Below are 71,581 nucleotides of genomic sequence, written 5' to 3'. Positions count from 1 at the left end.
AGGAGGGGAAAAGGGTGAGCGGGCTGGCGGGAGGGAGTTGGGCCAGCAGGCCAGAATGAGGAAGGGAGGGGAAGAAAAGAAGGAAGCCTTTTTCTTTTTATTTTCTAGAGTTTTAGCAAACCATTTTCAATTTGATTTTGTATCCAATTCAAATTTGATCAAAACCAATCATTACAAAAAAAATAAAGGTGCAGCAGCATGTATGCATCAAGAGGTTACTAACCTTATATTTGATTTTAACTTCACAATATTTATTATTTTCCTATATTTGAATGCAAAATAATTGCATAAATAAATCAAATTTAGCTATTTAAAAAAATGCAAATCTTAGGGTGTTACAATTCTACCCCCCTTAAGATGAATCTCATCCTCGAGATTCGGATGATTGCTTACTCAAACAGTTGTGGATAAGTCTTTCACAAATCCTCTTCTCTTTCCCAAGTAGCCTCATCCTCTGTATACCGATTTCACTGTACCTTGCACATTTTTATAACTCAACTCCTTGTAACTCTTTCTGTCGTCTATAAGATCTTTATCGGATACTCTTTATATGTAAGATCTTCCTTAACAACAAGTTCTTCTAAAGGAATCTGCTCTTCTGGTACTCGCAAACACTTCTTTAATTAAGAAACATGAAACACATCGTGCACACCTGACAAACTCTCAGGCAGTTCCAATTGATAGGCTACTTCTCCACGTCTCTCTAGAATCTTGAAAGGTCCAATATACCTCGGTGCCAACTTTCCCTTCATATTGAATCTTTTCACACTTCTCACTGGTGACACCTTCAAGTACACATAATCTCCAACTTCGAAAGTCAGCTCTCTTCTGCAAGTATTAGCGTAACTCTTCTGTCAGGACTGAGCCACTCTCAAGTTGCCCCTAATCATTCTCACTTGTTCTTCTGCGTCTCTAAGGACATCGGGTCCAAACACTTGAGTTTCACCAGTTTGATTCCAGAACAAAGGCGTTCTACATTTACGCCCATACAGCGCCTCAAAAGGTGCCATCTTGAGACTCTTTTGGTAACTGTTGTTGTACGAGAACTCAACATATGGTAAACTCTTATCCTAGCTTGTACCATATTGCAGTGCACAAGCTCTCAACATATCTTCCAAAATCTGGTTGATCCTTTTAGTCTGTCCATCAGTTTGTGGGTGGTAAGCAGAACTGAAATTCAACTGTCCCCAAAGATCTATGTACTTTCTGCTAGAATTGCGACGTAAACTGAGTGCCTCTATCAGACACAATTTTCTTGGGAACACCATGTAAGCACACTATCCTTTCCATGTACAACTCTACTAGCCTTGCACCTATATAGGTAGTCTTGACTGGTAGAAAGTGAGCAACCTTGGTGAGTCGATCCACTATTACCCATATGGAATCATAACCTCTTTGAGTGTGGGGCAAACCTACAATAAAATCCATCCCAACTTCTTCCCATTTCCATTTAGGAATCTTCATTGGTTGTAGCAACCCTGCAGGTCTTTGATGCTTAGCTTTTACCCTTTGACTGGTGTCACACAAAGCCACATAATCTGCCACATCTCTCTTTAAACCATACCACCAATACTTCTCTTTGAGATCCAAATACATCTTGGTACTTCCAGGATGTATAGAATAAGCAGACTCATGTGCCTCTTGTAGAACTGCATCACGGATAGCCTTCACTTCAGGTACACATATCCTTTTCCTGAACCAAAGAGTACCATTCTTATCCATCCTGAATCCTGGTGCCTTTCCAAGCACTATGTTCTTCGCTATCTCCTTAAGTTTTTCATCCTCCAATTGTCCTTTGCGTATCTCTTGCTCCAAGGTAGGCTCTATCACCAATTCCATCGCATTAGTGACAAAGCTCAAGTTGAGATACTCCATTTCAGCACACAACTCTGCTGGCATAAATGTCATCCGAAGTCCATTAGTATAACTCTTCCTGCTAAGTGCGTCAGCTACGACATTTGCTTTTCCCGGATGATAATGCACTTCCAAATCATAGTCTTTGATCAATTCTAACCAACGACGTTATCTCAGATTTAGATCTAACTGGGTAAAGATATACTTCAAACTCTTGTGATCTGTATAGATATCACTCTTATGCCCAATTAGGTAATGTCTCTAGATTTTCAAAGCATGAACCACAGCTGCCAATTCCAAGTCATGAGTAGGGTAGTTCAACTCATGCTTCCTCAATTGTCTAGATGCATATGCCACCACTCTTCCTTCTTGCATAAGAACACATCCAAGGCCCAAACGAGATGCATCACAATATATAGAGAAGTTCTTGCTTAAATCGGGCAAAATCAACACTGGAGTTATAGTCAATCTCTTCTTTAGCTCATCAAAGTTTACCTAGCATTTATCAGACCATACAAATTTACCATTCTTTTCCAATAGAGCCGTCATAGGCTTAGCAAGCTTAGAAAAACCTTCTATGAACCTCCTGTAGTATCCAACCAATCCCAAAAAGCTACGAATCTCACTTACATTGGTTGGTGGTTTCCAATTCAATACATCTTGCACCTTGCCTGGATCCACTACTATTCCACCATTGGAGACAACATGACCCAGAAAAGAGACCTCCTTCAACCAAAACTCACACTTGCTCTGCTTAGCATACAACTTATGTTCTCTAAGCTTTTGCAAGACCGACCTTATATGTTCAGCATGTTCTTCTTCAGTCTTGGAGAATATTAGTATGTCATCAATGAATACCACCACAAATTTATCAAGAAACTCCATGAACACCTTATTCATCAGATACATAAAGTATGCTGGTGCATTGGTCAATCCAAAAGACATAACGGTATACTCATACAAACCATATCATGTAGTGAATGTTGTCTTGGGTATGTCCGAGTTTCAAATCTTTAGCTGATGATAACCTGAGCAGAGATCAATCTTAGAGAACACATAGGCTTCTCTCAACTAATCAAACAAATCATCAATCCTTGACAAAGGGTATTTATTTTTGATAGTAACCTCATTAAGTGAATGGTAATCCACACATATCCGTTGGCTACCATCCTTCTTATCCACAAAGATCATAGGTGCCCCCCATGGGGAAGAACTGGGCGTATGAAACCTTTTTCTTGCAACTCTTTTAGTTGTTTCTTAAGTTCTTCTAATTCATTAACCCCCATTCTATATGGACGTTTAGCTATTGGTGCAGTTCTAGGTAATAATTCAATAATGAATTCAATGTCACGGTCAGGTGGCATACCTGGCTAGTCATTGGGGAAAACATTCGGGAACTCTGCCACAATATGATCTTGTTTATTGGCATCACCATCTAGCTGGTTCACAGTGGCTGTTGGCTGAGCTTGCACTATCACTTCTACATAGATTCTATCTCCATTAGGTGCTGTCACAACAACAGACCTCTCTTGGCACTAAATCACTGCCTGGTGTTGTTTCATCCAATCCATACCCAGAATAAGATCAATTCCCGTTGTTCTCAACACAATAGGTCTTACTTTGAAGTCTACCCCCTTAAGGAAATGCTAGCTAAGGGACTCCAATAAGAAGTTGGCATGCTACCTCCCGGTGAATTTACTAATATGGGGTTTTTCATGGCACATAAAGGTATGCTATGCATTCTAACAAAAGCTTGGGAAATAAATGAATGTGAAGCACCTGAATCAAAAAGTATTGTAGCAGAGATAGAGTTGACACTGAACGTACCCAACATGACCTCAGGCGTCTCCTAAGCTGCATCAGATGACACATAGTTCACTTTAGTAGTGTGAGGTGGTCAGGCGTTGAACTTTGGATTGCCATTCTGGCTCTGTGGAGTTTGCTGGTTCTGCTTCTTTGGACACTGATGAGCATAGTGACCTACTTCTCCACAGCGGTAGCATGCGTTGGGGTTATTAGGTGCACCAGTCTTCATAGGAGCATTGTTGGGCATTCCCTGGCGTGATGCTGGATTGCCGGTCTGTTGCGGGGGACGTTGATTACCAAACTATTGCTGGTACTGAGGGCGTTGCTGGAACTGGTTATGCTGAGGATACTGACCATGGTTTCCCTAGTTAGATGGTCCTTGATTCCTCTGCTAAAAATCCTGCTGGGGATAGGCACGCGGGCGGGTGTTGCTTCCAGAAGCTTGCCCTTGAAGCCTCCTCTTCTTGGCTTCCATCTCTTTGCGCTTATAGTCAATCACAATAGCGCAGTTCACCAATGACTAAAAGTTAGGGTAGGTGTTGGACATTAGCTAGAGCTATAGGCCATCATAAAGTCCCTTGAGGAAGCAGCATTGCTTCTCCCTATCCTCAGCTACATCATTTGGAGCATAGCATGATAGTTGAGCGAACTTGTCACGATACTCCGCCACAGTCATGGATCCTTGCTTAAGGGACCTGAATTCCTCCTGCTTCAACTCCACTAGTCCATTGGGGATATGATATGACCGGAAATAGTCCTTGAATTCCCGCCTGGTGATAACAGGAGCATTGTTGGGGCGTCCATACTGGAAAGAATCCCACCAATCCTGAGCTGCTCCCTGGAGTTGACCAGAAGCATACAACACCTTCTCAAGATCATTGCATTGTGCTATGTTAAGTTATTTTCCATAGCACGCAACCAATCGTCTACCTCCAAGGGGTCTGAGGCATGGGTGAACACCGGAGGGCGACCCTTCATGAATTCTCCATGCTTGTCTCTGACCTGAACAGGCGGTGGTCCTCTTGCAGGTTCGTTATCCAAGCGTTGCATCATGGCTTGCATCAACTGCGCTTGCATTCCCATCAATTGCTCCATAGTCACTGGTGGCGGTAGTGGTGGATTCATGGGAGCACCATGACCATGACCATGGCCTCTGCCTCTTCCTCCTCTTGTGGCCATCTGTTTTCCAAACAAATGCGCAAAATTTTAGAGATTTCCAAATTATAGAGAACTTATAAAAGATAAGGAACAACACTGAAGATTTTTCTGGACAAGATTCAATTACAGCAGTTTGGTAAATCTGTCATAACTTGAGTTTCAGAGACCCAACAGAGGCGTACCAAGAATGGTTAGAAAGCTTAGGAGATCAGCTACAACTTTTATTTAGAACACTTTTACAGATTCTAATATACACATGGTCAAAAACAGAGCTAAACCGAATCTATTCTGGGTTCCAGGCTGCACAGAAACATCAACTTGTGACAGCTAGATCTCACAAACCTGAATAGATATTGATGTGATTCTAGAGACATTTGAAAGATACAGAAGTCTAGATATCTCCATAAAAATTTTAGAATTTTTGGCAGCTCAGATCTCGAGATACAAGATAAAGAACACAGGCTGCTCCAGAAAACAGCACAGCAAAGATATGATAAAGCAAACCCATCTGCATTAAGACCACATCTAAACTTAAGGTTCAAATCTATGGAATTTGTGGACATGCCCACAAACCTCCAGCAATCAAACAAACTCCAAATCATCCAAGTTCACAATTAAAAACATCTAATCACTAAAGTTCACAAGCCAAACAAGACTAGACATGACACACGAACTAACAACATCGTAGCTTTAAACAAGGCACCTAACACCTATGGGGCGGTGTCAACCATGGTGAACGATCGGGGCTTCTTCTTGTAGATCGGTGGCAGCCCAAGTTGAGCTCGTAGTTCATCAACTTGCTTTTGGAGACGCCTCCCGGCCCTCTGCGATGCACGCAGCTCTCCCTTGACTTCTTCATCTACCCCTTGCATGGCATGGACATGTTGCACTATTGCTCCCAGAGTTGGATCACTTTCTGGTGGTGCCAGAACCTACCAATTACCCTCATGATCATTGCGAGGAAGGAACCTAAAACGATCCTCCTTCATGGCCTCAAAACGACGACCATGGTAGTAGATGTAAGCGTCTTGCGCTGCATCTTCCATGTCATCCAATGCATGAGCCCGTCTGGCAGTGGCACTGTGGACAGTCTCCACCTCATGTGCATTCTTTATGTCGTTCCAGGCGGTGACAACCAGCTCTACCTTCCAAAAAGTTGCCTCCAAAGGGTGCTGGTACTCTGCACAATGATAGTTGATGGAGACGTGCAGGTCAGTGTAGTAGTCATCCAGCACCTGAGTAAGGAGGGTGTGGTAGTAGGCCATCTCTGGGGCCTGTTTGAAGTAGTATTTGCACGTCCAACCCATCTCCTCTTCCACCACAGGGACAGCTGGGGGTGGCACACGCGTTGGTGAAGTAGCCGATGACTCTGTTGGTGTAGCTACAACAGCATAGACAGGTGCAACAGCTGGAGTAGGAGCAGGTGCAGGTGCAGGTGTCGGGGTAGCCATCCACTCCTCATCATCGGAGATGACCACAATCTCCTTCTCCAATAGTGGAGCACGGGGGGTGAACATGGCACGGTAGCCTGCAGTGCTGAGGCGGGCGGTCTTCGGGTTACGAGACATTTATAGATTTAGAGTAAGATAGAATTAGAATCAACAATTTTATATAATAGATTAAGGTATGAAAAGCATAAATATTTTAGTAAAATAACAAGAATAAGACAGTAAGCAGGAAACCAGTGGAGCAAAGATGCTAAAACGACCATCTCTAACTAGGCTTGCGTCCTATAGTCAACCTGGCTCTGATACCAATTTGTCACACCCAATTTTAAGGATAAAATTGAATGCATAAAACTAATGTGTGCCCAGGGATCAGTCACACACATAAGTTGATAAATTACATAGAGTATCATCACGGTGTTTCTTACATCACGAATAATACCATCACATAGTCTTACAAAACACAGCGGAAAATAAAAAGGTAGCTCTCTCGTGGTAGCTCAAACACAAGGACGATCAGCTGGTTGACCACAAGCCTAAAAGTCCTCTAGAAACTCCTCATACTCATTGACATCTGTTACCCATCTGGGATTTTTATCCAAATGTTGAAAGTAAACAAGCGTAAGTACTTCTCGTACTTAACAAGATAACATGGGGTTATGAAAGCTCAAAAAGGATGACTCTGGTTTACTATGGTTAGCACTTGTAGTAAGTCAAGATTTTATCATCAACTATTATCAAGTTATGCTTAAGCCCCAATTAAACCCACATGATCAGATATCAGAATCAATTGTATCATAGTATCATCGTAGAACATCAAAAATAAACAACAAATAACCAGTTATTCTATGAGTTTTCCAGGCCGCTCGTGACCATGAGCACGGCTGTTATAACAGTTTGTAACACTCTGCAGAGGTTGTGCACATTCACCATGAGTCATGTTTCCCACGTGCCCGGGTTAATTACTCCCATAACACTGCCAAGGTGAGCGGGCGGGGTACACTATGAAGCCATTTCATAGGTTTCTCTAACAAGTTAGGGCCGCTAGGTTTCCTCGGTAGGCAGATATAGGAACCCCCCTTTCCTATGTCACAAATCCTTCGTGGCTATACACATAGGAACAGAGGCAACCCTATACCCAACGTGGCAAGCCCCTTTTGCGCCATAAAGGTAACGTCTAACAAGCTAGAAAAGATCCTATTACTGAGATAAAGTCAGAGCCATGTGACCCTCACGGTTGCACTGTCAGTCCCAGCTTTTGCCGACAGATAAGTCCTTATGGAGGGCCGATAGCATCATGATCAAAAGTCATTTGCTCCTTCGCCCTATAATTCAGTTGCTTAAAAGCAACTTTTACCTTTTCCTTCCATAGAACCATTATTCATATTTGGATCATGTACAGTTACATTGAGCGCTAGCAACTACCCATGTGCATATAACCCTTAATAGTCAAGGAAAACAGGATATTTAACCACTAGGATGTCCTTACGGGTATCAAAATTAGACACATGCAAATGCGTAATTAATAAATGGTGAATAGGACATCAAGGTAGATCCCATGCTATACTTGCCTTGGTTAACAAACTCCTACTGGTCCTGCTGGTCGTCAAAGAACTCTTGGTCTCCAACGTTCTCCTCACCGTCTGAACACGACCAACACGGCAACATACAACATTTCAGGAACATTCATGCAAAGCAAACAAACCTATAGTTAGAACAGTACACCAGTAGTATAGAAAACAAGATAAAATGTTTATGAAAAGATTCTATATCTCGCTACGATCACGTCAACGCGAAGTTCATGAAAATCGGAGCTAAAACGCGAAAGTTATGATTTAAACAAAATTTCCTATAGCAAATTAATTAAGTAAACCTAACTATGAAATTTAAAAAGTTGCAAACATGGTTAATAGTGGCATTAACACGTAGATTATGCAATTACGAAACTAACGCAAGTGGAATGGGTCAAAATCGGAGTTCAAACGAAGTTTTTATGAGCAAAACAAATCTAGTGGCATTTCTGTAATTAGAATGAACTATTCTCATATTTAAATATAATCAAATCTGGGATTTTTGAATCGACCGAGGACTGCGGGTTCAATTTGGCGAAACCTGGGGGTCTCTTTAGCAAAATGGCCCACGAAGGTGTATCGGCCACCCTGGGTCATTGATCAAGCGATGGACGGTAGAGAAAAGATGGGAGGGAGAGAGAAAGGGGTGCTGCCGCTAGAATAAAGACCGGCGCGGCGGCGGCCATGAATGGCGGTGAGAAGCTCGCCGACGCATGGGAAACGAGGCCTATGAACCTTAGTTCGATGAGCCAAAAGCACTAGGAGAGAGAGGAGATGAAGGCGACCTCGCCTAGGCCGAGAACCATTCCTTCCCGGGTTTTCGGAGCAGGCCCTGTCTCTGGTTCCTCCCAACGCGTGCATGGCATCTACTCTCTATGCTACGGGTGATCGGTAGGTCCCCTCTGGTTTGACTTGTCTGCGTCCACGTGTGCACATGTCACGCACCTCACACTCCGACCACATGACAAACCAGGGCCATACAAACCTTTCAGGATTACATGTCGACTAAACTGGTACAACTAAACAGAACGCTAACATGTTCTCACTTAGTTACACCAACACGAGTTACAGGCTTAAATACGTTTTATACAAAACAAACAAGCTTATGATGATATACAGTTACGTTATTACAAGCTTGCCTGAAAAGGTACAAGTTTACAATAACACAACTACATCTTCTTCTACAGCTATAGCCTATCCTATTGGCTAGTCGGGGCACGCAGCACCTGCTGCTCGCTGCTCCTGACATCCTGCTCGAGTCTCGGGGACTCTTGTACTGGTCAAGCTGAAGAAGATGGCCCCGCCGATGCCTGGCTGGTCGAGACCACAGGCTTCGCCGGTTGGCTTAAAACTGATGGCGCTTCAAGCTGACTTGTTGATGGCGTACCCTGTACAGGTGCTGTCCCGCCTCCACATAGGTTAATGTCGCCAATTATTTTTGCCGACAAGTCCAGCTGGGTCATCCGAAGCTCCTCAGCCTTGTCTAGATCTACCTCCTTCGGGTATCCAGCCTCCAGGCGTTTGAGATTGATCAAGCGGTAGTGAGCACACACCATGCTTAGTACATGTGCGCCTGTGTACTCACCCGCCTCCTTCACGAACTCTTGGAACCATCCCCATGCCTTTCAGCATCTATCGACTAGTCCAAGCTATGGCGTCCTTGGCACGTCCTCTGTAAGCGTTGGATCGATAAGGTTGAGGACTGGCAAAATGCCCGTTGCCACTTCCTAGCACCGTTTCTTCCATGCGTCCCGATCCTTGGTGATCTCTTGGCACTGCGCCTTCCAGCCATCACGTTCTTTTATCACGGCTTCCAGATGCTTCTTGGCATTGACTTTTAAAACTACAAATTGCACAAGACATTAAAACGTCATGCCACGACAAGATAAGGCGGGCAACAAAAGTGAGCAAGGGGGTCTAGAACACTTACTTTTCAGTTCCTCCTTCAACTTGGTCATGTGGTCCCATAGCTGCGACTGGTCATGTGCCAGTTTCTTGTTGTCCTCCTTCAGGCGATCACACTCTACGACCGCACGGCTATTCTCCTCTCGGAGATGGACTACTTCAGCTTCTAAGCCTGCACTACAGCTGTTACTACCAACAACGCAACAACACTTGTCATACACTCATTATGATAAAGTGACAACTTACTTGTTCTTTCCTGCTCTTTGTTACTGAGCTGGACGACCAGGTTCTAGTTCTACGCCTCTTGCTCCGTCCTCTCATGGTTGGTGGCTTCAAGTTGGTGGCGCAAGCGTTCCACTTCGGCTGCCAGTTCTTTATTGCTTGCTGTGACCCCTCAATCTGGTCGAAGCACTTCTTTTGGTACCTTGCGGTCTTCATCAAGTCCTGCATGTAAAAAGCTAAGTAAGACAGTTTGACTGGATAGCAAGATCAGGTGGTGAAGCAAACATACCTGGACTTCCGTCACCAGTCGTTTCGCCGCTCGTTCAACTTTCATGGTCTCTTTGACCTCTGGGATTTCCTCATGAACAACCCATTGGTCGTTCCACTAGCGCGACATATATACATGTTCTCGTTTGTCTTGTGGATGGCCCAGGACCTCCTCTACTTCGTCCTCTTCGACCTCTTCTTTGGGTAGCGGTGCTAGTCCGGAGTTTGTAGCTTCTGCGATCACTATGGCCTTCCCATGGGTCGTAGCATCGACAAACGTGCTCTATGCTATTACCTCCGGCTGCTACTCCTCGGTCTATCCCATTACCCTTGGTGCTGAAGTGTCGCCCTCAGCAGGGTTAGTGCTCGGAGCACTTGTGCTTGGCTCAGCTCTTCCCTCGACCCCCTACTCGGGGACTGTTGTCTGACCGCTTGTGGTCTGAGGCTCCGGTGGACCTTCTGCTATGTTTTCCTCCATGGCCGGCTGCTGGGCAGTCTTCTCTACAATTGCCGGCAGAGCCATGCCGCTCCCGGCTAGTTGATCCGGATTTTCGGTGGACGCCGACCTAGTATATCCGAGATATGGTTCAGAAGGCAACCATAATCAATAAAAATTGCAAGCTTACATCAAAGTTACTAATACTTACATATTGGAAGCGTGGAATGATGTGGCAAAGGCACGTCTCTTCGGCCGTGCTTGCTCCACATGCTGTGCGGGTGACACCTGGTCTCCCTCTACATCCAGCACCGATGCTAGGGCTTGGTGCTCGACCCCTCCACCGCTTGTCCTTCGCACTGCAGTGGTCGGCGATGTGGGCCCCACCAACACGAAGGAGCCGCCTTGCTCCATCAACTCCAGTTGCCTCCTCCTCTTTCGAGGGACGAGTTGGAAGATGTCTGCATTCTCTCCCTCCTCTGTGTCATCATCCGACAGAGTGAAGATCGCCTAACGACGCTTGCTGGCCACCGGCCGCTTACCAGTAGCCTTGGCCGCTGCCTCCTCTCCAACTCCGAGCACCGCCCAGTCGACGTCTTTGATCCTGGTGCTGGTCTAGGCAGTTGGGCCGCCAACTTGCGGCCAATCTACACCAGGGGTGGTGATACGAACACTGTTGCTCTATCCCGACCATTAATCTGGGAAACACAAAGGAGATAACACAGTAAGTTTCTGTTGCAACATAAAACTACGGGTACAAGGCAGAATGATTTACCTTTGGGGGAGGTCGGGCAAGCTTGAAAGCGTGCTCGATGTTGCTCAATCTAACATAATTTGGATCAGCTAAGTTAAATACCTCTCCAATTCTGGCTTTGACTTCGATCTTGTCAAGCGCCTCTTGCCTGGTCCTCGTTGGGTCTATGCTACCTTGGTACTCGTAGCCGGGATGTACCCTCCTCTCCAACTCCTCTGGCAGGGCTAGATCCTTCGGCTGATGAAGTTCTCGACCATGCTCGGACCGTCCAGTTTCTTCCACGGGATCATCCCAAGTAGTTCTGGGATCTGTTCCAGGTGCTCGGGCTTCTCCGACCAGCTGGTCTTCTTCTCTGGAATGAACCCCACGTCGCACAGTGTGATCGTGTTTGGCTCTTCACGGATGTAGAACCACTTCTTGTACCAGTCGTCAAGCGATGTGTTCCAAGGGCAGTGCAGGTACTGGGCCTTCATCCCATCACAAAGATTGAGGTACACACCTCCGGCTATCTTCGAGCCGCCGCTTCCTTTCTTTCATAGACATAAAAGATGGCGAAAGAAGTCGAAATGGGGATGGAAGCCGCCATATGCTTCACAAAGATGAATGAAGGTGGAGACAAGAAGAATCGAGTTGGGATGCAGATTGCAAATCCCAATCTCATAATACAGACAGAGCCCCTGAAGGAAAGGGTGCACTGTCTACCACTACCGTGCTCGGGGACTGTTCCGACCACTGCTTGGAGACCGCTCTCCTCGGCTACATATGATTTGTACTCACATACAGTCGAGAGGCATTTATTTGGACCTTGCTACAAGGCTTATACTTCGCCTTCCAGCAAGCTCGGGGACTACATCGGTATGATGCACCTGCCGGTGCATCTCGTATTGCTTGTACGACGATTGGATTCTTAACTTCAGTGGAAATTCTTTTTAGACCCTGGCACCACGTGCCTACATCACCTACTACCAGGCTCGGGGACTAAGTGGGCACACTTCACCTTGTGGTGAATGTGTTTATTTTATCGACCCCTATGCTTTGACTGATTGCCAGAATTACTATTGTCCAAGGGTCACTTACATTTCTTTTCAGAAATACAAGTGGGCACACTTGATAAGGAAAGAAATCTTTTTTCTTTTTTATTTAAGAGCACCGTGCATTCTTCGGACAACCGAAATCTTTGGCTATAATTGTGGTCTACTGCTCTCTGTTTTGACCAGAATGCTGGCACATTCGATTGGTCAATGTTTCAATCAGTTGGAGATAACATGAAGACAGATCGCATTAGTCGAAGGAGATCGAACGGCGTGTCGTAGCATAATACATGGTGCTCGGGGACTAGCTGTGGGGGTATTAACCCCTATACCCTTACGGCTAGGCTTGCGGTGGCCCGGATCAGGGGGTCCAGTCCACTAGAAGATGACGCGCGGCCTAGCCAACCTGTTCGGAATCCCACACAAGGAATCAAGGCAGATTTAGAGATCAAGCAAGATCTTGGTCGGTTAGAATAGGAATCCTCATCCGGCCACCTATGGCAATTGTAACTGGCTAGGATTAGTTTCCAGATCTGTAACCCTGCCCCCGGACTATATAAGGCGGGCAGGGGACCCCTCTAAAAAACATCTCTTATTGACATACAGCAATACAATCAGACGCAGGACGTAGGTATTACGCCTTCGCGGCGGCCGAACCTGGATAAAACCTCGTGTCTGTCTTGCGTCACCATCTTGTTTGTGGTTTGCGCATCTGTCTGCCGACAATCTACTACCTTGGGCATACCCCTAGGTAGACTGCCGACCATATTTCGTCGACAGCGGCCGGAGAACGCGGCCGACGCGGTGGTCGCCATGGCCGGCGGCGCGGAGGTCCCTGGCGCTCACGGCTAGGGCCCTAGAGGCCATGATTTACGAAAGTAAAGGCATGGGGAGAAGGAGGGGAGCAAGGGGGTCTCACCGTGGAGGAAAATGAAGACAAAAATGGCTTGGGGATGGCGGACCGCGCGGAGGGACGGACGGCGGACCTCAGCGCTCCTGTGTGGCGGTTGTGGCTTGCGTGTGCATGGGTGAACATGAGAGTGTAGCGGGGGAGGCAGCGGGGGGTGGCGACGGGGTCTGGACCTCCTTTAGTAGAGGCCGGGGCACAGGGAGGATGCTCCCACAATGCGAGGTGGGCGCGGCGATAGTTGTGGCCTTGACTGGCGTAGGACGTGGGAGGTGGGCGACGGCGCCGACAAGAGGGCCTGGGCCGTCAGCGACAGAGAAGGAGGGAGGGGGCGCGGCAACGGTTGCTAGCTCACCCGGTTGGGCTGGCCGAGGAAGGAAACGAGAGGAGGAGAAAAGGGCGAGCGGGCCGATGGGAGGGAGTTGGGCCAGTAGGCTAGAATGAGGAAGGGAGGGGAAGAAAAGAAGGAAGCCTTTTTCTTTTTATTTTCTAGAGTTTTAGCAAACCATTTTCAATTTGATTTTGTATCCAATTCAAATTTGATCAAAACCAATCATTACAAAAAAAAATTTGCAGCAGCATGTATGCATCAAGAGGTTACTAACCTTATATTTGATTTTAATTTCACAATATTTATTATTTTCCTATATTTGAATGCACACATAATTGCATAAATAAATCAAATTTAGCTATTTAAAAAAATGCAAATCTTAGGGTGTTACACAAATCCGGTAAGGTCCTACATACCTTGGCACCAACTTCCCTCTCACATGGAACCTCATGGTGCCTCAAAGTGGGAGACTTTGAGGTAAACATAGTCCCCAACTTCAAACCCAAGGTCTCTTCGCATTTTATCTGCGTAACTCTTCTATCGGGTTTGAGCAATTTTTAGATTCTCTCACACTTGGGCGACTCCTTCTTCGACATCCTTGATCTTTGTGGGGCCAACAACCGATCTCTCCCCTACTTCTAACCACATCAGAGGGATCCTACACTTCCTCCCATACAAGGACTCAAATGGTGACATCTTGAGACTAGCCTAGTAACTATTATTGTAAGATAGCTCTGCGTGTGGCAAACTCTTCTCCCAATCAGACCCATATTTTAGAACACAAGCCCAGAGCACATCCTCCAAGATCTGGTTCACTCTCTCTGTCTGCCCATCTGTCTAAGGGTGGTACGCAGTGTTGTAATCTAGTCAGGTCCCGATTGCCTTGTGAAGACTCTTCCAAAACTTAGACACATATTGTGTCCCTCGATCATACATTATGCTCATAGGGGCTCTATGAAGCCTAAGAATGTTATCCACATATAGATCTATGAGCTTCTCAGTTCTATAGTCATTCCTTGCAGCTATGAAGTGAGCTACCTTGGTCAATCTATCAACAATTACCCAAATCGAGTCATGGCCTTTCAGGGTTCGAGGTAAACCCATTATAAAATCCATGGATATGCTTTCCCACTTCCACATTGGAACATCTAAGGGCTTCAATAGTCCTACTGGTCTTTGGTGCTCGGCCTTGATTCTATTGTAGATGTCGCATTGTGCGACATGCCCTGTAATATCAGCTTTCATATTCTTCCACCAGAAAAGCTTTTCATAACTCTCCCATTCTGCATGAGAACACAGCCGAGTCCCTGTCTGGATGCATCACAATAGACCACAAAGTCTTGCAAAATGTCAGGCAATGCTAGCATAAGAGTGGTGGTAAGCTTCTGCTTCAAGGTCTAGAAGCTTTGCTTGCACTCTAGCGTCCACTCAAACTCATTGGTCTTCTTCAGAAGGTTGGTCATTGGCTTGGATATCTTGGAAAAGTTCTCAATGAAGCAGCAGTAGTATCCTACCAACCCAAGAAAACTCTAGATATCAGCCGCATTGTAGGGTTGTTCCCACTCTTTCATAGCTTCAATCTTGGTAGGATCGATAGCTACTCCCTCCACAGTGAGAATGTGACCTAGGAAGGCAACTTCTTCAAGCTAGAACTCGCACTTGCTGAACTTGGCATACAGTTGATTCTATCTCAGCTTCTCCAGCACTACTCTCAGATGCTGCTCATGTTCTTCCACAGTGGCCAAATAGACAAGAATGCCATCAATGAATATCACCAAGAACTTATCCAGCTCCTCCATGAACACCTTGTTCATCATATTCATGAAGTAGGCCGAGGCATTAGTGAGTCCAAAGGACATAACGGTGAACTCATACTGCCCATACCTAGTGATAAAGGTTGTCTTGGGAATGTCCTCAGTCCTAATCTTCATCTGATGGTACCCATATTAGAGATCAATCTTGGAAAAGAACTTGGCATTCCTCAGCTAGTCTAGCAGGTCATCTATCCTCGGTGGTGGGTACTTGTTCTTGACAGTCATGACATTAAAGTTTTGGTAGTTAATGCACATCCTCATGGAACCATCCTTCTTCTTCACAAATAAGATAGAGAACCCTAGGGTGAAGCACTAGGTCTAATGTACCCCTTGTCAGACAACTCCCTGAGTTTCTTTTTGAGTTCCTCCAGCTCGTCAACCGACATGCGGTAGGGCCTCTTAGCAATAGGTCCCATACTAGGTAGAAGGTCAATCACAAACTCCACATCCTGGTCAGGTGGCATACCTGGTAGCTCTTCTAGGAATACATTAGGGTACTCGCATACTACGGGCACCTCCTCGACAGACTTGGCTTCCAAGGCACACAACATGGAAACCATCCTCTTAAGGTTGGGCTCACATTGGATTACGGGACCACTCAGATGTGTTATCTCCACATACCATGGTGAGTAAGATATTACTCTCTTGTGTTGAGTCAGCCAATCCATCCCCAATATGACATCTAGTCCATTAGAGGGAAGCAAAGTAAGATCGGCTAGAAAAGGGTGACCCTCAATGATGATGCTCACTCCCTGACACCTCTTCATGCATATAATGCGGCCCAAGGGTGAACTAGTGTCCATAGGCTCCCTTGCGTGGAGTCACTGGTATGCTATGCTCTTGTGCAAACTTTGTGGATATGTAAGAATAGGTAGCACCTGAGTCAAACAATACCAAAGTTGTAGCTCCACGCACAATGAACATACCATACACCATATCAGGGGCGTTCTGGGCATCCTCCATGGTCAGATGGGTAAGATGACCATGGGTGGCTCCAGCAACATTCTTGTGCGGCGTACCCTGAATAGGAACCTATCTTGCTAGGGTCAGAGTAGTTGGTGTAGTGTTCTTCACAGGGCAGTCAACGACCTTGTGGCCCGGCTGACCATAGCCAAAGCAAGTGAAGGGCACGCTGCCTGTGGTAGTGGATGCAGCGATCTTCCATGTGCTAGGGCTCTGAGTAGGGTAGCTCTAAGCAGGGCGATGGTAGTTGGTGGTGTAGGTACCACCTACACACCTCGAAGCAGGTATGGCTCCCTAGACGACATGAGGGTGAGGCAGCAAGGGCACGTGAGCATGCGGTCTCTGAGATGCCAGGGCATGAGAGGTGCTCTTGGATTGGTGCTTCTTCTCCTTGTAGAGGGTGTCGGCCTCTAGACGATCCCTCTCCATCTCCAGGACCTTGTTAATCACCTCCCGGAGGGTGTAGTAGGTATGACCCGAGAGGGCCACCTTGAGGCATGTGTTCAGACCCTTTTTGAAGAAGTACATCTTCTTCTTCTTGGAGTTTGTCTCACCAGGAGCGTACCTCATCATGCGAGTGAAGCGGTTGGCGTACTCCTGAATCTTCTGGGACCCCTGGGAAATGTTGCGGAACTCTTCCACCTTGGCATTCATCGTGCCCTTGGGCATGTGGTGCTCACGGAAGGCCTCGGCAAACTCCTTCCATGAGATGTATGCAGGGTCAGCATAGGTGTCATAGTAGCTATCCCACCATGCACGTGCATCGCTAGTGAGCTGGTGGGCTATGACTCCAACACACTCCTTGTCGGAGCAAGTGGTTAGGTCCAGCTTCTTCTCCATCTCATGCAGCCAGTCCTCAGTGGCAATGGGGTGGTCGTCAAAGCTATCGAAGATAGGGCGCCTCAGCTTGAGGAAACCTTCTAGCTTCCCCTAGAAGTCATTGGGCGATCCTCCATTGTGGCGTAGTAGCCCCTCAGCTAGTGTCTCCATGAGACGTGTCTGGCGGTCCATCACCTCAAATAGAAGTGGTGGTGGTGGTGGAGCATTATCGCCCCTAGGTGGAGCGTCCTCGCCTCCAGGCTAGGCTACGCCTGGCTCCTCTAGGATGGGCTCCTCCACGCACTGCTCTCCAGCAGGCGATACCTCCTCCTCAAGGTTGAGGGCAGCGTGGGCGGCAGTGCGTCCTCCTCCACAGCCATGGCCATGATGACGACCATGGCTAGCGGGCATGGGGGACGGGGCGCGATGGTTTAGATGTTCTGAGTGATGACACGACATCTTTGCTACAAACGTTAGGTCACAAGTTATTATCAAGTGGTTAGGTGTTTCATTAGCAATTTAATTAGCAATTTAATTCTAGCCATACACCCAAACAAAGAAGCAACAACAACCATAAGAAACATTAAGATCCAAGCATTCATTACATGAGTTTATTACATGGCAAGGTCTCCAACAGCTATACTAGAAGACTCATGAAAAATTGCCAAGAATCAAAATATTTCATCGACAGTGTCGCTGTTGGTCATGCAGGTCACCAATGGCTGGTTAGCTTGCCGGCGAACTATTTTGATTCTTGGCAGGAGCTCAAGCAGGCCTTCATCGACAATTTCATCGCTACTTGTGAACAACCCGGCAACAAGTACGATCTGCAACGGATCCGAGATCGGAAAGACGAACCACTGCACGAGTACGTTCGGCGTTTCTTGGAGATGCGCATCAAGGTCCCATCAATCTCCGACAACGAGGCAATTGAGGCTTTCGTCACCGGCCTCCGCTTCCACGATGCCCTAAGAGACAAGCTCCTCCGGAAAAGACCTGAATCAGTCATAGCGCTCTTGGCCACCGCTAAGAAATATGCGGACGCCGACGACGCTAAAAAGATAATTGTTGAAGAAGCAGCAAGGGTTCCACGCTCCGACCACCCTCCACACCACGACGATTACCACAGCAATCGTGGTCGGAACGACAATTTTGACCGCCGCAACCAGCGCAATGACTCCCGCGACCACCGCGACCAACGTAATCAGCGGCGCAACCGCCGTGACGATTACAGGAGCAAGCGTGCTCGGGAAGACGATGGCGAGGTCAATACCGTTAAAAAGGGGGGTGGACGTCGTAACTACAAAGATGACTACGCCAAAGCATTGAAGGGGCCCTGCTAGCTCCATCCTAAGTCGAACCATACAATGGAGAATTGCCGCGTTCTCAAGACTATCTACACGCGTCAATAGGTTCCGGATACGTCCGACAAGCCTAACGACGCAGGGGAACAGCGCAACGAGGATAACGACGACGACGATGCAGACCCTCGTCATAAATACGTCAAGCCAACTAATCGTGTGCACACCATCATCGGCGGCAAGGTGTCCATTGAGACCAAACGAGAATGCAAGCTGCTCGCCCGCGCTTGCTTGAACGTGGCAAACACCGACAACCTTCTCACCGATCCGCGGCTCCCTCCGTGGTCTCACCGTGAAATCTACTTCAGCAGGAAGGACCAATGGGCCGCCATACCTGAGCCAGGGCGTTTCCCCCTGGTCCTCGATCCTTGTATCAACAAGGTTCAGTTCGACAGGGTACTTATCGACGGCGGCAGCTCCATCGATATACTGTTCAAGAACAGCCTGCCCGCCCTGAAAATAGCCCAGGCGGACCTGAAGCCGTACGAGGCATAGTTCTGGGGTGTTCTCCCCGGATAGAGCTCTACACCTCTCGGGCAGATCACGCTACCTGTGCAATTTGGGACTCCGGACCACTTCCGCACCGACTACGTCAACTTCGTGGTCGCTGACTTCGACGGCACCTACCATGCTATCCTTGGTCGATCGTCGCTCACCAAGTTCATGGCCATACCTCATTACAGGTATCTGGTGCTCAAGATGCCTACCGAGAAAGGAGTTCTAACCCTCAGGGGCAACGTATACGCAGCTTATACCTGCGAGGACGATAGCTTCAGAATAGTAGAGGCCCATGACCTCTCTATTCGCATGGCCGAGACCGTGCTCGACGCTAAGAAGACCTCGGCCGACCACCTGGAGATCCCAGACCTCGAGACTCCACGCAAGAACACCAAGTCAAAGGAGCACAAGGTGATCCAGCTGGTCGACGGTGACTCCAGCAAAACGGCCCTTATCGGGGCCAACCTGGATCCCAAATAGGAAGACGCGCTCGTCGGGTTCTTGAGGAGCAACGTGGATGTGTTTGCATGGAAACCTGCCGACATGCCTGGTGTACCTCGGAACTTGATCGAGCACTCCTTAAATGTCAACAGCAAGGCCAAACCTATCAAGCAGAAGCTGCAACGGTTTGCTCGCGACAAAAAGGAGGCGATTAGGGTAGAAGTGACACGGCTTTTGGCAGCCGGATTTATCAAAGAAGTGTATCATCTGGAATGGTTAGCCAACCCAGTTCTTGTACGCAAAAAGAATAATGAATGGAGAATGTGCGTTGATTACACTGATCTCAACAAACACTGCCCTAAGGACCCCTTCGGCTTACCTCGCATAGACGAGGTCGTAGATTCAACCGCCGGTTGCGAGCTGCTTTCCTTTCTCGATTGCTACTCTGGTTATCACCAGATCGCTCTCAAAAAGGATGACTAGATCAAGACATCTTTCATCACGCCTTTCGGCGCCTACTGCTACACGACTATGTCGTTCGGGCTCAAAAACGCCGGGGCTACCTACCAACACGCTATACAGGCCTGCCTCAACGATGAGATAAAAGACGGCCTCGTCGAGGCTTATGTTGACGATGTAGTTGTCAAAACCAAGGAAGCACGTACCCTTGTTGACAACCTGGAATGCACCTTTGCAGCCCTCAATACGTTCCAATGGAAATTAAACCCAAAGAAGTGCATCTTTGGCGTTCCTTCTGGCATACTACTCGGCAACGTCGTCAGTTACGACGGCATACACCCTAACCCGGAGAAAGTCAAAGCTATCTTAGACATGAAGCCCCCAAAAAAGGTGAAAGATGTCCAGAAGCTTACCGGATGCATGGCCGCTCTAAGCCGTTTCATATCAAGATTAGGAGAAAAAGGGCTACCGTTCTTCAAACTGCTCAAAGCATCCGAGAAGTTTGAGTGGTCGGAGGAAGCAGACGCTGCCTTCACGCAGCTAAAAGAATACCTCACATCACCTCCGGTCCTTACTGCTCCCAGAGAAGACGAAACTCTCCTACTTTACATTGCGGCAACCGATCGGGTGGTCTCTGCTACAATGGTGGTCGAGCGCGACGAGCCGGGCCACGCCTATAAGGTACAGCGGCCAATTTATTTCATCAGTGAGGTACTCAACGAATCCAAGACCAGGTACCCACAGATTCAGAAACTGCTCTACGCCATACTGATAACATCCCGAAAGTTGAGACATTACTTCGACGGATATCGTGTGGTGGTCATGACCGAGTATCCTTTGGGGGACATCATTCGCAATAAGGATGCGAACGGGTGCATCGTCAAATGGGCAATGGACCTATGCCCCTTTTCCTTGGAATTTGCAAGCCATACTACAATCAAGTCTCAGGCACTCGTCGATTTCATCGTCGAGTGGACAGACTTAAGCACGCCTGCCTCTCCGGGATCTGACGAATATTGGACGATGTACTTCGATGGCTCTCTCAACATTGACGGTGCGGGAGCAGGAGTTCTTTTCGTGTCACCATCCAAGGAGCAGCTCCGGTACGTCCTCAGGATTTATTTCCCAGCATCTAATAACGCCGCCGAGTATGAAGCATGCCTGCATGGTTTACGCATTGCGGTTGAGCTTGGTGTTAAACGTCTCTATGTCTATGGAGACTCGGCTCTGGTCATCAACCAACTCAACAAGGACTGGGACACGACCAGCGAAAAGATGGACGCATACTGCAAATCGATAAGAAAGCTGGAAGGTAGGTTCTATGGCATCGAGTACATACATGTGGTCCGGGACAAGAACCAGGCAGTGGATGCGTTGTCAAAGTTAGGATCATCCCGAGCCAAAATCCCACATGGCGTATTCGTCCAAGACCTGCTCACACCTTCCATCGAAGAGGAAAATTCCACGGTCGACAAAGCTCCGGACCAGCAATTGGTGGCTACGGTTCCGGCGCCGAGCACAACCGAGTCGCCTCCGACCACTCATGAGCCCGACTAGAGAGTACCTTTCATCAAGTACTTAACAGATGGCAGCGGTTATACTGATCAGACAGAAAACGAGCGCCTGATGCGTCGCAGTAAGCAGTATCTGCTCGTCGATGGCAAATTATGGCGCAAAAATGCAAAGGAAGAAATCTTGATGAAGTGTATAACCCAGGAAGAAGGCGAGCATCTCCTGGACCAAATCCACTCTGGCTCCTATGGCAACCACGCGGCCTCAAGAACACTGATCGGTAAGGCTTTCCGAGCAGGGTTCTATTGGCCGTCAGCAGTAGCCGACGCAGAGAAACTAGTCCGCCACTGTGAGGGTTGTCAGTTCTTTGCCAAGAGAATCCACGTACCAGCACATGAGATCCAGACGATATCAGCCTCTTGGCCCTTCGCATGCTGGGGACTGGATATGATCGGGCCCTTCAGACCGGCTCCTGGGAAATTTACATGCGTCTTTGTGCTGATTGACAAATTCTCTAAGTGGATAGAATACATGCCTTTGGTACAAGCATCTTCAGAAAAGGCTGTAACATTCCTCGACCAGGTCATCCACCGTTTCGGCATCCCCAACAGCATCATCACCGATCTAGGTACTCAGTTCACCAGGAACGCTTTTTGGGACTTCTGCGATGAAAGGAGCATAGTAGTAAAATACGTCTCGGTGGCGCACCCTAGAGCCAACGGACAAGTCGAGCAGGCAAATGGCATGATCTTGGACGCATTGAAGAAGAGGATGTACAGATAAAACGACAAAGCTCCTGGAAGATGGCTCAAGGAGTTACCAGCGGTGGTCTAGGGCCTCCGAACTCAGCCCAGTCGTAACACCGGCGTCTCACCATACTTTATGGTTTACGGCGCTGAGGCAGTCCTCCCACCAGATATAGCTTTCAGATCAGCATGGGTAGAGAACTTCGATGAGGGCAAGGTCAATGAAGTACGGGAGCTAGAAGTGAACAGCGCAGAAGAGAAAAGGCTCGATTCTTGTGTACGTACGGCCAAATACCTTGCTGTTTTGCGCAGGTACTACAACAAGAATGTTAAAGAGCGTTTCTTCATGGTCAGGGACTTGGTCCTGAAGTGGAAGACGAACCAGGCTGGTGTACACAAACTCGCAACCCCATGGGAGGGACCCTTCATGATCAAGGAAGTCACACGACCAACGTCTTACAGGTTAGCTCACCTGGACGGTACGGACGTACCAAACTCATGGCACATCGACAAGCTTAGACGTTTCTATGCTTAACTACTGAGATATGTACTCCTCTTGTACTTTCGATTTAATTCAATAAAGCAATTATGATTTCTCTGACCACTCTAATGTGTCACTTCAAGTTTTATGGTTATTCTAACTTAGCCGGTAAAAGCCGACCACCACTCCTTCTATGGTTTCCAGAGCAGGCCCTGTCTCCGGTTCCTCCCAATACATGCATGGGATCCGCTCTCTACGTTACGGGTGATCGGCAGGTCCCCCTCGGTTTAACTTGTCCGCGTCTACGTGTGCACAGGTCACCGGACCTCACACTCCAACCACATGGAAAACTAGGGCCACACAAACTTTTCAGGATGATGTGTCGAGCACGATGGTACAACTAAATAGAACGTTAACATGTTCTTACTTAGTTACACCAATATAAAGTATCAAGCTTAAATACGCTTTATACAAAGCAAACAAGCTTATAATAATATACAGTTACATTATTACAAGCTTGCCTGAAGAGGCTCAAGTTCACAATAACACAACTATGTCCTCCTTCTATAGCTCTAAGCCTATTACATTGGCTGGTCGGGGTGCATGGCACTTACTGCTCGCCGCTTCCGATACCCTACTCGAGTCTCGGGGACTCTTGTGCTAGTCGAGCTGAAGGGGATGCCCCTGTCGGTGCCTGGCTAGTCAAGACCGCAGGCTTCGTTGGTTGGCTTGCGGCTGATGGCATTTCCAGCTGACTTGTCGATGGCGTACCCTGTACAGGTGCTGTCCCACCTCCACACAGGTTAATATCGCCAATTATCTTTGACGACAAGTCCAGCTAGGCCGTCCGAAGCTCCTCTGCCTTGTCTGGGTCTACCTCCTTCGGGTACCCAGCCCCCAGGCGATTGAGATCGATCAGGGGGTAGTGGGCACGCACCATGCTTAGTACATGGGCACCCGTGTACTCACCCGCCTCCTTGATGAACTCTTGGAACCATCCCCACGCTTGTCTGCATCTCTCGACCAGTCTGAGCTGGGGCATCCTCGGCTCTTCCTCTGTGAGCGCCGGGTCGATAAGGTCGAGGACGGGCACAATGCCAGTTGCCACTTCTTGGCACCGGTTCTTCCACGTGTCCCGCTCCTCGGTGGCCTTGAGGCATCGTGCTTTCCAGTCGTCACGCTCTTTGATCATGGCCTCTAGGTGCTTCTTGGCATTGACTTTCAAAACTGAACATAGTACAAGACATCAAATGTGATGACACGACAAGGCAAAGTGGGCAACAGAATGAGAAAGGTGATCTGGAATACTTACTTTTCAGTTCCTCCTTCATTTTGGTGGTGTGGTCTTGGAGTTGAGACTGGCTGCGTGCTAGTTTCTCGTTGTCTTCCTTCAGGCGACCACACTCTGCGGTCACATGGCTATTTTCCCCTTAGAGGCGGGTCACTTCAGCTTCTAAACCTGCATTACAGTTGTTATTGCCAAGAATACAACAACACAAGTCCTGCACTTGCTATAATAAGATGAAAATTTACTTGTTTTCTCCCGCTCTTTGTTATTGAGCTGGCCGACCAGGTTTTGGTTCTGTGTTTCTCGCTCTGTCCTCTCATGGTCGGTGGCTTCAAGTTGGCGCCGCAAGCATTCCACTTCGGCCGCCAGTTCCTTATTGGTCGCCGTGATCCCTTCAATCTGGTCGAAGCACCTCTTTCGGTATTTTGCGGTTTTCATCAAGTCCTACATACAGACAAGCTGAGTCAGACAGTTCGACTACATAACAGGGTCAAGGATTCAAGCCAAACATACCTGGACTTCTGTCACCAGACGCTTGGCCGCCCGTTCGACTCTTAGGGTCTCTTCGACCTCTGGGATTTCTTCGTGCATAACCCATTCGTCGTTCCGCAAGCACGACACATATACATGTTGCCGCCTATCTTGGGGACGGCCAAGGACCTCTTCTACTTCTTCCTCTTTAGCCTCTTGTTTGGGAGGCGGTGCTGGTCTGGAGTCTGCAGACTCCACGACCACCATGGCTTTTCCATGAGCCGTCGCGTCGGCAAGATTGCTCTGTGCCACTTCTGGCCGCTGCTCCTCGGCTAGATCCGGTTCCCTCGGCGACAGGGTATCCGCCTCAGCAGGGTCTGTGCTCGGAGCACTTGTCCTCTGCTCGGCTGTCTTCTCGACCAGCCGCTCGGGGACTGACGTCTGGTCGTCCGCCTGCTGAGGTCCCGGCGGAGTTCCTACTACAGGCTTGTCCACGGCTGGCTGCGGGGCAGTTTGTCCTGCCATTGCTGGCGAAGTTGTGCCGCACTCGGCTAGCTAGTCGGGGTTCTCGGTGGACGTCGACCTAATATATCAGAGACAAGTTCAGAAGATAATAGTATCCAATGCAAATTACAATCTTACATCAAAGATATAGATACTTACAGCTTCGATTTGCGGAATGATGTGGCGAAGGAGCGTCTCCTCGACCGCCCCTGCTCTGCGTGCTCGGCAGGTTCCACCGGAACTCTTTCCACCTCCGGTACAGGCGTCGAGGTTTGATGCTCGATGTTTCCCTCGCTTGTCCTCTGTTTTGCAGTGGTCGGTGATGAGACCACTGCTGGCACAGAGGAGCCACCCTGCTCCGTCGACCCCATTTGTCTTCTCCTCTTTCGAGGGATGAGCCGGAAGATGTCCGCATCCTCTGCTTCGTCGTCCGACAGGGGGAAGATGGCTTGGCGCCATTTGCTGGCAGCCGGACGCTTGCCAGCGGCTCTGGTCGATGCATCCTCCACAGTCTTGAGTGCCGCCCAGTGGACATCATCGGTCCTGGCGCTGGTCTGGGCGGCTGGGCCGGTAGCTTGCGGCCAATCCACACCGGGGGGAGGCGACACGAACACTGCTGCTCGGTCATGACCATTACACTGAGACACAAAACAGGGACAACAGTCAAATTCTTGTTACAACATGACTCTACAGTTAAAAGGAGGCATCATTTACCTTTGGGGGAGGTCGGGCGAGCTTGAAGGCGTGCTCGATGTTGTTCAGCCTGACATAATTGGGATCGGCCAGGTTGAATAGCTCCCCAATCCTGGCCTTGATTTCCATCTTGTCGAGCGGCTCTTTCCTGGTCCTTGTTGGATCTACGCTCCCTTGGTACTCGAAGCCTGGATGAACTCTCTTCTAGTAGGGCTGGATCCTTCGGCTGATGAAGTTCCCGACCACACTTGGGCCATCTAACTTTCCCCATGGGATCATCCCGAGCAGTTTGGTGATCTGCTCCAGGTTCTCGGGCTTCTCTGTCTAGCTATTCTTCTTCTCTGGAATCAGCCCCACGTCGCACAGGGTGATGGTGTTCGGCTCTTCACGAATGTAGAACCACTTCTTGTACCACTCGTCCAGCAAGGTGTTCCAGGGGCAGTGCAAGTATTGGGCTTTCATGCCATCGTGCAGATTTAGGTAGATGCCTCCGGCTATCTTCGAGCCACCGCTCCCTTTCTTCCGAAGACAGAACAGGTGGCGAAAGAGGTCAAAATGGGGCTGGAAGCCACCATAAGACTCGCAGAGATGGATGAAGGTGGAGACAAGAAGAATCGAGTTAGGATGCAGATTGCAAATCCCAATCTCGTAATACAAGCAGAGACCCTGAAGGAAAGGGTGCACTGGAATCCCGAAACCCCGTTTGAAGAAGTCTTCGAAAACCACAATCTCACCTGGTTGTGGATCGGGGAAGCTTTCTCCTTCCGGCGCACGCCATCCCACGAGTGCCTTGTTGTGGAGCACTCCCATGGCGACGAGGTCCTCAATGGTCTGCTCATTGCTCCGCGACTTCCACCACTCCTTCGCCATGACTCCGCCTTTCTTCTGGGCGTCTCTCTTTGCCATTAGTCTGTCCTTACTAAGGGGGTGGATGCGGTGGCGAGGGGATTGGCGATGATTTTCGGAGGAATAGGGTTCGGCAGGAGGAAGAAGAAGGTTGCGGCGGCAAATGACAATGGGGAATGGTGTGAGTAACTTACCAGATCTACATTATATAAAACAAAGAGCTTCGTCGTTTCGTCCGCCCGATATTATTGGGAGACGTGCGCACGCGCCGCAGACGGTTGTTCACACAACCTCGAGATCTACGCCAATAAACACGCTCCTTCGTTACCAGTGTACGCGCCTCTTCGTTGATAGTGTAAGAGGGCCCACACTGACGCACCTCCATACAGGTGCCAAGCGACTGTTTGCCAGAAAAGAGTAAGAAGACAGAATGGCGTACTATACCCATCTGCTTTTTTGACTAGGCGTGTCAGACTGGACTTGGCAAAGAATGGAGATAAATAAATACACCGAATAAATACATAAATGGCGTTCGTGTTTTCGATGACTGTTTTGCGCTCAAGGATGGATCAGACTCTTACAATGCTCTGGGACCGCCCAGACCACTACCGTGCTCGGGGACTGCCCAGACCACTGCCGTCCTCGGGGACTGCCCAGACCACTGCCGTGCTCAGGGACTGCCCAGACCACTTCCGTGCTCGGGGACTGCCCAGACCACTGCCGTGCTCGTGGACTGCCCAGACCACTAACGTGCTCGGGGATTGCTCCGACCACAAACGTGCTCGGGGGCTACTCCGACCACTCTCGTGCTCAGGGACTGCTCCGACCACTAATGTGCTCGGGGACTATCCCAACCACTGCTCGGAGAAGGGTTCTCCTCGGCTACATGTGATTTGTACTCACATACAGTTGAGAGATATTTATTTAGACCTTGCTACAAGGCTCATACTTCGCCTTCCAGCAAGCTCGGGGACTACATCGGTACGATGCACCTGCCGGTGCATCTCGTTTTGCCTGTACGGCAATTGGGTTCTCAACTTAACTGGGAATTCTTTTTAGACCCTGGCACCACGTGCCTACGTCACCTACTACCAGGCTCGGGGACTAAGTGGGCACACTTCACCTTGCGGTGAATGTGTTTGTTTAATCGACCCCTGTGCTTTGAATGATTGTAAGGATTATTAATGTGCTCGGGGACTGTCCCGACCACTGCTTGAATAATGGTTCTCCTTGGCTACATGTGGTTTGTACTCACATACAGTTAAGAGACATTTCTTTAGACCTTGCTACAAGGCTCATACTTCGCCTTCCAGCAAGCTCGGGGACTACGTCGGTACGATGCACCTGCCGGTGCATCTTGTTTTGCCTGTACGGCAATTGGGTTTTCAACTAAACTAGGAATTCTTTTTAGACCCTGGCACCACGTGCCTACGTCACCTACTACCAGGCTCGAGGACTAAGTGGGCACACTTCACCTTGCGGTGAATGTGTTTGTTTTTCGACCCCTACGCCTCTGATGTTCAAGGACGCTATGCTTCAAGACCACTTACATTTCTTTTCAGAAATACAAGTGGGCACACTTCTCAGGACAGAAATCTTTTTCTTTTTTCTTAAGAGCAACATACATTCTTTGGACAACCTACTTCTCCGGTGATGACGGTGGTCAGAGGCGTCAAGGACTCAAGCCTTACTTGTCGGAGAAGGTTAAAATGGCGTGTCGCAGCATAATACATGATGCTCGGGGACTAGCTGTGGGGGTATTAACCCCTATACCCTTACGGCTAAGCTTGGGCTGGCCCGGATCGACGAGTCCGGTCCACCCGAAAGATGACGTGCGGCCCAGCTAACCTGATCGGAGTCCCGCACAAGGAATCAAGACGGATTTGGCGATCAAGCAGGATCCTGGTCGGTTAGAATAGGAATCCTTATCCGGCCACATATGGCAATTGTAACTGACTAGGATTAGTTTCCAGATCTGTAACCCTGCCCCCCGGACTATATAAGGCGGGCAGGGGACCCCTCTAAAAAACATCTCTCATTGACATACAGCAATACAAATCAGACGCAGGACGTAGGTATTACGCCTTCTTGGCGGCCGAACCTGGATAAAACCTCGTGTCTGTCTTGCGTCACCGTCTTGTTTGGGGCTTGCGCATCTGTCTGCCGATAATCTACTACCTTGGGCATACCCCTAGGTAGACTGCCGACCATATTTCGTCGACAACGCAGGTAGGCTCCAAAAGAGGGACATTCTATTCTACTCCTGAGAGTGAGTCATGTCTCAAAGCCACATAGGGTTTTCCTAGTATGCACACTCACCATGCATGGGTTTTGTTAGAAAAAAATTTAAGTTCAGATTTTTTGTTATTAAAAAACCTGGGTTGTTACACCCGGTCGCGGCGTTGTATGGATGCCCTGCCGGTGCCAAGAGAGACGATGCAGCAGAAGGTGGGGAGGAGAGATGCAATACCTGATCTACTTTTGAAACATCAAAATACAGCAGTTGCAACATATGTCTGAAGCCAGTTAAAACACTTGAAATATGCTTCTGAAACACTTAAAAACACCTGAAAACACTTAGAAACCATTGTAACCATACCCAACATTCAAATAAAACACATGCAATGTATGTGTGAAACATATGCAACATCCAGATAAACACACTTGCAACATGTGTCCAAAAAACACGGATGAAACATACCTCTGAAACATTTGAAACACTCGAAATATACGCTTGCAACATACCTCTGAAACAATTGCAACATATGCAACATGTGCAACATCCCCCGATCTACTTTTACAACATCCATATGAAACAAGTGCAACATAAAAACACTTGAAACATACATGTGTAACATAGGGGAGGGGACCGTCGGGGGTGGGCCAGAGCCGCCCACTCCCCTGCAACACCGTCGTGCCACCTCCATGGATCTCGTTCGTACTCCATGGATCTCGCCGGGGTGGGGGAGAGGGCCACCAGATCCACGGGTGTTGGACGCTCCCGGTGGATGAGGACGCTGGGGTGGGGAGTGCGCCGCCGCCGGCCAAGGGGGCAGCCATGGCCGCGCGTCGGGGTAGGCACGGGGCGCGAGCACGGAAAGGAGGAAGTGAGTGACTGAGCGCGGGAGTGAGCAGAGTGAGGCGTCCGCCCATTCCGAACATCTTAATTGAAGCATTGCTGTTTTATCTTATCAAACATTTAGTAACTTTTCCCCCTTGCATATAGAATAGCATGCTAGTATTTCTCTAACTCAGCGTTTTATATACTACCGACCGTGACATTTTATCACTTCACATAGGGCTCTCGCTAAGTACGAAAGGGAGAGTTCCGAAAAGTTGATTTCAGACATTGAAGCACAACCCAGTGAAACGGTACATGCAGTGTTGAAGTCCTTTCTACACAAGATCTACAAGAGGAAGTACTCTAATACATTTCCTCAGCATGTGAAGCAGCAGGGTAGAATCATTTGGGTCTAGTATATAAGATATATAAGCAAATACAGGCTTAGAGGTACGACGTTTGTTGAAAAATAATAGTACGTTCCCGAGGGGATAAACGGAAAAAAAGAGAGGAAAAACACAGTAGTTTTCGTTGGTCTATAGACTTGCAATAATTTCAAATCATCGGCCAATGTGACCAATGTTCTAAACAGTAGGTCAGATGGACACATGTATCTTCTTGCACATTTTCCTATTCACTATGTCTAATAACCTGTATGAAGTAACAGAACTATCTATTCTTGAATCATACAAGGGGAATCATATTTATAAGAAAAATTAAGCTATTGTTATAACTTTCTTGTTCTGTCAGGTTACGGGTTGCGAGTACTCTGTCTCCTGGATACCGCAGACTGATGGAGCTGACAAACTTCAAAAACCAATGCTCTGTAGTCTGTACATCAACCCTCTTTAAGTCCTTCAACTGTCTAAGCGCACTCTGGTCACTGTCAATACTCTGATACTCCATGTCTCTGTAGCTACTGCTGCAAATGCTACAGCTCCCATTGAGGCTGGTACTAATTGTGAACAGTATCTGACCAATCAAAATGGTGAGTGCAGACTTGTGTAAACACTTTTGTTAAAAGTTAATCATCAGCTGAGCAGATTTTGGTGTGCCAATGGCTCCTTGTTCCAAAAGATGCATGGCCGCACTATAGGAGAACTTCCTGGCAAATAAAAAACATGGAACCAAGGTACCATTGCATTGGCACCACTCTGTCCTCTGCTCCATTTGATAGTTGACATGATCAATTCTCTACAAAAATATTCATAACAAATTATGAGTGGTGTGGTGGTAACTGAGCAATAACAATATATATGTTCTGTCCTACAGAACTCAATGTTTATCTAAGAAAGCGGGCTGTCATAAAAATAAACCGTACAATGGATCGTGCTTGAATAATAGAATGCACAATGCCATCAGGCATCGATGATTAAACCTATTCTCAACACATAGGTTTGAGGTAACTAATTCTACCATGCAAACACAAATTCTGATCTGAGTAACAGACATACAGAAGAAAATTAAGAGCCTACCTTGATAGCATTGATATGCTCAGGGCTAGATGTATCATACTCAAATGTCATAGGATGCCAAGTCATTTTGTCTTTCGGATTTGATGATTGGTTCCATGAGGTATAGGTCAAAGTTCTTCTGTCCAGTTCATCTTCAAGACCTTTGATCTAGAATATATTAAAATAATGTGCCACCATTATGAATCTGTGTGATAATTATGACAGTTCCAACTTTGAGATCTATAGAAGTAACAACAAAGCTTACAGAAAATAATGTCTGCACATAATGTTCATCCGGAATACAATCATGCTCCTGTTGAGTTACTCCTTTCTGAAAAGTTAAACATGACATAATGTGTCAGGCACATAATTAAATGAACAAGAAACCTTATGTGCTTTGAGCAACAGCTATGAACAAGAAACTCTATGTGCTCCTTTCTTTTTGCAATCATATGTGTAAGTATGACAAGTGACAACTAGATCTACTTCATCTGAATACATGCTTGAGGATATTCAAAGAGAATGTGGACAGCTGAACTTTACCAGTACCTGCTTTCTCTGAAAGGTGAGCCCCAGTCGTCTCTGCAAGGAAAGTGGATTCGTTAAATGTAAACACTAATCAAACAAACAAGAACATTCAATTAGAGGATCAGACGGTCAGTTGTTTGATGCATGAAAAATAGTTACTGAACAGGGGATGGAAAATCAGTTCACCCATTAGATTGATTTAGGATTGAAACAAACAAAAAGAAAACACTTACCACCCTCTGTCACAAAGTATAGATCGTTTTTGCTTTTCTATGTACGTAGCTTTTGCTATGCACCTAGATATACGATGTGTCTAGATACATAATATAAGTAGTGTATATAAAAAGCCAAAATGGCCTATAAATTGAAACGGAGGGAGTACCTAATATAAAACTTAGACAAGTCACATCATTTACAGAATATCACATTTGGTAAGATGAAATGTAGTCCATATTACAAAGCATAGAGCAATGGCACAGATCCAATTATGTTTATTACTAGCTCCAGTACATTATAAATCTCATTTTAGCTAAGATTGCACAGATCAAGGTAAGCATTGTTCTTATATACGATATTTCCCCATCTACAGTAAAATCGCCTTCTCAAAGTGCCAAACAACAGGCATTGAATGCCACAATTTTGGCTCACAACTTCATATCTCTAGAGTAATTACAAACCTAATAAAAGTGTGCACGAATGAAATAAACTAAAAACTTACAGCATTTGGCCTTCGTCCAAGCAAGCTCTTGGTTACTACCATCTGCAGAAGTTGGTTAAACCCAAAAAAAACTGTAACTGCTGCTGATTGAAGAATATGAAGACTATATTATTGTGTTGTATTAGAGCCTCGTATAAGTGAGATAAAGATCATAATAAATCTGCACCAGTCATTGATCATGGTGCTAATCAAAATAGACTGTAATCAAGTGGAAATCATAAAGTAGTTTTTATGAAGATAGTCCTGGAAGTGTAGACTACATCGAGTAATGTTGTTTGTAGAAAAGAAGACCAGAATAGATTTCATAAAACTAGCTCAGATTAGTATTTAAACCTTGAAAGTATTTGAGCAGTTTGCTTGGTACTTATCCAATTAATTGGACCACAAGTGAATCAAAATTAAAGGGACAGTTGTTTCTCCCATCTAATTTCAATAAAAGTCAGCTCATCTCATGCTTTTGTTCAACTAGTTGTAAGCACATGGATCCAAGGATCTACACTTATTAGAGCAATAAAGAGAGAGAAAAAATGAAACAACAAGGTGCACTGGAAATCCCTTTGATAGTTACCAAATGAAGCTAAAAAACAAATGAAGCTAAAAACAAATTCCAGTGTCAATATGAAGAGAAGCTAAAAAACAAATGAAGCTAAAAACAAATTCCAGTTTCAACATGAAGAGAACAACAATATACCTGGCAATGTCTTCTGAATACTTTTAATAAATTTTTGTCACCAACAACAACTTCAGCATGTTTTCTGATTAATACTACCCACTGAAATGAGTTGACAGATGGACCCAGAAGTCAGAATACAGCTCTCAGCAGGTATTGAAATATATATAGGAACAAGAAAGGTCACAAACTAATAACCTGAGATCCTTTCCTCCATTTATCCTTTGGAATGGCAGGAGACATCTTTTGATTGTAACGCTTCTCCGTCTTGTCAACGAAGCTGCAAGACTAATAACTTATTATATTTGAGAACAAATAATTGAAATATTGAAGATTGTGGAGAAAATCAAAATGAACAAACAAGAAATTGCATGTTTTTTCCCCATTACCTGTCTACAAAACTTTTAGGTGAAGCCATCAAGTAAGTACATATGGAGCTGAAATTGTAGAGAGGAACACAGCTGCATACGGTGAAAAAAAGAAAAAAAATGTATCAAAATGTTAAATTCTAATATAGAAATCGCAAACTTTAAATAACAAGCGAGGACGTTGTTATGCCAACATATGAAAGCAAAACAAAACGTGATATGGAGACACTAGAGAATATTATTAGAAAAGTATATCGAGAGCAGTAAGCAGTACCAGCAGAACAGGACGTCCAAATGCATATGACTAGGTCAATTACCATTACCAAACATCTTTTAAAGGTTATTATTAAACCGATCAAGAGTCAGACAATGTACCGTGCATTTCATCATGGACCACTTCACGGAATTTGAACTAGACGTACGAACAAGATCAGTTAACACATGTGGCGAACATCAGAAAGTAGCACACCTACCTATCAGAGAGCAAAACAAAGCGCTGGTTCGCGGGATCCTGAAGCGCGGCGGCAAACAACATCCTCTCTGCCTCGACCATGGTTGCCTCTCCCCACACCACCTGCGGGTCGCAACCATATATTCCGTCAAGACCGTACCAAGAGACCCCACGTCATACTAAAGGTACAGTAGAAAATACAGATGGTCCAACCTTGACGCTCCTCGCAAGTTGCCGCCCGTAGAAGTATGGCGATCCCGTGGTGGTGCGGTCGAGCTGGAACCCCGGCGCGGAGTGCACGTACACCGAGAACCTCCCCTCCTTGCCGTTCTGCAAAAACATGGGGAGCGATCAGGCCACCAATTATTAAATCGAATATAGATAACCAGACGCGAGGGATCGATCAGGGGGAGGTTGATACTTACGCGGAAGAAGGCGTCCCAGAGGAAGTCGAGCGGCACCCCCGCACGGACGAGGAAGAGGAAGGCGACCTTAGCTGGGCCTTCGGAGGGCGGCGGCGCAGGGGGCGGAACGCCCAGGAGCGGCTGGGCGCGGAACAGCGCCACGAAGAGGAGCAGGAAGGAGAGCGACGCGGCGAGGCGGACGCAGAGGCGGGCCCGCGCGCGGCGGCCGACTGGCGGGAGCAGCGCCGCCACGGACGCTGACCGCTTCACCGGCATCTTCGTGCGCGTATGTGTGGCGGTGTCCTGCTACTGCTGGCACTGGCAGGCCTCCGTGGCATCCAAAACTGAAAGGCGGGCGGCGGGGAGCCGGGGAGGGAGAATGGGAGTCGGGAGAGGACTAAAAAAGAGGAGATGGCGTTTACCGCGGGAGGCCGAGGCGGGGCGGGGGGGGTTTGCGTGCGTGGCGTTTCGGGGCGGGCGAGCGGCCGCGGCCGCGGGGCGGCGGCGCGTGGGAGAGGCGGTGACGGGTTGTGTTGTGCGCGCGCGCGGGTGGTGGCGCCGTGGTGGAGTGGAGGCGGACGGGAGCCGCCGAGCAGGGAACGGACGAACGGGGAGCGATGCGATGGTGTGCCGTGCCCGCCGGTGCGTGTTGGGGTGTTGGACTGAGGTTTTCGGTGCGGTCTTTCCGGTTCGGCCTCGTGACGCGCACGGCGTCCCTGTCGGGCGCTGGTGCGTATGGCGCCGCTGCGGGTGTGGATGGGGACTGGAAATACGCATACGCGGCGGTGTGGGGCCCTCCTAGGATCTGGAGCGCAGTGTTCAGGTTCCAGTGAGATTATTCCGGATTCCGCTTGTTTTTATCTATACTTTTTGATGATTGATCGAAGGGATTCGAGGATCATAGTCCCCGTCGACGCGCTTCGTGATTTCTGAGGGCTTTTTGGCTTGGGCTCATCATATGCCTTGTCGTGACCTGCTTTTCTAGATTTCGCCGTGATTTGCGACATGAAGAATGAAGGAATCGGTATGCTATTGTACTCTCTCAAGGCTCGTTTCGAGGGGAAAAACTTCGTGGCAACAAACACTTTCTATCTTGCAAATTTATACAGCAAAAATCTATCTACTGGGATAAAACCACGGGCATATGCAAGCACGGATCTTACCGTTTGGTTGGTCTAGCATGCGGAATTGGGAGTAAAAAATAAAATTAACGACCTTCGCCATCGAATCTCTTGGTTAATTAAAGAGTTAAATGAGGAAACAACGAAGCAGAAAGAGAGAACTTCAACGGAATAGTTACGTCATTACGGTGAAACCATCAAACTGGAGGACGGAGCACGCTGATTGGCGATGGAGCATCTGTGGGTTATATATACAGCATGCAACCATGGCTCTACCTGATAAATAAACAGTCAAGTCGTTGCCCTGCCGCTTCGCTTCGGCCAGGCCACCTGTCGCTGGGCCTTGTCCACCCCACTCGTCGGTCGTCACCCATTGGTCAGAATGGGTTGCACTTGCACGGTTCCTCTCTATCAGTTGCAGCTCACAGGCAAAGCTAATCGCTTCAGTTCAGTGACTTCAGTCCACCGGGCTTGAATCCTGGTGCTCGCGAAACAGACAGCGGATTCAACCGTTTCCTCGACTTGACATGCGAAAGCAAACGTGAATTTGCAGCGAAAAGTGGCGAAACTGAAATTTCAAGGAGCGAAGCAGGTGGTGGCAACGTGACAATCGACGGAGGCTCGATGCCGCGCGTTACAATAAGATGCTTATTAGGAGTCCTTGTCATAGACGATGTTCAGCCGGGAACAAGTTGTCGCCTCGTTGTTTCGCGTGTGTTTGGCCTTGCGAAAAATAAAATAAAAATGTACCCAACTGGTTGGCATTGTGGTGTTTTGCATCCGAACCAAGCTCTCGTGCGGGGAGGATATGCGGATGCGGATGCGGCGACCGTAACAAGCTTCAAGGAAATTCCCAAGCTCAAGTCACAACATTTAAACTCGTGGATCAAGCATGCCATCAATGGCCCAAATAATGTCCAATAATCTATTGTACATCCACATGCCAATGTCTTAGCTTCCACCAAGTAACACAAGAGATCAGTCATGCGCTTCTGTTCCAAAAGCGACAGGCAACATTGCATTTCACTACCTTGGATGCTTTATTTAATAAGAAACTCTGAAACTTCCATCACATAAGTATAGCACATAACTCAAAAAGACCATACTAAAACATGCAGACAGCTTATTACTTTATTAGATACACTTCATGGATTACCACAGCACCCCGGCAATGCAGTCACGGGATTGTAAAACTGGACGAGTTTTCTCCACGCACTAAATAAACAGGATAGTAGGCACTAACCCAGGCTAACAGGTAAGAGCTGGGTTCAGAATAACCAATGCGACATCGATTATAATAAAAGGATGATTTATTTGCACGTCCACGCACATCTACATCATCATTTGGTGGCGATGAACAGCCCCCACCTCTGCTCACCAGCAGAACTCCTCTGCAGTTTTGCCTTCCAACCGTTCACAATATCATCGTAGTCCTCCTGGAATATATAAGTGAATTTCAGAGTTAGAGATGTCAAAGCCACAAAAGAAAGGATGCAGGCTCCTAATCTGCCTGCCAGTCCATGATTGGAGTTCTTAAGGGCTTCTGTTGAATCACCTGAGTGAAGTCAGACAGGAAATCATCCTTGTTCTTTTCAAATTTAGCTAATTCCTTCTCTAAAACACCAAGGAACTGAAATTCAACACAGAGCACGGATTAGTATTAGTAGAAACTTGTCTTCATCCAAACATCTTAGTGGAAAAGCTAGTTACAAAGAAACCTGATCAGTTCGATCCTCGGCAATGACATCACCAAAACCAGCACTCTTTAGCATCTGGATAATATGACGAACAAGCAAGAGTCAGTGCTGCATTTTGATGAAAGTAACTGTATCTAGTATAACCATATAAAAATGCAAGTAAGAAGCACCTGTCCATAAGCCTCCACATCATGTAGGTCATAACCTCTCTGCTTGATGTATACTGCAAATTCCTCTGATGGTTTCCCAGGACTCCTGCAGTAGTCACTGATAAGGACCTTGCCCCCAGGCTTTAGCCATTTGAAGAAACTTTTGAACAAAGAGGGTTTGTCCTGCAAAACAAAAGCAAAATCATGTCAACCTAAACAATGTTACTCTGAACAAAACAAGCGAGCAGCATTTAACGCTGGGATGTGATTATAAAAAAAAAATGTCTCTCAAGTATCATTTCGTATAATTTAGAACTTTAAGATGCATCAAGTGTGGCTTCTGAAAAAAAGTATAAATCTGAAACAGGATATATTTGAAACATACATGTATATGAAGGATGGTATCACGGCTGTATATGACATCAAATGTGTTGTCTGGGTATGTCTTCGTGGTGCAATCAGCAACTTCAAACTCAACTGAGCAACTGCGCCCAATGGCACGCTCAAGTGCAAATGATACCATGTTTATGGAAAGATCAATACCAACAACATGAGCATCATAGTTTTCGGCCATATAAAAGTCACCTCCACCAATTCCACATCCAACATCAAGCACCTTATGTCCAGGTTTGAGATCCAGCTTATCCACAAATTCTTTTGTAGTCTCTGTTGGACAGTGATACATAACAACATTTAAGGGCACAATGCAAATAGAACATCACAAGTTAAAAATAAAAGGGATTGCCGCACTCACCAATTCCACCAGTGCTCACATAACCTTCTCCAAAGATGCGCTCGTAACGTAATATTCCACTAGCTTTGTACTGCACATTGTCCAAAAATCTTTGAAAACCCTTATCTTCCGTAGAATGAACCTTTTGCCAAAGCCAACATATCTATAAACCATAGAGACATGTCCATCACTGACCTCAGTTGACCATGGTTAACACGTGTCCATTGACAAACAAAAGTACCTGATTTTGGTTTTTCTTGTTTTTAACATAAGCACCAATACACTTGCAAGTAACCAGAGAAAGTTCGAAGGAATTCCCATCTTGATCAAAGGTATGGCATTCTTTGAAAACCTATTTATGGAATAAACAATCAATTAGTTATTTCAAAGAAAATGGTATTGAAAATAATAAGAAAAATAAAGAGTGAAGCAACAATCCTTCATATAATAGCTGATTTTTTTTTACTGACAAGCCTGAATGTCTGATATAAGTGACAAGCAAATGGGAAAAGCACTAGGACAGTATGCCTTCTCACCTTAGTATAAAAACTTGGTTCCCGATAGTGGGTCGGATTAACTTTCCTTTTTGAATCTCCAGATTGATGGAAGCAAGATTCCCTAAAGAAGATATAGCCACCAACCTTCAACCATTTTACCATTCTTTGAACTAGCTGCTCAACCTACATTAAGAGATGAAAGTTGGAAAATTCAAGAGCCAGAAACTTAAAATATATTTCGGTCAGCACATTCGAACAACAATTTTAACTCATTTAGAAAACAGGTGCCCTTCAGAATTTTTATGACACAGATCCATTTTACAAGGACAACCTCAGCGAGAAGATCAAGGAATACTATGGAACTATCCATTACCTCTTCATCTGAAAGATACATCAATAACCAATTTGAAAATATCAGATCCATGGAGTTAGCTTGAAGCACCAGGTCCTGGGACGTCACATCAGCACACATAAAGGATGCATTCTTGTAGTGACCATTAATGCTTTCATTCTGCAAGAAAAAAAATTGCATAAAAGAAATGAATGAATCAACCATACACACATCTAGAAATCAGATGAAGGCCATCATATTTCAAGTTGGCACAGCACAAAACTTTTATATGAAGACATTTCAAATTTCAATACCTTTTTAATTGCACTTTCAATAAAATCCAGAGCAAGAACATTCCCAGCTGTTTTGGCGAGTTCTCCAGTGAAACGGCCTATTCCAGCACCAAGCTCCAGTACAGATTTTCCTTCATATGAAGGAAGCAAAGACAGGACCTACAGAAAAGGACCAGAAGCATATCAAAATGTTTAGCCCTAAAGCCAAGGTGCTTTCAGGAACACCTTTTCTTACAAATCAAAATGATGTCTGCGAAATAAAAAATTTATTATCATTTGAAGCAACCAGTGGACATAGCATACTTATGTCACAGTTCCTGAAAATAAAATAGAACTGGTTCAATTTTTAAATCAAATCATCAATAAATGCAAGCTTCAATTTTCAATTCCTATTTTTTTCTTTACAGATGTTATATTAAACTAAGAAATCTCATAGTCAGAACATGAAATGGATCAACACATGCTTACAGAAAAAGCACCAAGCAAATATGAGTTTCTTTTGGAAAGCACTTAAAGATACAACCTACAAGGAAAATCAAGGTATCTATCATAGAACACAATAAAATAAAGTCATGGTGTAAATTTTCTTTTATTTCAGCTGTTTTGTATATTCCTAATATTTAACAGTCTAGAACGTGGAAAATAATCAGTACAATATTTTTTCTTATGGTCATAATTAGTACATGTATAGTTTACTACATCAGAGTAAAAGGCCTAGCAAAATTCAGCTACTCAAACGAAGCAAACATTTACCTTGTTTGTTATTCAGAGTTTAGCTAATAAATTAATTATACTTCACGTCTTCACATCACAGATTAAAAGACCTGGCGTAACCTCAAGTGAACAGGCAATTTTCTTGGCCAAGTCCAGTTTTCACTCTTTACAGAAAAAGAAAAGAAAAAAAAAATATGTCAACGTAACCCTCTCCCATCACAATCATAGCACACTTGTAGGCAAAAAATAAAATAAAAAAATATATCTATCAACGTAACCCTCTGCCATCACAATCATAGCACACCTGTGTTGAGCAACACAAATTGCCGACCAGTTTATCCAAAAAAAAAAAGTGCACCGCTTTTATTTCCACACACGTGTCCCTTCAGAGATTGCCATGTGATACTGCGGAGCAAAGGCTGAGTGTGGCTGACACATACTGCCCAGATCCAAGCAGATGGATCCCGAAAGGCACTAACAACTAACAGTATGTGCACCTAAATACCTATCAGTAACAAACAATGGAATGGATAATAGGGGAAAACATCATCGCGGAAACAATCACCTCGGGGCGCTCCTCCTTGTCGAGATCGACAGCGCGGGAGTCCAGCATCATGGCCTCGACGGTGAGGTTCTTGGAATGCTCCTCCCAGTAGCTCTTCTGCGCCTGCCTCTCCTCTAGCCCCATCTTCCCTGCAACGGCCCGCAAACAAATCATCAACACAGAACAAAGCAAACCGCACACACCATGTGCTCGACACTTCTCCCCATCCAACCCAAACAACACGAAAACGCAACGAGCAGATCTGATCCCCTCTGCACGGATCGACGCGTGGGAGTGCAATAGCTTACCGTTAACAGAAACAACGGCGGCGGTGGGGGCGTCCATCACGGTAAGTCGTTGCGTGCGTTCGTCCGTTCGTCAGTCAGAAATTCAGAACCGAGTTCAAACGAAACGAGCGAGGGATGGCTGTGAGATTAAGATCCCTCGATGGCGAGGCGGGCGCGGGAGAAGCTCCGGGAGCGGCGGTTGAAGGAGCGGCCGCGCTGCTGCATCCACCACCTGATCGCGGCGAGGTTGGGGGAGGAGGGAGACGGTGGCTGTGGCCAGTGGCTTGCGACTGTATACGGGATCCTGGAAGGGAGCGAGGTTAGGTGGTGGCATTTATAGGCGGGAACCGGGAGCCGGGAGACCCGATCGACCGTGAGATCTGTGCCTGGTGGGGCCACCCGCAGCGTGCATGCTGGATCGGCGAGGATTTTTTTTTCCTCTCTTTTTTGTCGTTTTGGCTGATCTATGCCACTGGTTGGCCGATTAGGCCCTGATTGATCAAACAGCTAACTAGTACCAGTTATATATAGTAACAAATTGTTAGCTGGGTAGTAGCTAAGACATTAGCTGCGATCTAAATATATAATCAACTATTTATTTTTTTAAATGCTCTGTTGCTAAGGTAATATGGGCCTATGTAGCAAGATGCATTGGTGCAGTAGATATCCCTGGCAACCTAAAACAGTGCTGGGATTGGCTGGATAAGTGGTTACCTAAGACAAAAAAAATTCACATATGTGGAGTAGCAGCCATCTGCTAGGCTATCTGGAAAGCCAGAAACAATGCTTGTTTCAATAACAAGATCATCAAGAACCCCCTAGAGATTATTTGTCATGCAGGGGTGCTAATGAAATTCTGGGCAGGGCTCTATGCAGAAGTGGACAGGAAAGCGTTGGAGGAAGGGGCCAGTCTCATGCTAAAGCTGGCAGTGGACATTCTCGCTACCAAGAAACCCAAGATGGAGACCAAGGGAGAAGAAGCTCAAGATTATCAAGATGGTGATCAATTCAAAGGATGATGCTAGATGCTGGGCTGATGGTTGATCTCATACTGGCTGTTCCAGGGGGTGCAGGAGTGTGTCATTCATCCTCTCGGACTGTCGGCTTCTTTTGGCATTTTGGTATGATGTCTTCAGTTTGGCATAGGTCTCTCTTCTTTGCTGGTTAAGGTTTAAGACAATCCTGGGTAGGCGTTGTGTTTCTCTTGTCTGTGGGTAGCTCAAGTCACCTCTTGCGCTGGTGGTTAAGCGCATTATGTTGGTTGTTTCAGTAGCCCTCTTACGCTGGTGGTTAAGCGCACTTTTGTGTAGCTGTCTAGTCTTGCTTCTTCTGGCAACTCTAAAAACTGCTTGTATTTCCGTTCTTGTAATGGAAATAGGTCTTAAAAAAATATATGTGATCAACTAATTTCTAACAGCTAACTATTAGTCGTAGGGATCTAAGCAGTCTGTTATGTTGTCTCTCTAATGATTCAGAGCTGGTTTGGTTGTTGTCTAAGTTTGCTACACCTAACCTTAGGAAAATTGTGGTTGTCACTGAAAATATGGTGAGTAAAATGGAAGCCACACCTATACTAAAGTTTAACAACAAAATAAGTCTATGACATGTGGGACAAGATATTAAAAAATATGACGCATCTTAGTTGTAGCAATGAATCAAACAAGCTGCGAAATACTGTTTTGGCTCTTAAAGTGAGGCAAGAAGTGGCAACATATAAAGTAAAAACCTTCCGGTACACGCTAAATTAACAATTCGATTGCAAAAGAGCTTCTCTTTTTAGTAAATCACTGTCGAGATTGATATTAGTGGGATGGGACACAAGTTAGTTCATGAAATCAAGACACTGATACTAAGACACTGTTGATTCATTAGTTGTTAATAATTAGTTAACTGATAACTCATACCTAATATTAGCTAGCTAACTATTAGTTGTTGTTAGTTGATTTTGGCCTAACTAGTATGATACTCCCTCCGTTCAAATTATGAGTCATTTTGATTTTTTTTAGTTCATTCATTTTGCTATGTGTCTAAACATATTATTATATCTAGATGCATATAGTAAAATAGATGTAAAAAAATCAAAGTGACTTATAATTTAGAACGGAGGGAGTAGTTGTTAGTTGTGTATCCTGGATTCAAATGATCTATGAATCCAAATAAAGCCTAACTTATGACAAATTAATGCAGTTCACTACTAGAAACGGCAAATAGGAGAGTGTAATGGCCAAGGGTTGTCGAGGAGATTGTAAATAGTCAACAGTTAAAGTGTTACCGACGGTTACAAGTAAACCCATCAGTCTTTGGCGGACATGAAAAACTAATTCTCAACGGTCCTAGCGAGACATATGGCAAATGGTTACATATTCCTAACGGTCAAATTATTCTCAATCGTGCTATAAGGACACTCGGCTATTCGTTGAGCTACTCCTAATTCTTGTTGGTTGACTATTAGCCTTTATATCGAATGACCAATAGTTCAATCTTTAAGAGCATCTCCAAGATTTTTTCTAAAATTTATTTTTTAAATCAGCATTTAATAAAAATCGTTTTCTATATCTTTGTACCCTCCAATACTTTTCTATATCTTGTGCGTATTTTTGAGATCCACTTCGCTCACCATCTTTAGCTAGCGAGAAGTCTGGAATAGAAAATTTCTATATTTGGAGATCCATTTAAAGAGGTTGTTGAAAGGTATTTTTTCACGGAAATCTTTGTTCCTATAAATTAGAGAGGATATAAAGAGTCTCTTGGAGTTGCTTAACAATGATATATTATAAGACTTGGTAATTAGTTGGAAATCCAATATAATGCATTAAATACTATTTATATTTGTCTAGATATTTTGTGACACGTTTTGTATTTTTTGAATTCATGGACGACTCATGGCTAATTTGTTAACTAAGGAATTTGTAGTTCAAAATTTTACAATAGAGATTATTTTTTATTTTGAGCCCACTTTCTATTTTATTTATAATTTTCTATAAAGTAAACCACATTGAAATTTTAAATAGGATTTTGTAGAGTTGAGGTTTTTTAGGGATTAATTATATGAGGATTTACTTAGCAAAGGGAGTATAGATTCATAAGACTGACATGAACCAAGTTGCATAGAAATTTAGTTGTTACCTTGCAATAAGTTTCAACAAAATTAACATGAATAATAGCTTAATCAGGCAGCCATGGGTTCATCAGTTTGGCACTATTTTTCTTAGCTAGTGCTTTATGTAGAGAAAATATTTACTTGTCTTTGTTTCTCAGTTTGGCACTATTTACTATCCATCAGCGTGCATCACCATAATCTAATCCACCTACACCATCAGGGCTCATCAAACTTAGCCCTTTATATTCAGGCACAATTGCCTTCCGCAGATTCCGTCTTAATGGCGGAAGCAGCAGCAATCACTCTAGCTGCTTTGGTAGCACAGAGACTAAATACCAGTTCTTACAACTTCTTCACAGACAGCCAGATCATGGCAAACTACTACAATTCCTCTGATCTTTCCAATCCGCCTCATGGGAGCATCAAAAGCATGACTGCTATCTTCTTGCTAGCTATGAAGGATGCAGATTTCAAGGTTCACAAAATACCAAGGACAATGAACTCCACGGCTCACTCGTTAGCTCATCAGGCCTACAACTCTGATTCTGTATCCACTGTGTTCACTTGTAATGTTGCAATTCATAGGCAGCTTGATCAGTGCCCCTACCATACGGCACTTTCTTCCATTTCCTGGGAGACCTGTAAGATTCTACATGTAAGATGCTGTTAAATCTATATATATGTCAGTTATCAAAAAAAAAATCCACTGGCAGCAGGAGAGCCATCCATGTGTGCCTATCTGCCTAAGCGAAATCCACCTCACGAGCCACGATCAATGCCTAGAAAATTCATCACCACGTCGTTGGATGAGTAGCACCCCGCCCGCAGCCCACCTGTGCACGCTGAAGAGACAGGGAGAATCGAATTTGAATATACAATTGAGAGCCCTGACCATAAAAGACATGATCTGTCCTCTGAAGGAAAGTATCAAGCAGTAGCCGTATGCCCGTATACGTGTACATAGAAGCGTGGAGAACAAAAGGAAGTCCTTTGGCCGGATGCTTTGGATCCACCTCGGAATCTGCGGGGGGCTTTCATTTCCTGCCAAAATTTAGCAGAATTTGGACAGACAGAGTACATAATTTCACAATTTGCCCTTGTTTTGAAGCACTGGAATTCGCTTCCTTAGCTAGTTTGGCAAGAAACTATTATCTTGAAATGAAGAAAAGAACTATGGAAAACACATATATATGTTGGGTAAATATTCAGTGTAAATCTCTTGTTCGGTACAATCGTGATAATTCTTCTATTGAAACACATACTCATAAGTTTTCAAAAAAATAAAAATGATGCACATCTTCAATGCATGTATATATGCACGGTCAAAAGTTGATATGCAAATTCATTTTCTAAAAGTTCATATGAAAATAACAAATTTCACGTGCATATATCAGCCAAGTAGCCGCATGCCAAGCCATGCGGAGAGCTTATTACACTTTCACAGAAAGGTGGCATCAGTGCATCACACTCTATATTTCAGTGGAATCACAGGACCGTAAAAGTTAAACCAGACCCAAAGCACAAAGAAATAGATGAATTGCAAAATCACGCTATGAAGCCAATCCCATCGGTGAATTGCGAAAGGCACTTTATTTGTAAGGCCACACGTGCATCACTTGGTGGCGACGAACAGCCCCCACCTCTGCTCACCAGCAGAGCTCCTCTGCAGTTTTGCCTTCCATCCATTCACGATATCATCGTAATCCTCCTGGAAACAAATGAAACAAAGAGTTAGATATAATTTAGAGAAACAGAGAAAGAATGTAGGGTTCTAAAGCGCCAGCCAGTTCATTGTTGAACTTTTGATATTTCCATTTTTACTAGGAGTGTTCATTGCTGAACTTCTTAGGGGCTTTGTCGAATCACCTGGGCAAACTCAGACAGGAAATCATCTTTGTTCTTCTCAAATTTATCTAGCTCCTTCTGTAAAACACTGAGGAACTGAAACACAAAACACAGTGTGTCACTAAAACTGTTTATCCAAGCATCTTAGTCGACAAGAATATGAGCATGCAGATTGCGCATGTTTAGAGGGGCAGACCTGGTCAGTTCGGTCTTCAGCAATGACATGACTGAAACCAGCATTCTTGAGCATCTGGATAATGTGGGGAACAGAGGTTTATTACTCATCAAACGGAATTATACTTTTAGATCAAAGCAATTGTATTAAGCAGTAACCACGCACAAAAAAAAAATAAGATCAGGTAAGAGCTAAGAACCACCTGTCCATAAGCCTCCACATCATGGAGATCATAACCCCTCTGCTTAATGTATGCTGCAAACTCTTCTGATGGTTTCCCAGGACTCTTGCAGTAGTCACTGATTAGGACCTTTCCCCCAGGTTTTAGCCATCTGAAGAAACTTTTGAACAAAGATGGTTTATCCTGCAGAGTCAAAAGCAAAAATGACATCTTAGTCAAACAGTCAACTAAAGGTATGCGGTGTGCCACAAGCATGCGATGTTCTAAGGTGAATAGAAAGTGCCAAAAAAAAAAGATAAAAAGTTTCTAAGTACAACTCCAACCGGAGATACTTTCCATGATTCTATATGATCAAGATGTAGCTCTATCATCTCGGAAGAAAAAGACTACATGCATTATATGTGTAAAGCATACTTGTATATGAAGAAAAAGACTACATGCATTATATGTGTAAAGCATACTTGTATATGAAGGATAGTGTCACGGCTGTAGATGACATCAAACATGCAGTCTGGGTATTTGAATTCTTGGGTTCAGGAATTTTTCTATAACTTAAATGATTCAATAAAAGCTTTTTTTATTCTTTTAGTTACTGATTTTTTTGTTGGATTTCACTCCACCCGCGGTTGGGAACTACTAATTCGTTGGGTCTACAACAATCTTGGATGGGCTCCTAACGAGCTAATTTTCACTATTTTTGTTTGTAGTTTTCCTGTGATTCTAGACACGTGTTTGAAATTTTGGGTCTTCGTGGTGCAATCAGCGACTTCAAACTCAACTGAGCACTTACGCCCAATGGAACGCTCAAGGGCAAACAATATCATGTTAATGGAAAGGTCAATACCAACAGCATGGGTACCATACTTCTCAGCCATATAAAAATCACCTCCCCCAATTCCACATCCAACATCAAGCACCTTCTGCCCAGGCTTAAGATCCAGTTTATCCACAAATTCTTTTGTAGTCTCTAGTGGATAGTGATACATAATAACATCTAATGGCACTGCAAATATGTCACAAAAAATGACAAAAAGGGATGTGTCCTCTCACCAACTCCACCAGTGCTCACATAACCATCTCCAAAGATACGTTCTTAGCGCAATATTCCAGTGGCTTTGTACTGCACATTGTCCAAAAAACTTTGAAATCCCCCATCTTCTGATGAATTTACTTTTTGCCATAGCCAGCATATCTGGAAACAATGAAGTCATGTGCATCATTAATTTTACAGGAATGGAAACAAATGTCTATGTGCATGTGCGAGGACAGACAATGCATGTGCGAGGACAGACAACTACCTGGTTTTGATCTTTCTTGATGTTTACATAAGCCCCAATGCATTTGAAAGTAACCAGAGAAAGTTTGAAGGAAGTGCCATCCTGATTAAAGGTTTGGCATTCTTTAAATACCTAGATGGAAAAAGACATTATCAGCTATTTCCAAGAAAGCTGGTACTCAATCTAAGAAAACTAAAGAGTGGAGTGGGTAAGAACAGAAAGACTTTGAATTGACTGAAATCATAAAAGCAAAAGGGGGCGGCACTAGGCGAGTTTGCATTCTCACTTTGGTATAAAACCTTGGTTCTCGATAGTGTGTCGGGTTAAACTTCCTTTCTAAATCTCCAGATTGATGGAAGCAAGTTTCCCTAAAGAAGATATAGCCACCGACCTTCAACCATTTTACTATTCTTTCTACCAACTTGTCAATCTACAGTAAGAGAGACAGTCAGAAAAATTGGAGGGACAAACATATCCCAATTCAGGTCAAACGATAAATGTAACTTTATCCACACGAAAAGTTGCAGTTGAGTTTTTTCTTTAGCGATAGACCTTGAGTCAGTTTATGATTCTATAATGTACGGTTTGATCATTACCTCCTCATCTGAAAGATACATCAGCAACCAGTTTGAAAATATCATATCAATGGAGTTTGCTTCAATCATCAGGTCCGGGGATGTAACATCAGCACACATAAAGGATGTGTTGTCGTAGTGACCGTTTATATTTTCATTCTACAAAACGATCAAATTCAGCTACCAAGCCTGAAATTATTTACATGGAAAGTGTAAATCTCAGTACCTTTTTAATCACACTTTCAATGAAATCCACTGCAAAAACATGCCCAGATGTGTTAGCCAGTTCACCAGTAAAGCGACCTATTCCTGCTCCCAGCTCCAGTACAGATTTCCCTTCATATGAAGGAAGTAAAGACAGAACCTACAGAAAAGAAGCACCAACATATCAAAAATTTAAGCCTACAAGGCTACAATCACAGGAGCTAGCATATCCTCAGGTTCAAGCAGATGAATGACAAACATACGAACTGAAACTTAAGAAAGCCGAGTGAAAAATATCGTCGCAGGATAAATCACCTCGGGGCGCTCCTCCTTGTCGAGTTCGGTGGCACGGGAGTCGAGCATCATGGCCTCGAGGGTGAGCTCCCCAGAGTGCTCCTCCCAGTAGCTCCTCTGCGCCTTCCTCTCATGCACGTCTAGGCTCCCTGCAACAACACACAGCCAGAAACCATCAGTCCCCGCAGTCAACGCCAGTCGCCAGGCCTCAATCCTCATACAAAACCTGCACGCCATGTGCTCGACAGTTATCTCAAACCAATTCAAACGCGAAATGCGCGCGCAACGGGCCAATCGCTTACCATTCACAGCGGCGGCGGCGGCGGCCATCACAGCGAGACCGCGCGTTCGTTTGTTGGTTGGGAAGGGGTGTTGCGAGGCTAACAGCCCTCGACGGCGACGCGGGCTCGGGAGAAGCTCCGGGCGCGGCGGTTGCAGGAGAGCCCGCGCTGCTGCATTCAGAACCGCCCAATCGTGGCGAGGTTGGGTGGTATTTAGAATGCGAGGCGGTGTGAGCTGTGGCGACGGCGAGTGGGGCTGTGGGACGCGAGGGGCAGTGGAATGGAGCTTGGAGCCGACCGCGATCAACCGTGATGACCGGTCCCCTCTCCCGCTCCGCTGTGAGTGGACGCTGCACTGCTCCGGCGTCCTTCTCCATTTCCACAATTGCAATTATTACCGGACCCCGCCGGATTCCATGGGAAAGCTTTTTTTAACAGCCACCTGCTCCCGGCTCGTATTAAAGCCGGCCGATAAGTTGATCGGAGTTATTTTTGTTATAAGAGAAAAATATTATAGATTCTAGCTGATAAGTCGGTTGATAAGTTACGAACAGATAACAATAGGTATATAGATATCCTATCTCTTTTGTTGGTACGTAGGCCTTGTTTAGATGTTATATGGGATGTCGTACGGAGTGTTCGGATACTAATAAAAAAATAAATTACAGAATCCGTCAGTAAATCACGAGACGAATTTATTAAGCCTAATTAAGCCGTCATTAACGCATGTGTATTGTAGCACTTTATTATCAAATTATGGACTAATTAGGTTTAAAAGATTCGTCTCACAAATTAGTCGCAAACTGTGTAATTAGTTATTTTTTAATTTATATTTAATGCTCTATGCATATGTCCAAATATTCGATGTGATAGGATGTAAAGTTTTAGAGCAGAAACTAACATATAACATCACTGTTCATAGGATACATGATCTATTTGGCCATAAATGTGTGCCATAGATTATTTACTTCAAATAAAATGCATCGTGATCTTCGAGTCTTCAAACTTCAAACTATGGTCTTGTTTGATTTGTAGCGCTAACAACTATATCTCTTCCGTTTCAAATTATTTGATGTTTTGATTTTTTTTAGATATATTGTTTTTACTCTATATATATATATATATATATATATATAATGTATATCAAGTGCATAGAAAAACTATAAATCTAAAAAAATAAAAAAGTCTTATAATTGATAGTAGTCGACTGACTTTTAACTCATAAGAACCCCAACAGACCCCATAACGGGGGATGTCTTCGGCCAGTGACTTTGGAGGATGCACTGCCCATGCAGTTGTACAGCTCCAACGGTCCGCTTACCGAGGAAGAGACGCCGGGGGACCGATGGCAGAGCAAATTGGTTCGGGAGTTTGGGACCAATTGCGGAAACATTCGCACGCCCGAAGACATCCCGCGTGAGGTTAATAATACAGCCATCTGTAAGATTCTTTATAGCCTTCTCAATTCAGTCATAGTGAGCTTTTCATTACTAATACATAATCTATTTATCTGTTTCACAGAGTTTTTTAGTTCTCGTATCTAAATCAACTATAAGCTTATAGCCTGTTTCTTCTCTCTTTTTTCCTCTTTCCTCTACTTCAACATTTAGTCAGCTTATAGCCAGTCAAATGCAAACGTTGACAGGTGATAAAGAATGAGGCTCCGTTCGGCTTGCTGAATCTTGACTAATACTAGCTTAAAACGTTGTTCTGACTGAATTGTTGTGAGAGAAAAATACTGTTCCGGTTAAAAAAAACAAGCCAAACAAACCGATTTCTGGATAAGTCAGCTGGGTCCTGGGTCCTGGACCCATACTGCTTATTGGGCACGTAGTTTTACATCAGCCGAAAGCCCAAAACAAATTTCTTTACAATGACTCAATGAGGGGGTGCAATGGCCCACCCCAGAAGATGGAAACCAGCCACAGCAAAACGGAAAGCTACACAAGAAAGGCCAAGCGGCCGAGGCCTATGGAAGGGCGAGATGAAGCTGGTGCAACATGGCGATTCCCTGATTGGTGATGGTCTGAAGGAGAAAAGCAATTCCAGACACGCCAATTGCTTGTCTTGCATGGGTATCTACAGATTGCACATCCTCTATGTAATACAAAGTATATGTCTAGAGAAGTTGTGCGGCGCCTCCGAAGGGGTTGGTCTGTGGATGCATTCCATTTACTGCCGGGAACGCACCGAACCCGGCGTCGAGGAAGGGGTTTGCTGCAGGAGCGATGCACGCGTGATGCTGCTGTGGTCCGAAGGGATTTGCTTCAATCATCATGGGCAAATGCTGGGGCTGTGGAGCCATGGCTGCCATTTGAACTGACGGTGGGGGAGCTACTTGATTTGACACGGCAAACGGATCGCTTGCCATGAAGGGATTGGGAGGGGCTGAGCCGTATAGCTGTTGTTGCTGCATCTGCCTGTAGGTTCCATCATCGTATAGGCTGTCCAATGTGATCTTGTCAAATCCACCACCCTGCAAATGGAAAAAGACTCCAGGTTATAGAATTCACAATAAGATCTGAGACAGAATCGTTGGTAATACCGAAACCACAATCTTTTTTTTTTGGAACACAGAAAGACCATATTCTGGTTTTGATAAAAGCTAAACAATACTCCACACAATAAATTAATTGTTTAGTCATAATTCATCAATCTGTACTCCTGTGTCTCAGCACAGATTTTTCTTACCAATGGAGAGCAACCTGTAAATAGGTAGGGTTTCATTTCATCTACAGAATCTAGCACAACGTTCCGGAGTTAGCAGAAATGCTGTCAAGTTCTATCCAAACGACTGTTGCATAAGCAGGAAGTATCAATTGAGCCATACAATGATTTACACCTTTCCAGACCATGGTAATGATGCCATGAGGTAGAAAAGTAACAACAAATGTCAATGAGGCAATGTATGCCACCTGGAAATTCATGAAATGACAAGAAATAGAGTTGTGAATCCCAAATTTCCCCTAGTATTATATGAACTGTCAACTATCAACTGAACATTCATAATAAGCTTTTCCAACGGCTGTGGATGGGAATAATCATCAGTCTCAGCCGTTTGAGATTGGGAGCATCTTAGTTCCTATATGTTCTGGATGTTTATCCATACTACAAAATTCCAGAAAGCTCATTGAGTCTCCGTCGATGACAAGTGGTGCTGTCAGTTGGCTCAAGCAATCGAGGAGGCAAAAACCGCAAAATACAGCTTCTCAAAAGGTGCTCTATAAAGTAATTTGCACGAGTTACCACAAAATAGCAAATTTACTTTTCTTTGTGATTGCACTTTGATAAGACAGCAATTAGCTACTCATTGCTACTAGTTTTCAACTGCGGTGAACCAGCATACCAGCGTACTGGTTTTCACTTTTCAGCCAGTAAATGAGTTAAGCTTGACAGTAGAACTAGAGGAGCTTAACAAAGTTGCACGAAACAGAGTACATAGCAGCATAGCATCTCTAAAATCTTTGATTTGGAAAAACTGTGGCAACCAACTGAAAGGTAGATATCCTCAATGAAAGATTAAGAAACGAACCAAATTACTCTCCATAGACAGTGGAGTCATGTTGCTGCTTGTAGTAACAAGAGCAAGTTCCCATCCTGTTGGATCAAATCCTCTATCTTGCTGTGTAGTTGTTGTTGAATTATCAACACCTGCACCATGCATGCATACACTTCTTAGAACTACATAATATAATTAATAACACAACTATTTGATTAATTACCTGTCGGAAGAATTGCTAAGGCCAAAGCGTTGCTCTCCTCTATTGCCGGCACAGTAGGGGTTGAATCACCTAACCCCTATGAGAAAATATGACATTTAGATTATAATGTAAAAGCATTAATGCCACTCACTTTATGACCATTTTCATACTTACCAGTAAATCACCAGTATCTGCAATCTCAGGCTTGGGAGGAGAAGCTATTTGGGAAGAAGGAACTGGAGCAGGTTCTTCAACAACTTGCAGTTTCTCCTCTACAATAGGAACAGGCTCACGAACTTCTTCTTCTTCTTCTGGTTTGTACGTCAGAAGAAGCCGCTGAGGAAGCTCCTGATGAAATAAGAAGGATAGCCCGTATTTAAGAATCCATTCCACAATAAGTAAATTGCCTGGTATAAACTTGACTTGACAGTAATCATTTATCTCCCAAAAAGAGTGTGTGACATTCACACTGATGACACAATTATCACAAAAATATCAAAGTAAAAGAGAAATTGTTCATCGGGCCACAAATATTGATGTTAACGGTTTCCCTACATCAGGTAGGAGTAGTTTGCTGTCATTAGATATAAAAGAAGAATGAAGTTGTGATCAGTGCAAGCTACATTGAGAATTTGAGATTAGGGGGCGCAAATGTACCCCCTAAACCCCTAAAAATGTTAAAACAATGATGTTATCTATTTTTTCACCATACATGCAACCCCTGTGGAACATGTATATCAGTATATGCACCCACAAGGCAAGAGCACCGCCCCCTCTAATTTGCTCTAGCTTCGCCACTGGTTGTGATATGCTACTTTAACATGCAAGGCACATGAAGTATCACACAAATACCATTGTCGAGACTCCTACTTGTTACTTGTTGTTATAAAATGTAAAGGTGTCATGCAAAAATCCAAATGGTTTATTAGAACCCAGGAACTAACCAGTGGCTCTATAACTGGCATCATACGTGGAGCCTCCTTCACATACTCCTCCATGGTTGAAAGGAATGTTTGTGGTGGCTGAAAATAAGAGAAATCAAATCTGAGTATCTGGTCATACTCTTACATAGTAAAAAATTACATGGCGAACACTGAGACAAATGACCTCACCTCCCTCAAAGTGGGAAACTGGAAATTTCTTGCGAGCTCTAAACCCCGACAACTTTCATAGAAGTCAGATAGGTTTCCAGCCTGAAGCATCAAAGATGTTAATGAGTAGAAATTGCAGCTAAGCGTCTAAGCACACATAATTGTTACATCCTGATCTTCTTCAAGTTAAGATACATTGCACATCACTACCGTGTAGGGCAGTTACCTGCTGGCCAGCCCTCCTGTAAATGTCAAGGGCTTTTAGTGCTTCATGCTTTGGCATCTCAAAGAACTGCACAGTTGTTTGACAGCCAACAGGAAACAGGAAACAGGAAGCATAAGTAGAAATAGCTCAGCTCAACATAGACAAATTCCTACTTCTTTGAAGATTAATATACCTTGTCAACAAGGTTGATAATTCCATCATTTATTGCACAATAAATTTTGAAGCTTTCTTTAAGAACCTGTACAGAAGCAGGATTCACTCAAATTGCGTACGATGCCCCAGATCTAAGAATAAAATATTACACAGAAGGAATTGAACTGCTCTATTATACATTGAATAGGTCATAAAGTGCAATACAGCCAGACAGATTCACAAATGACCAGTTGGCTTGTTAAACTAAATATAAAGATCACCTTGTAGAAGTTGAAGCAAAAAAATGACAGAAAAAACAGAGCTTACCTGGGCTAGAGCATATTGCACCAAATAATTTTTATTTGCAGCTCCTTCTGCCTGAATACAAAAGGAAAAGCAGTGCCATGTTGGCTTAGTTAAAAAAGAAAAATACAGACCAAAAAACTAAATATGTTTATTAAATCAGTTTCTTTCACTAATCCAACTTATTTGTTGCAAGGATAAGAGAGAATCACCCGACAGCCAATAAGTCGATATAACAATTGCTGCAGTGCTGGCAATTGCTCCAGCAAGTCCTGAGAATTCAATTCCCTAGTTCTACTGTGGCCCTGAAAACAAAAAAGTTGAATTACATGTTGAAGTATCACCAGCAAGTAATATAGCTACAAATAATGGATAGCACCGCACAGCTTTGGTAAAGTGGTAATAAAATGACATAAAAATACTGGATGAGCATGTCAGAGTCCAGACCTTTTCAGGTCCTTGACCTTGCTTTGATAAACGCTCAGCTTCAATGTCATACTTCAAGACCCTGAAGCATTCTAGTTTTTCCTCCAAAAATAAACCGTATGTGCGAACCCATGAAGAATAATCCCAAGCTGGATATAATTCCGAAATATAAAGACAATAGATTAGAAGGTTATGGAAGAATATTAATGATCCAAATAAAACATCAGGTTAAATTTAAATTGAAGAAATACAGACCAACTGGGCTGGAATCATCCTTGAAGTTTGACAGCTGCAAAATCCGCACTCTCTGAGTAAATGTTAGAAACTCTTCGCAGAATGCAGGATCACCTTCCCGAAGAAGCCTATGGATCACTACCAGTGTCTTCAGAGCAACCTACATAACACAAGAACTCATTGTACAAATTAGACCTATTCAAGCATCGGGTTGTGCCATCTCAACTGAACTCCATCATACGATTCAGGCAAGACCAAAAATTAACCATTAAAAAAAGAGTTTAATTCAAGGACATAACACAACAGGGTGTCAAACGGGCTTCAGACAATCAACAGAAAAGAAGGAACCACACAATTTAAATCATCAATTCTCAGTTCAAATAAAAGCGACCACAAAAAGTGAAGAATTGTGTTAAATGTAGAATTTTCACTGTGCTTTTGTAAACAAGCTTATTATGCTACGCAAAGAATTTTCAACTTGGATGTATAATATCATGATTGCAGCAGTAAATAACAAAATCCTCAGTTGCGTCTCTTTCTGTTTTTTGTTCCCACATCCAAATTAACTAGTACATATATACTCAAGCCACCAAAAGCACAGATAATAAAGGTATATTGCAATTCCAGATTCACAACACAATATACTATTATATAACTAAACATATGAGCTCGAGCTCTCCAGTGTGCAATGACCAAGGTTCAGATGCCCAAATCAATAGCACTGCATCCTCACTAACTGACTAACCGTGCATGAAACTTGGACATTTGACCGATTGAGCATTTAGTCTGCATTCAATTCCACAGCATGATCACATTTTTAACAAACGAAATTGCATTTGAGATTCATCGATCACCCAGTACCATTACAAGATCGGCACAAATTTAGCAGCTAAAGCAACCATCAGAGCATCGAATACACAGAACGAACCAAATAATCTGAACAGGAGTGCAGCAGTGCTTACAATCCAGTTCCTGGTTTTGGCGAGTCGCCGGGCAAGCGCATGGATGCAGTAGGCGACATCCGCCCGTGGCCTCGCGATGGACGTCGCCGCCACAATCTCTGCAACACCGGCACCGACAAACCCATCAGACAGCAAACTCAAACCGAGAAATGCTTAACCACGGCACTCGACGATCCGGCTAGTTCCTGAAATCAAATTAAGAAAAAAAATGCAAAGGGAGAATATAGGAGGAATCCACGACGCACTGCGCAGGTGGCGCTCCTTGGGCGGGCTCTCCACGTGGTTGGTGGCCCTCACGATCGCGACATCCAGATCCTGAGAAAACAAAAACCACACTCCCAAAGAGAATCAATAAACCCAGTGCAGCGCAGGAGTGCGGCCATGGATCCGACGGCGAGCGCACGAGCGGCGCTCACGAACTGGACCGGTTTGGCGCCCGCAAAATCGGGGGAAAGCATGGGGCGGGTGAGGGAGGATTCGACGGCGGACCTTGAAGTCGGAGTTGAGGTTGGCGAGGCTGAGGGTGGTGGTGTCCTTCAGCGCGCCGTACGCCTTGCGCCAGCTGTGCAGCGCCGCCATTGCTGCCTCCGCCGCCGCGCCGCGCCGCGCTTGCCCCCGGTGTCGGTCCTCGCCTCGCACTCCTTGTGGCTTTGTGCTTCTCGCCCTACGGTTTGGCTCGGGCTTGGTGCGTGAAATTTTGGGCGCGGGCTCGCGGTGCACGGAACGGAACTGCCAACCTTCCCGCAACAAATAGGGGCCTGACCGCAGAGAAGCGCGTTCCTCACCTTCCACGCCAGTGGAAGTTCTTTCTGAGACGATTGATGACTGAACAACGTGCAATTCAACACCGGATTTGTTATTAGTATTAGTGTTTTTTGGATTATATAATAATAACTCCGGTCCAAGCCCAACGCTGTAGATTAGTTCAATGTCGGTGCCTACTGCCCGTCCCGGAGCGGCAGTTGCAGCTGCAGCCTAGTGCGCCCAACTGAGTGCTGGATCTCAATCTCTCATCCGATGCACATGAAGAATTCATTCATTTCAGATGGGGCTGGCGGCGTAGCTGAACTGTTTTCCTGGTTGTCTTGGCCGGGGCAAATTGATGTATCACCAAAGTTAAGAAGATTACTAGAGTGTTACTTAAGTAAGCCTGTTCTGACATACCACTTATTTCCAATCATAAGAACCAAGTTTTGGCAAGAATGAAGCGAAGGCCAGGCCAAAATTGTCAGTTGGCTCGTTGGGCCGGCTTAGCCTGGCAAAAGGCATTAGCTCACCTATTTCTCATGACTGTGCAAGAATATGTATTTTTCAGACATACATAAGTTTCTAGTTTTGTTTTTCATTGAACTTCAGAAACTGATTCGTCCAATTCGGAATCGTTGCCGATGTCCAGTCGTTGGGACTTGGTAGCCCTTTTGAACTTCCTTGCCACGCCGGTTGAGCATGCAGTAGGCATGACGATTCTGAACACTGTGATTGGTCTGCTTGCAGTAGCAGTTTGCTTGTGTACAGTACACAATTAAGAAGCTACGATGTGGTCTGGTTGCAATTGTCAAGACGCTTGATAGCTCGGTCATATGTCCTGAATGGTCCTACGTGTCTTGGGCCTGGTTTAGATTGAGGTTAGGAATCAGTATTTTGCACTGTAGCACTTTCGTTTGTATTTGACAATTATTGTCCAATTATGACCTAACTAGGCTCAAAAGATTCGTCTCGTAATTTACAATCAAACTATGTAATTAGTTATTTTTTTTATCTACATTTAATACTCTATGTATGTGTCCAAAGATTTAAAGTGATGAAGAGAGAGTGAAAAAACTTGCAATCTAAACAAGGCGTTGTTGGAGAAGGATTTCTTCAGGCAGAAGAGAGAGGTTCGGCAGGAAGCCAGAGAGGCGCCAGTATTTGACAAGCACGTCTCGCCTGTCTCGAACGTCGGTCTCTCACTCACTCTCTCTCTCTCTTCAGAAAAAGCAGGAACTTCGTTTTGCGAATTCCTTTTTCAGAACAAGTTGCTCTGCTGATTCTTCGGCCCTGGTTAGTGCAGCGCCAGATTATTTCCCGGAGGATGGAAATGGTGCGAGTGCGAAGCAGAGGAGGAGCGAAAGGTGGCTTCTCTCTTTCGGTAGCTGAGGGGGTAGGTGGCGCGTCCCGGGGCCGCCAGCTCGGCGCCACCGTACTTGGATGTGAGAAGCAAACAGACAGTGGCGCCGGGCGTGGTTGGCGGAAGGCAAGAATCGCCCACCGAATCCGAATGTTTCTGCAGGGCCTATTCTCAGGCACAGGCACAGGCAGCGCGGCACACGTCTCCGCACTCCGGCCCTCCACCTCCACGCCACGCCCCCAACTCATTTTCTTTCAACCGATCCAAGTTTTCCCTGGTCGAGTCGAGCCGCATCGGCGGTAGCCGTGGAACCCACGGCAATGAAGTGATCAGAGAGCGAGGGCAGCCGGCGGCGCGGCTCAGGCTCACCGCTCACCGCCACGATGCCCGGGTATAGATATTTAGTTGGGCTGGCACGAGGTCCACATGTTTAGCCCGGTCCTAAGCACGAGAGCATGGCCTGTTTCCTATAGCGCTCGAGCAAGCACGGCCGTTTTGGAAAGGCTCGCTGGGTGGCACGGCTACGATAGCCCGATAATGGCTGGTCCGTAGTGGGCTAGTGGCCCGTTATGCTCCTCGCGTCTTGGGGCCTAGCTTCCCTACCTCTTTTCCCATCCTCGCAGTCGTATTTTTTTTTTATTTTAATATTTTTTTAAACTAATTTTAAATCAAATACTGTTTTTTTTTAAAACTAACACTTTTGCCCGCGTCTATTTCCCTGGCGCGGCAAAACGTCTGTGCCACGCCATGCACGGTGGCGCGGCGAGAGGGATGACGTGGCGACGACGGGGGCGCTGACCGGTGATGTGGCGAGGTCTGCCGCGCTATCCCTCACGGCGCGGCAGTCCCAGGTAAATATCGCCCGCGAGCCGCCCTCCCTTTGTCTGCCTTAACGCGGTGGACGACTTCCGCGCCGCGTCCTCCCGCCACTCCCAAGTGCTGTCGGTGTCCGGTCGTACGTTGCCGCCTCCCTCCCTCCCTTCCCTTCCATTCCATGGCCGTCTCCCTCCCTCCTCGGCCTCGTTTATAGTAATGACGCACTTTTTATTTTCGTTTGAATGGTGGATTGAAATATTATGAATAGGAATTAAGGTTAGGAGGAAAATTATGTTGGGAACTATGGGCTATGGTTTGGAGAAAGATATTAGTTTGATTTTGTCAATGTTAAGGTTAATTACTTACTTAGAAGTATGTCTACCATGTATATTTTTGTTACTATAAGTGTTGTTTATATTATTTGAGTTGAAGTGTAAATGATTATATTTTACATTAATTTGCGTTGTTTTGATTGATATTTAATTTGAACCGTTTTATTAGATGGAAGACATGTTTCGGGAGCAGTTGTGGTAAAAACGGGATCGTCCTAGAGAATTGTACCCCGACGAGTCTAGCAAAGATGCCCCCGTTCCTCTTGACCTTCCTGTCTCTAACTGTGGTTGTGGTCGTTCGGCCGACGTGTTTCAATCGAGACATCTAGACACAGCGGCTCGTTGCTTCTACACATGCAGTCGTTTTAATATAAGTAATTATTTCCGTATGTTTTTTTCTTCATTTGTATTACTAGGTTACTAATATTTTATTGGAATTTTGTTGTGTAGGACCATGAGAGGTGTTTTTTCTTTTAGTGGATCGACGGTGCAGACAAGTTTGACCTTAGGTATCTCCTTTTCGACGATTGGTGGAGAGGGCGACATCCACGAGAGCACTTCGAGCGGTGGGTTCCACCTCCCCCTAACCCTCTCCAATGACGGCTAAGGAGAAGCACTTAGCCACAGTTAGACGACTCGAGAAACATCCTCTGTACGATTACGGAGATTGAGCTGTGATAAACCCTGAGAATATGTTGGAGCTTGTGTGTCCAAACAAACATGAAGTAAGTGCAAAGTGTATGTGTTGAAATATTGAGCTATATGTGTTCATGTACTAATGTCACCTTATTTAAGTTTTTTCAATGGTGAAGTATCGTTTCAAGGAGTGGTTGTATGGTCCTAAGAACCAATGGCCGGAAGAACCGCCAAAGGTTAAGGAAAAGAAGAAAGAAAGGGTAATTTATAAAGCACCTCCTGTCATGTGCGAATATGGTGTTAAATCCAACTATGGCATAGTCCCTTCGGAGCTTGGAATAGGCCATTATTGCGGCCATATGGTTGACTATGATGAGGTTGGTTATTGGTGTTGAAAACCTGAAATTGTATTTTCTAGATTTTTTGAAGAATTATGATATAATTTTTTGTTTGAACAGAGCACTAGGAAATGCAAGTGGGAATCTTATGATGGTCAAGATAAGTTCTTGAATGACTTGAAGGGGATGCAAGTAATTACACAGAAGAGGGGATATGGACGTGACTATGTCGGCCACTTTGTTAAACTGCGAAAGAAGAACATGCGTGAGTTTGCTAGAAAGAGCGGTATTCGTAACTCGATCAATGTCAGGCTTGACAAATGGGGGTCGGAGAGATGGAGGGCATTAGAGGAGGATAGGGCAAGGAAGGTTGCAATGGAGGAGAAAACAATACAGATGCAGGTCTTGAACGACCATATTGCTGCATTGTGTGCAAGTGAGTCATTAGAAGCCTTCTTACTTTCGTTGCCTGCTTTTAAATATACTATAATCGCATTGGTAACTTGTTGCATTTTATACATGAAAGGATTGGATACAGCGGGGACCATGCCACAGAGGTGGCCCATGCAAGTTATGTGAAAAAACAAGTTACATGAGCACAGAACCCGAGCCGGTCGCAACGTTCTGTGTCCTATTGTGTTGGACAATGAGGGGGGCGAGGATGAGGACGACATTGTTAGGTTGAGCGATCTCATCGCTCTAGCGGAGACGGGCTTACAGGTGGAGAAGGATGAGGATGACGCTAGCAGATTGAGCGAGCTCATCGCTCTAGCAGAGGCAGGTTTGAAGGCGGAGGAGGATAAGGAAGCGTTCTTCTCTCAAGCCACAGAGGCCGCAGATGAAGCGAAGGCCGATTACTATAGGCGACAGGCAGATCAAGGCAATGTGGGTGAGCCTAGCCACATGAACAAGGAGGAAGAGAACGCATTCTTGTCCCAAGCCACAGATGAAGCGGAGGTCGCTTACTATAGGCGAAAGGCAGATCAGGGCAATGCAGGTGACCCTAGCCACAACAATAGGGTAGTGGTAGAGGATTGATACTCGGACGATAAGAAGCTAGGAGGTTCATCAAACCATTCCAATTCTTCTTTTATATCCTCAATGAAGGGGGACCATGACGCCTAAGAGGGGGGGTGAATTAGGCAACTTAAAATTCTAACTCTGAACTATGGCCGCTTTATCTAACCCTAGCAAAACCTATGCAAAGGATGAACTATCTAAATGTGCAACTACGGTTTTGCTAGTGTGTTGCTATCTCTACCGCAAAAAGAGTAATATAACCAATGTAAATGCGGAAGCTAAAGAGCAAGGTAGAGATATGCAAACTCCTGTCGACGACTCTGGTATTTTTACCGAGGTATCGAGAAGCGCGCAAGCTTCCCCCTAGTCCTTATTGGAGCCCCTCGCAAGGAATCCCCCATAAGGGCCAAGCTCCCGGTCGGGTAACTCCGTGGATAGCCTCAGGCCTTCCCCACGTGCAAGTGGGTCTCCGACGTGCCTTCCGGCAAGCCTCTCCCGGATGCTCTCCGCCGTCTTCACTATCAAGCTTTTGGCCGAAACACCGCGGGCCTTGTTCCCTCCAGTACACGGTGGTGGCCACACCACAAATGCGGTTGGTGTGATCTCGCAAGACTACAAGCCCCTTCGATGTACAACAATAGTGCGCGCAAGCACCGAGTGGTAAGAGGTATGCTAACCTCACTAAACACTAGGCCTAAACCTAGAGCAAGCGCATAAGCGGTGGTCTAATCAACGTAAGCACTTCGCAAAGCACCTATGCTAATCACCTAATGAAACACTAAGCACTATGCAAGTGGAGATCACTAAAATGGTGTATCAACACCCTTGGTATGTTTTCTCAGCTCTACTTTTCTCATTTGGCCAGTTGGGGGTTGTATTTATAAGCCCCACTGAGAAAGTAGCCGTTGGGGACGAAATCCCGCTTTTCTGCTACTGACCGGACGCTGGAGTCGTCCTAATCAGACGTGTCTGGTCATCCCGACCGTTGGAGCCATGAACTACTGATCGAACGCTGCCAGCGTCCGGTCACATGCCACCGGACGCGTCTGGTCGTATTTTTGCCGCTCTGGAACCTCTCTGTACTCGACCGGACTCTATTGTCCTACATCCGGTCGATCTGCCACCAGCGTTCGGTCCAGCGTCTGGTCACGCCTGTTGCCGAGCCTCTTGATCGGAGCGTCCGATCACTTTCCTCCAGCGTCCGGTCCAATGTCCGGTCACCTCTGTGAGCTCGTTTCTTTGCGATCTTACGTACGGCTTGGTTCCTATCTTTGTGCTTGGACTTTACTTGATATCTTAGGTCTTCTGTTGTGCTCCTAAGGTCTTGCTTGAGGTGTTGATCATCGGATCATCACGTCGCCTTTATCCAAGTCACGTCTTGCATCCTATTGAACTACAAAACAATCACTTGCAAATTCATTAGTCCAATTTGGTTGTGTTGATCATCAAACACCAAAATCCAAAGTAAATGGGCCAAGGGTCCATTTTTCTTACAATCTCCCCATTTTTTGGTGATTGATGACAACACGACCAAAGCAAGCAAATAATAGAATTTTGAAATTTAAAAATGACCTACTTGCTAGGATGCAATGCAAGGGGCGAGATTATATGATGCTAAAAGATACTACTTGTAAGACTATATAGAAACTTATCTTGCCCTTGCAAATGTCCCCATGTGGTATTATGGATTTAAGCCTTGCTTCCTACAAGTTTTCCCATTACTTAGGCTAATCCATAATCCTCTATCCTCCCTTTCTTAGACCATTACTACAAATCAATGTTTGCTTTTGGTCCTCTAAATTCTCCCCCTTTGGAATTAAACACCAAAAAGGAAGACATTAGTAGCACAAGGGAGGATCAAACTTTGTGATCCTTTGTGTGTAGAGTGAAATAGATCATAAAATTTGACTCTCGCATTATATAGACAAAGCTCCCCCTAAATATATGCATACATATGATAGAGTGCAAAGCATATGCATAATTGGCAAATTTTTGCTCACGGGGATTTTAATCTATATAATGCATGGAGAAAGCATATAAATATCAAAATGAAATCAACATGATGATATTGGTTTAAAAATACCACATGCGGAAACCAATTTGATTTCTACCACTTGCAACCGGTGGTGGATCTTTAAAGTATGATGCTTAACTCCAGGGACTCCATTTTCCTTGCAATGAGACTACTACACACATGATAAGCTTGAAAAGGTGTTAGTCTCAAAGCATCCAACTTGTAGAGTAATCTCCCTCTAAATTTGTGCACACAAGTATGGAATACTTGTTGGAAACATGCACATTGATTTTGGAATAAAAAATACCACTTGAAAGATGACATCTCATGAATGTGAGAATTATTTTTGAATATGATATTCGGGAGAAATTATCTATAATTTGGACTTTGGCACATATTAGATGAACAATTGAAGGACAAGCTATGTGCCGTGCTCCTAAATAATTTTAAACCATGTAGGATTGCTTCAAGGAATAAGAATGAAACCGAACAAGCCTACCATATGAAAAACCTAGTGTATGCATGACAAAAGATATAAGCATGCAAATGCAAACCTAGGCATTAATAGTAACTAGATGCTAAAAGATACCAATTGTAGGAAAAATTTAAATCAAATACCAATTGAATTAAATTGAATCTAGTTACCTAACATGAGAAGGGGAATTTGGGTCCTTAGTATTCACTAACCCACTTGGCAATGATTTTGTCCATCATGATGCACCCCTTGAAATGCATCTATACTTTGCCAAGTCTCCAAATTTCCCGAAGTCCATTGGACTTCTCACTTCCCTTTTGGGATCAAAACCTTTTTGGTGCTCTTCATATTGGAGATGATTTCCTTTGGCACCCAAAAGCGTTTGACTCCATTGTTAGCTTGCTTGTTCACCTTGATGGCCACCACCTTATCATTTTTCTTCTTCAAGAGATAAGGTGTGGAGGCCTTCTTGTCCACCTTGTTGGTGTAGGTGTTGGAGAGCTTGCTTGTTTGCTTTTTCTCCTTCTTCTTTGCTCCTCCCCCATTCTTCACCTTGCACTCATAGAACTTGTGGCCTTCCTTGTGGCACACATAGCAAACCATGGTTTGTCCTTCATCAAGCTTCTTCACTCCCTTGATGGTGTTATCTTGATGAAGTTGGGCTTGCTTCGCCTTGCCTTTCACTTGAGTCAAGTCCTTGGTGAGGCGAGCTACTTCTTGCTTGAGTTGCTCATTCTCCTTTGCAACCTCTTGTGTGCATGTATCTACAACAACTTCTCAACACAAACTTGGTTGCATAAAGATGAGTCTAAACATAAATCATTACAAGAAGTAGAGGCATCTTTTTTAGATATGTTAAAGATAGAGCTTTTCTTTTTAGATGCCTTGGTGTGGGGTTGTACCAACAGCTTCAAGATTAGCAACTTTATTAATTAGCTCATCACAATGTTTGCACATGATTTTCATTTTTGCAATCAAACTTTTATAAGCATCTTGTGAGCTAGCTAACTTTTCTTTTAATTTTTTATTTTTCTTTACAAGTTGCTCATCATTGATTGTGCATTCATTTGTTGTTGCACTAGCCTTAAGTTGCTCAATTTTAGTAGATAGTTCAATATTAAGATTAGCAAAGTTCTCATATTATTCAAGCAAAGTTTTGTATGCTTCTTGTGAACTATCTAGCTTTTCTTTTAAACTTTTGAGCTTCTTTTGTTAACTAGTGCAAACTTTAGCATAATTAAGATTTTGTTGCACAATTTCATCATAAGAAGGCATATCATCATCACTATCACTCTCACTAGAGGTGAGCTTTCATTACCTCATGCCATAAGGCACACATGAGAAGAGCTTGATGATGAGTGCTTGCGGCCTCACCTCTTGTGATGATGTTCTTCTTCACTTGAAAAATCATCCCATGATCTTATTGATGTGAGGGCTTGATGCTTGCACGCCTTCTTCTTTGTCTTGGGTGTGGGCTTGTTTGGACAAACTTCCACAAAGTGCCCCAACTCGCCGCATCCATAGCATCCTCTCTTTCTTTGCTCATTTCTTTGATTGGTGAAAATGAGATCTTGGATTTGGATGGGCACACCCTTGACATTGAGCTTTCGGATCATCTTCTCCACCTTGTTGATTAGTTTGATTGATTCTTCATCAAGGTTGGAGGTGGAGGAGGAAGATTGATCATCATCACTTGAATCTTCATCATCCTCATCCTCATCTTCTTCTCCATCTTCACTTGAGGAGCTTGAGCTTGAACTTGTCTCAACTTGCTTGCCCTTCATCTTCTTTTTCTTGCCACATGCGAGAGCTTTGCCTTTGCTTGATGAAGAGGCTTCTTCTTGGCCCATCTTGCGTGACATTTCAAATGCCACTATCTTGCCAATGACTATGGCCGGGGTCATGGTGCTCAAGTCCTCCATGTTGTGAAGGATGGTGATTATGCTTGCATATTTCTTTTGTGGTAGCACAGAGATGATCTTCCTCATGATGTCCGCATCATCTAGCTTTGTCAATCCGATAGAATGGAGCTCATTGATAATTAGATTCAAACGAGAGTACATGTCATGAACAAGCTCATCATTATTCATTTCGAAGGAATCATAATTTTATTTAGCTAGATAATGTTTTTGCTCATGGACATTACTTGTGCCGTCATGGAGCTCTTGAAGTTTTAACCACATTTCATGTGCCGTATTTAAAGTGAATACTTGGTTAAACACATCCATGCTAAAAGATTCAAACAAGCAATTTTTAGCTCTAGCATTGTAATGAATTTCTTTTTCATCACTCTTCGTGGGTTTATCAAGATTTTTAATGGGTTTCATCCTGTCACGAGTGACTCTCCAAACTGCCAAATCAACCGCCTCAAGTAGCAAGCCATTCTAGCTTTATAATAGGGGAAGTTAGTGCCATCAAAGTGCGGATGCCTAGAGGTATCCATCCCAACCACTCTAATTAGCGTCGGCTCAGCGATGGTTAAGCCAAAGGTCCAAATTTAGCCAACCTGTCTCTGATACCAATTGAAGGGGGACCGTGACGCCTAAGAGAGGGGTGAATTAGGCAACTTAAAATTCGAACTCTAAACTATGGCCGCTTTATCTAACAATAGCAAAACCTATGCAAAGGATGAACTATCTAAATGTGCAACTACGGTTTTGCTAGTGTGTTGCTATCTCTACCACAAAAGGAGTAATATAATCAATGTAAATGCAACACTCTAGGTGTTAGCCTTGCATAAATTGACTTGCATTGCATGAGCATGAGCATCGAGCATTTATATTTGAGCTCTTACATTTGAAACATGTGATTGAAACATGCTTGATATTTTATGTTTCTTTGTATATATGCATATGATCATGAGTGAATACATGTAAATCATTGATGTGAGTCACTAAAACATCATAGCTATACTTAGGATGACTAGTGAAACAATGTTCGTGAAGATCACTTAGCATGGTCAAGTACTTAAGTGATGCTATGGGTGTTGACCTAGAGAGCTTTATGTGTAACCAATGCATGAAATGATTGTGTGACCTTACAAATAGATTAACACATGTTTAGAATATCATTATGAACAACTTTGGTATTCATGGTTAGGGCTAAATTGGTCACTAAGTCATAGTTCATATACAAGTCATCATTTGAATGTAATGGGTTTGACCAAGTTTGAACTATATGATAGAGACCTTGCATGGAGGTGGTCACTAAAACAAAGTTGTAGTATTTGATAAGGGGAACAACTTTTATTTTTGGGTCATAGACTAGTTTAGCTCCTAACATGCTTAAATTAGGCTCACAAGTTTCCACAATGCACTGTTTCCAGCACTTAGAGAAAATTTCTAAGTCAAATTAACTGACAGTGCTGACAAGCTCACAATGGTGATGATATTACTCGGTATTGGTTGAGAATTGGCACATGATTCTTTAAGAGCAATTGGAGCTGGTACATAGGTCTACAAGTTCCATTTAGATTGTTTGCACTATGGAGCTATGGTTTAGTAGTTTGATCGCCTTGTAATCATGTCGTCAAGCTCGGTGTTGGGCGTTGATGACTGAATCAACTCAACCTTCAGTGGCCGACCGACGCCAGCATTTGGCCACCGTGTGGACGCGATGAAGCCGCATGTCGCTGCCGATCTACCCAGCCAGGCCACGCTGGGCCAGAGCGTGCCCTTATCACCCCAGCGCTCGCTCGTGACGCCCGCAGTCCCATTTTGCATTTCACTGTCTCCTCCTTCACCGTCCGTAGCAGCGCAGCAGCCATCGTCGCCATTGCCAGCACCAAGCTTGCTCGCGTGCTCTTTCGCCACCGTAGAAGCTCCACCACACTCCTACAGTCGCACCACACCCGCCTGTGCTCGCTAGCCACGCCGGTAAGGCCTCAGCACCGTGCATGACCTCGCTGTAGTTCCACCGCTGAGCTCGTCGTCGTGGCCACACCATCTCAGTCCACCATTCTCTGTGTTTTCTTATGCGCTAGGTTCTCCATGGTCAGTAGATGCTTGTCCGAGCCTTATCTTGAGTCATAGTGGCCACCGCCGGCGTAGCGTCGTCGACCCGCACCACCACGCCGCCTTGGCCGTCGCCGTAGTCCTTCGCGTAGATAATCCGTCCACCTAGATACCTCGGTGTGTGTGCAAGGTCGAGGAGGTCATAGTAGTAGAGGTGTCATCGTCGGTGAAGCTCTCCGTCGACGCACTTTGGCCGCGCAGCGTTGAGCAGCGCCGCTTCCTCTGTTTTGCCGTCGCTGACACGCGGGCCCGTCGGATGCGTGGGTCCCGACTGTCAGTGGCTCAGTCCTGAAAGCTAGTTCATTCAATTTCAGTTTTGATGCAAACTTTGAAAAATGATAAGTGGAGTTCTAGAGATCCAAATCTTGTGAACCAAATTTTGTAGCGTTCCTTAGGAAGTGTAGTTTTTTATAAAAATATGAAATGTGCATTTTCTGATATTTTCAAGGTGATTTAAATATAGTTAAATGAGTGCTTTTATATGGTTACCATTTTGTAAATTAGATATCTTGAGCTAGAGAAGTGATAAAAATGTGATTCCAATTTTGTTAGGACCTTGGTGAAGTTTTGTATTTAGGAAAAATATAATACCAGCACTTGTAGTGGAGTTTCTAGACAAATTTAAATGAAACTTGAAATGTGTTTTTAAATGTATGTAAACTTGTGTAATTTATATCTAGAGTTCCTGTGCTCCAAAAATTATGAAATTTATATGGTGAGCTTTTCTTGTTAAGTATAAGCTCTGGTAAGAATTTGAGGGTTAGTGCATGAATAGATTTTTAGTTATAGATTTTCCTTTTATAATTAGGTGATCCTTGTGTGAATTTTTATAAATTATTTATGAATCCAATAGTCATGAAATTTATTGGAGGTTGTCCTAGTACCATATGGACGCTAAGAAAAATATAAAATCAGTTGCTTGACACTTTTCACTATGATTTCCTATTTATGTTATTTTAAGCCTTTATGCCTTGTTATTTTTGCATAGGATGTTTTACTTGGTCAAATGGCATCAAACTTTTACAGTAGTCTATTGGTAGCACTAGTAAGCCACTGTAAATTTTTGAGAATTTATGATGTACATTTGGATATGTTTATTATTTAACCTAAGTATCTTAATAAATTGATAAAGGCATTTAAATAAATAAATTGGGCATAGCCATTATGTTTTCTTGAGAGTATTTGATGTCCTTGTACTGTTGGTATGGTTGGTGAGGTCGAATTTGGAATGGCTATATGCAATAGAAATATCATTGCTTTATAATTCGGGTGAGAAGAGTTTTCGGACAGATTCTGTGATTTGGTTTGTTGCATAGTAAGAATGATGTTTGCTGTAAAAGTGGTTAATAACAAAGTTGTAGGTAACTTCTTCATATATCTGTAAAAGTGGTTAATAACAAAGTTTGACTCATGTGATTCGTCTGTGCCGATTAAGGACCGTACCGTTGTTGGCGCTTCTGACAAGATTGAACGCATGCCTATCACTTAGCTGGCCGGATAACTCGTTCCGACCACGAAGCCGAGTAGCTCAACTCAGGCCGGGCCCCGCTCTGTAAGAGTGCGCACTCTGGATGGTAGTAAGGATGTGCGGGGAGCCAGACTAAGCACAAGGGCAGGCTGGGCCTGAACATCCTGGCATCTGGTTGTCCCTGATTGTGCGGCGCTGGGCAAACCTGCGAAATGTGTACTTGAGTTGTACCAAAGGTGACCTAAGGTGACTGTTGATCTGGTCTACCAAGGTTTGTGTTAGGAATAAATTCCTAGCTGGTTGAAATCGATTCAAATCGCCGTCTCTCCCGGACAGTGTGTAACTTGGCTAGTCCCAACATCGTAGTAATTGTATTATGGAATATGATGGTTCGAATAAACAGAGAATTACAATACCTACTATGGTTACTATTGTATGCTCTTAAAATGATATACCACATGTTTGGCATAGGATAGTTGCTAATTTTGAAATGGATAGTCATAATTAACTTGATAACAGAATTATAATTGTATAACTGAGTTAATTGCTTTTTATGCAAAATGTTGTCACGATCTCTCCACTTATAGAGCCTTGCATAATCCTTAGAGTCATTTTATTTCTGGTTTATGACGGGTAAGTCTAGCTGACTACCTTCTCGTACTCAGGGTTTTATTTTCCATTGTTGCAGATGGCACTTGGTATCATGGTTATTGCAAGAGTTGCTTCTATCCCGCTGTGGATGAGGAGTAAGCCTTGGGCAGGCTTCTTTATTAATCCATCTACATGCTTTTATGGACTGTGATCATATGTTGGCACTGTATTAAACTATGTTGGCAAATGCTACTTTCAAACTTAATTTGCTTCCGCTATTATCTATCAAACTTGGTTTGTAATAACTTTGTTTTATACTCTGATGATGGAAATGTATCTATGAACTTTATGTAATATGTGACATGTATGTTGAATCATGTACGATCTTGGTTGTTGTTAATCGTTTATCGAGACCTATTGTGGTACTCAATGAACTACCGGGTTTATATGGGTTCAAGTATGATAGTGCGACGACTTACGGGCTGCCATTGTACTTGTACTCTTATAAATTAGTTGGTTCTACGACTGCTGGCATCAGAGCAAGGTTCAACGTTAATTGTCACATGTGTATTTAAGACAAAAGTTTTTGTTTTCCAAAACCCTTTCTAGCTACTAATAGCTATATAAATAGGTATTTGAAATCTAAAGTGTGCCAATGATCACTTTCCTTATGCCCAAATTAAGGACTATTAGGTGGCTATTTAAGTACTAACTTGGGGGGTTTTAATTTCATCGTCCATACGGCGTGCTATTGTATGGATGCCATTCATTTGAATGGTAATGTATAGATTAAATGCCTCTACACCAAGGTAAGTTGATGAGTGGCATGACCGCAAGATGTGAGCGTGCGGTCGGGGAGAGTTAGCTTTGGTACGACTATGTATGCATGCTTGCATGTGTATGTGGTGCGTATTTAATTGTGGGTATAAACTGTTATCGGGTAGCTTTGATACGGAAGTATATGTATGGGTATACATATATGGAAGTATTTAGATTTACATTCTGCATATTTAATTATGGAATTGGGCTGAAATGAAACTCTTATATAGGTACACTAACAATGAAACGTGTAGCTCGACTAGTTACACTATATATGAGAGAACGTATGTATGCCACCGTATATATTGTTAGAAATAATTTTTCCTAAGTTTGTGAGGACGTACGGAACGAGCATGCATCATGATAATTATCATTCAAATAAGTACATTGGTCCTCCCCTTATAAATTTCTTACTCGGTTATGTAACCCTTATCCATTATGGCATTATCTCACAAAAAGTTGTACATGTTGATGGTACAGATGGCAGCACCAGTTGGATGTGAGAATTTCCTGATGGTTTTCGGAACACCTACTCTACTGTGGAGAGTTTTGCACTTTGCGGGGTACCATGAACCGCCCCTTTATCATTGGAATGAAGAGTACTTGGAGGGACGGCCATGGTACGAGGTGCGGCTAACTATACCAGCCCGTACATAGGCACCCTTCTGGTAGGAGTGGAAGGCAGAATCAGAAGGGAAAACTCCTTGGGAGGCTGCCCAAATAGTGGCCTTTGAGGTTTTGAGTCGGATCTGTCAGCAGCATGGGGATGCACTTACCGGTAGTGCCGCGGGTATGTTTCCTTGGGTGGATCCGTCCATAGCAATATGAGAACAACGCAACCAAAATGCATTGATCCGAGATTGGGATGAGCGGGCAAATAGCTCTAGTCCCGCTATGAGTGCCATGTTTGCGGTCATGAAGATGTTTTGTATACGCCAGGACACCAGGGATTTCTGGCAGGAATCATACACCACTTGCATGGATAAGCTCATGAGAGCTAAAGCCGCACAACATAAGCTCAAGAAGTGTGTGCGCAAGCATAAGAAAGCAGCAAGTAAAGCTCAATGGGAATCTGACCAAGCCTATGCAGCTTTGGGCCATCTCCATACCCAAATGAAGCAAGTGGATCAACAGAGAGCAGCAGCCCAAGAAGCAAGAGCTGATGATCAAGCATTGCTTACAGGACTGCGGGAGCAGTTGGAGGCTGCCCATGCCGAGGCGTCCATAGCTATACGCCAGCGAGATGCAGCAAACAACCATGCCGCTGCAGCAAGGATAGAACGAGATAGGCACCACGAAATGAGTAACACGTAGGACCATGTTGAAAGGGGCTTACGTCAGC

The 71,581-nt window shown here is 44.7% G+C and overlaps 3 protein-coding genes and 1 pseudogene across 4 annotated transcripts; all 4 read right to left on the bottom strand.

Moving 5' to 3' along the window:
• Nucleotides 1–30,175: 30,175 nt before the first annotated feature.
• LOC136452765 (glycosyltransferase BC10-like) lies at nt 30,176–34,969 on the bottom strand. Of its 2 annotated transcripts, none has more exons than XM_066453365.1 (11): nt 34,259–34,969; nt 34,047–34,163; nt 33,856–33,956; nt 33,404–33,475; nt 33,213–33,294; nt 33,036–33,116; nt 32,345–32,386; nt 31,642–31,680; nt 31,364–31,429; nt 31,120–31,266; nt 30,176–30,838 (listed from the first exon to the last, which is right to left on the bottom strand). In XM_066453365.1, exons 1-11 carry the CDS (start codon nt 34,511–34,513, stop codon nt 30,662–30,664), a joined length of 1,179 nt encoding a protein of 392 aa, XP_066309462.1. In that variant the 5' UTR covers nt 34,514–34,969; the 3' UTR covers nt 30,176–30,661. The 2 variants fall into 2 exon arrangements, with proteins under 2 accessions (XP_066309462.1, XP_066309463.1); XM_066453366.1 differs by having other exon boundaries at nt 31,648–31,680; nt 34,259–34,965.
• A 1,324-nt stretch (nt 34,970–36,293) lies between these two features.
• Nucleotides 36,294–40,921, bottom strand: LOC136452764 (phosphoethanolamine N-methyltransferase-like). Its single transcript, XM_066453364.1, has 12 exons — nt 40,625–40,921; nt 40,338–40,465; nt 39,080–39,217; nt 38,808–38,945; nt 38,474–38,617; nt 38,179–38,289; nt 37,959–38,100; nt 37,590–37,870; nt 37,226–37,387; nt 37,077–37,130; nt 36,914–36,988; nt 36,294–36,794 (listed from the first exon to the last, which is right to left on the bottom strand). Exons 1-12 carry the CDS (start codon nt 40,659–40,661, stop codon nt 36,699–36,701), a joined length of 1,506 nt encoding a protein of 501 aa, XP_066309461.1. The 5' UTR covers nt 40,662–40,921; the 3' UTR covers nt 36,294–36,698.
• A 4,276-nt stretch (nt 40,922–45,197) lies between these two features.
• On the bottom strand, nt 45,198–48,892 carry LOC136450316 (phosphoethanolamine N-methyltransferase 1-like; annotated as a pseudogene).
• Nucleotides 48,893–50,261: 1,369 nt separating this feature from the next.
• On the bottom strand, nt 50,262–56,442 carry LOC136450315 (putative clathrin assembly protein At2g01600). The gene is made up of 15 exons (XM_066450717.1): nt 56,100–56,442; nt 55,856–55,925; nt 55,611–55,708; nt 54,670–54,808; nt 54,436–54,563; nt 54,201–54,293; nt 54,013–54,063; nt 53,726–53,791; nt 53,554–53,619; nt 53,349–53,429; nt 53,181–53,258; nt 52,411–52,584; nt 52,258–52,333; nt 52,068–52,186; nt 50,262–51,011 (listed from the first exon to the last, which is right to left on the bottom strand). Exons 1-15 carry the CDS (start codon nt 56,187–56,189, stop codon nt 50,655–50,657), a joined length of 1,686 nt encoding a protein of 561 aa, XP_066306814.1. The 5' UTR covers nt 56,190–56,442; the 3' UTR covers nt 50,262–50,654.
• Between the last annotated feature and the right edge of the window lie 15,139 nt (nt 56,443–71,581).

The sequence above is a fragment of the Miscanthus floridulus genome, chromosome 5 (assembly GCF_019320115.1).
Source record: "Miscanthus floridulus cultivar M001 chromosome 5, ASM1932011v1, whole genome shotgun sequence".
NCBI classification, from domain to species: Eukaryota; Viridiplantae; Streptophyta; class Magnoliopsida; order Poales; family Poaceae; genus Miscanthus; species Miscanthus floridulus.
This window is presented reverse-complemented; position numbering and strand designations above follow the sequence as displayed.

Bases quoted from the DNA above. Each gene is read 5' to 3' on its own strand.
- LOC136452765 (XM_066453365.1), bottom strand. From the start codon at position 34,513: ATGCCGGTGAAGCGGTCAGCGTCCGTGGCGGCGCTGCTCCCGCCAGTC. The intron at 33,476-33,855 runs GTAGGTGTGCTA...CACCGTATGCAG, and splicing joins TTTGTTTTGCTCTCTGATAG to CTGTGTTCCTCTCTACAATT. The intron at 33,117-33,212 runs GTTATTAGTTTG...AACTCATTTCAG, and splicing joins AATGGAGGAAAGGATCTCAG to TGGGTAGTATTAATCAGAAA.
- LOC136452764 (XM_066453364.1), bottom strand. From the start codon at position 40,661: ATGGACGCCCCCACCGCCGCCGTTGTTTCTGTTAACG. The intron at 38,290-38,473 runs GTGAGAAGGCAT...TTCCATAAATAG, and splicing joins AACCAAGTTTTTATACTAAG to GTTTTCAAAGAATGCCATAC. The intron at 37,388-37,589 runs GTATGTTTCAAA...TTTGTTTTGCAG, and splicing joins ATACCATCCTTCATATACAT to GACAAACCCTCTTTGTTCAA.
- LOC136450315 (XM_066450717.1), bottom strand. From the start codon at position 56,189: ATGGCGGCGCTGCACAGCTGGCGCAAGGCGTACGGCGCGCTGAAGGAC. The intron at 54,809-55,610 runs GTAAGCACTGCT...TGTGTTATGTAG, and splicing joins CCAAAACCAGGAACTGGATT to GTTGCTCTGAAGACACTGGT. The intron at 54,564-54,669 runs GTCTGTATTTCT...AATTATATCCAG, and splicing joins GGATGATTCCAGCCCAGTTG to CTTGGGATTATTCTTCATGG.